Genomic DNA, 72089 nt, shown 5'->3' on the forward strand with positions numbered 1-72089 from the left:
ACGGCGAATATCGCAGGCGATGGAACGATGAGCTGTATGAGCTTTACGGCGACATAGACATAGCGCAGCGAATAAAGATCCAGCGGCTTCGTTGGCTGGGTCATGTCGTCCGAATGGATACAAACGCTCCGGCTTTGAAAGTATTCGATGCGGTACCAGCTGGTGGTAGCAGAGGAAGAGGAAGGCCTCCTCTGCGTTGGAAAGATCAGGTGGAGAAGGACTTGGCTTCACTTGGTGTGTCCAATTGGCGCCGGTTAGCACGAGAGAGAAACGACTGGCGCGCTTTGTTAATCTCGGCCAAAATCGCATAAGCGGTTATCGCGCCAATTAAGAAGAGAAGATATTTGCACTGAACTCGGACTAGCACTGTGTTTTCTTATTTTTGTGCACCCAGATTATTTTTAATATTTCCTCTGAACGGCGTGCACTTAACGTTGACGGCTTTGTGAATTCCATTCTATTGGCCTGGTTACTCTGCTCGGTTATTTACACAGCGTGAACCTTATATGACTAGACAAATAATAGTGAAGACAACAACAATAAGTATTGGCTTGAAAAGATAAATTTTAGGCAAAAAGAAGACAATATTTTAATCGGCGTTCAACGGATGCTTGTTGCAGTGTTTTTCTGATAGCTTTACTCTCTCAGTTTTTAAATTTTGTGTACAATCTTTGTCGGACTTTCGTCATATTTTCACGTTAATAAAATGCACCCTTTTCTTGACTCAGATGACTTGTGTCCAAGTAATTGAATTTCTACCAGAAACAATTTTTCAAATATTTTATAACCTTTCTTGCTTCATTCTAACCGACAAATGATTACGTGCCACACATTGCAGTACTTAGTACGTTTCACTTTTAACTCAACACTAAGCCAAAAGATGATTTACGGTTACTATAAAAATAGTTTTACGCCCAGCTCGACATGCAACAAGCCATGCGAGGCCACACGCTAGCTAGAAATCCGCGTCAAGTGATATATATAAATACATTTGTATGTATGTATGTATTCATGCAGTTCAAGCGCAATCGGGCGTTGCCATATGCATAAGTGGCATAATAAAATAAAAACAGTGTAACAATACAACAATGCAACAATGTCGTGTCGAACCAAATGCATTGCTGTGATTTGCCCATGCCAAACATCCAACTATCGTCTGTATACACATCGTCACCACTGGCATTCCATCTGCGGCGAAAGGTTGAAACACACACATTTGCCATTGTAAGTGACGACTACAAGCTGCTACATGCACTCACCCACCATCACGAACAACTCACCAACGCTGCTACTCATTCTACTTCTATTAACTTACAGCACCAACGCAGTCACAAACCAATTCCTAACTCCAACGCCAACCACTGGCCCAGCTCCAAAGTTGTTGCAAAGTTCTAGCTGTTTCTGTTGTATATTTAAATTAAATTATTATAGAGCTGGCACTTTGTTGCCTCGTCGTTATCACTTAATGTGCAAACCTATAGTACATGCAAACAAATAGATCTACGTGTATGTATATACATATGTATGTGCTTGTATGTGTGTTTTGTGAGCGCATTTTCTCCCGTTGGTTGTGAATGTCAATATATTTGTTCTTGTGAAGTATTGCAGGCTCATTGCATGTTGTCGATTTCAGTGCTATTCAACATTATGGAACCACCCACACCCACACCCACACATACACATTATCAATTGCAGTATAAAAGTCCTACAAAGAAATTCTGTTGCTTGGAGCGGGCATCCTTCTAGAGAATTTGAACCCATTATATGAAACTAATTTAATTTGCGGAATATAAATTTAAACTTTGATATTTTCTCCATCATTTTCATATATCATAAAGGTAGATATTTTTAAAATTGAGACTTATTTGACAACGCAAAAGATGCGAAATTTTCAGGGGAACATTTAAAATGTATCAATGAAATATATATTTCTTACCCATTGCCGGAAATTTGCCCATGAAAGCTAGGAAGAGAAAAATGGTTGTTGAAGAGGAAAAAACGAATTCGCTGCATTGTTAAATATTAGGTGAAGTATTTTTCCAGTGAACCATATATACTAGGCCGGGTCGACTTGTGGGGAGGTAAAAAAATCGCCCATTGCTCTGTGAAAATCATATTCTAGGGATCAAAATAAGAAACTTTGCCCAAGGAACCACACCTCTAAAACGAATTCTGATGTCCCCCAATTTGGGTCGAACTTTTTAGTTTCCTTTCTCATGTATAGGCCAAAAATGGTGATATTTTGAAATGATTGTATGGGGAACCCCCCAGGGGAGTTCCAGGGGATGTGCCACTGGCATGGGTGGATCGGCCGTCCAAAGTTAGTGGGGGTCGGTCATACATTTGGACTCGATTGGAGCACTCTAAATGGGTCAAAGTGGGATTTTTCGTTCGACCCAAATTGGGGGACATCAGAAATCGTTTTAGAGGTATGGTTCCTTCGGCAAAGTTTCTTATTTTGATCCCTAGAATACGATTTTCACAGAGCAATGAGCGATTTTTCAATCGACCCGCCCTAATATATACATATATATATCAATACATATATATTTACATTATAAAAACCAGTCAATACTAAATGTCGATTCAAAGGTGGCATTACTCTTTCACAGTTTTTTGGTCTGTGAAGTCAGCACTCCTTAATGGGGTTAATAGATATGTAAATTAACCAAGACCGAAGTCAAAAAGCGAGTTGGAAAAATGTGTTATTAAATCGCGTTGAGTAATTGAACAAACGGTCTCCAAACCCGGATTACAGGCAAGGTTTTCACGTGTGTTTGGTGGAAAAGAAATCGTTTACAATCGTTCCATCAGGCCAAACACTGAAATTGAGCGCCAACTGTCAACAACTGACCAAATTGAATCAGGCGATCCGTCAGAAGTGGCCAGAAGCATCGAAAGTTCAAATAGAAGATTGTGTTGTATCCGTTGCGCAAGTTTGACGCCCAACGATCGCATACAATTTTCTTGATGGTACACAACTGGCATCAAGAAAAGACAATTGCGGAATTATGAAGTTGAACAAAAATTGTAGATCTTAATCAAGAACTAATATTTTATAATTTTTTGTTGTTTTATAAATATTGATATATAAAGAGAAAGAAAATAGATAAATAACAACTAAAAGCTACATAATTTTTATAAAGTAAAGAGCCACTTCCTTGTTTCTACTACTTTTCGGGCTACTGTTGGTCACAGAAAGCAAATAAGCTCACTGACTGTGTTTTTCCTAGAAGGTAGCATGTACATATGTAGAAATATAAAATACTGAGGTGCATAGGCTAGCATGTGTGGGGTGGGTATCGAAAAAGCGATATTATAGCTGCTGGTTGCACCTGTCACACGCTAATGTGCCCTTAGTTTGTTAGTAGCGTTGAAATGTGAATGCATGTATAGGCATGTGTGTGAGCTTTTAATGGTTTTATGGCCGCCTAAGTCTCGTTATTGAATACTAATAACGATTTGAAGTGCGAGAGTTTCGCATATTAACGAAAAGAATAAATTGCGTGGGCTTATTTGAGTTAAATATTAGTTAAATTATTGAAAAAACACAATTCTTGATAATCCTAATCAGGATCTTATCAGGAGTCCCATTACATCCAACCCTTTGGACACTAAAGGCTTCAGAATCCAAAAGCTCTCATGTTCAGAATTCTCTTCGGGCTTATACTAACAAATCAAGCTGACTCATCTCTGAGCCACTGGTTTTAATTAGTTTAACTATCTTGGACAGATCTATATCTTTTGGAACCTAAAAGCTGAATAAACAAACACCAAAAAGGTGATAATACACTCGCATACCCTCAGCTACGAAATAAGCACCTCTACAATCGCGTAACAGCCAAAAAGGTATTACCTCACAGGGCTGGTGAGCTCTTAGACTGCTAGTTTTTGTTGGTGCACTTTGCACGTCTTCAATCATTTTAGATCAGTTCATATCCCCTTTCCAAAATCAACAAAATGCAATGTATGGTACGTATTTGATAAACTTAAATAAAATTTGTTAAATTTAAACAAAAATAAAATTATTTTATAGAGCTTCAAAGAAAAATTTAAAAAATAATAACATTTATATATATCCAAAAAGAACACCTGGCAACACTTACTTCGGTAAGCTACCCTTTATTATGCTCGCAAAATAAGCGAGACTGAAAACTTTTCCATTCGAACTTATGCAAATTAGTTGTTCACGTGGTATTCTCGGTTTGCCTTCCTCGTTTTCTTGTTATGCCCGAGCTTGCTTTCATTTACCATTTAAACGAATGCGGCTAGACTTCCAACAAAAATGCATTACTGCGCCAACTGCATCCCTCGTCGCGGTCACTTTACCAGCGCCCATTTTGACAGTTTCTATAAAACCATCAAGTTGAATATAGGTATGTATGTACATATGTGGCTTGGACACTCATACAGATACAAAAATACATATATATTGTAGTATGTATACATTTTGTACTTAGGGAGACACAAATAGTTTCCAAGGCATTTGAGCTATTTAAAAATAAATATCTGACGTTTAAAAATTCGATAACAACAACAAAGAAACTACAGCGTGAGCGATTATGAAGTTTTAAAGGTTAAAACTGCCGACGCATTACACCACTGTGCCAGAACCACCAATCCAAGTGCAATGGGAAGCAAGTTATGACGTCTGTGCGGTTCGTCGTATAAAAGTGAAAGTGCATGCAACAAAATGTTGATAAGTTTAAAAAGGTTACTTTGCGTGTATTGTCGCTCTTATTGTGGTTGTTATTTTTGCTTACCTTCGTACGGCACACCACATTTCGCAGAGTTAATGACGACAAACGACTGCTATTCACTTTTGTTGTTATTTTGCTATGCGCCGAAAAGTTTCATTACCTTAAATTTTAATTATACCATGGGAATATTTCGCTAAATTAGAGACGTATATTTATAATGGTACAGTCATTATTTAAGATAGCATATAATTGAGAATTTTATTTACAATTGGGAATATTTAATGTTCACTTGCATTCATCAGGGTGGGTACGGTATTTGAGGACAACTTTAGAGTAAAACTAATTAGCTTTTATTTTAAAACAAATTCAATAAATCCTCAATAATTTTTTACACCACATTAACTTATACTACTGTGGGCAAAAAGTAAGGTGAATTTGGTTGTAAAATGAAAAATCTTTATTTATTCTTGTAAATCAATTTCATCCCCTTCAAAATAATCCCGAAAATTTGATGGCACTTCTCTGCTCAATCATATTAGATATATTACTGATAATGACATTCACATGAAAGTTGGCCCAGATGTTATTAACAGTGCTGCCAACTCATGAAAAAAATAACTAGAGCGAAATTTTAATCCCGCGAAGTTTGACAATTAAATTCGCCTTACTTTTTGCCACTTTTGCTCAAAAAATCATTCAATAAAATTTCCATTAGCTGCAATAACCTCCTCGATCCGGTTCCGGAAACGATAGCATACCCGAAAAAAAGTTCCTTATTCAGAGAAGAAATGGTGTTATGAAGATGCTTATTAGTTTCACGCTCAACTACACTCCATACGTAGTAGTCCAGGGGATTAAGGTCTAGGGAGTTAAGCTGTAATTAGTGGTGCCGTACCTTAACCATGGCCAAGCGGCCATTAGGGCTCTAGGCTCTATTATGGTGCATTCGAAGCTGGTCAGGGAATGCCTGGTCTCACTGTCGATTGCATCAGAACTCTTCGACACAAAGATAATTTGGGTACCTGGTCACAGTGACATTGCAGGAAACTGCGAAGCCGACGAGCTGGCCAGACAGGGGACCTGTGAGGCAATGTGGCCGCGAAAGGAGAGGATCGGGATCCCCTTGACAACCTGCGCTCTACTCCTGGAAGGATGGGCTATGCACCAACTCAGCGAACGCTTGGGAAGTACACGAACGTGTAGGGTCGCGAAGTCCTTCTGGCCACGTTTGGATAGGAGGCGTTCGAGGGATATCCTGGGGATGACAAAATGTCATCTCTCAAATTTCGTGGGCATCATCACGGGGCACTGTCTGCGAGGTACACATGCCGTGAGACTCGGAATTACTTCGAGTCCTTTTTGCGTCAGCTGTATGGAGGATGAGGTGGAATCATCTCAGCACCTGCTCCTTAGCTGCCCAGCCTTCGCGGGACTAAGATTCAAGTATCTTGGTTCTCACTTCTTTTCTGCGCCTGCTGATATAGCAGGTGTTGATAACAAAAATCTGATGAACTACATCAGCAGCATAATGAAGTTAGCACAACCGCGGACTAGTCACCGTCCGTAGTCCACAAACACTCACCACTCCCCATCCCCTCCTTTCCTCCGCCTTTTTTGTACTTCAATGGTATCACAAAGGACGAACCAAACTATTTCGTCCAAGTGGGCCCTACTCTCTGGGCAACCATCACAACCTAACCTAACTTAACCTTAACCATAGCCGTAACCACAGCAATCAGCTGTTCTAGTCAAACATTGTAGGTGCCGCATCCTAATGCCATAACCATAACCGTAGCCACATGCAACTATTGAATTTAGGATTTTTCCCGTAACCGTAAGCAGCTGTGAAATACTTTTCATGTGTTTTGAAAAATTAATTGACTTGGTCTAAAAATTGTCCGTGGTTTTATGACAAAATGCAAATGTTGTCATTAATTCTATTTTAATATCAGCTGCTTATGGTTACGGCATGACTAAACGACAAATGCTGAATGTTACGGCTATGGCGTTATGGCTACGGCACCACTAATAGCAGATGAATGCTATCAATCAATATAACCAGCAAAGCTAAATAAAGGAGGAAACAGGCTGATTGAGGCCCTCGAAAGGATCTTCAGAATCTGTCTTGCACTTGGCCACATACCGAGGAGTAATCTTGGATAAGAAACTGACTTGGGATACACATGATTCGCTGAAGGTGGATCATGCAGTGAGTATCTTTCAACAATGCCGTACAGCCTCTGGTAGTGGTCTGAAAGCTGTTAAGGTTCAGTGTGTATACCGAGCACTTATCAGATCAATGCCTCTGTAGTTTGGTGGCGACGGACTATGGTTAAGTCCACGCTTCGGGAACTACTCAGGCTATATTACGTCTGCCATAAGTGCAACCTCTGATGATGGCCTAAATGCTATGTTTGATTTGCTCCCCTTGGATCTTAAGATGCAACAGGAAACAGTAAAAGCTATGTGTAGACTCCATGAATATGGTTTCTGGCACGAAATGGAACTTGGGAACAAATGCTATCGGAGCAGAATCCACTACATATTTTTGGCACTTAAGAATGACTTTATACCCATAGTTTCATTTTGAAGTAGTAATCCAGAGTGCATTCAAAGAAGTTTGACGGATTTTTTCTTTACCGATGGGTCCAAAGAATGAAAGAGGCTCTGGCGCCGGATAGCTCTTAAACGATAGTAATAACTATCATTACTATGGGAGAAGTTGCAACTGTTTTCCAAACGGGACCTCATATTGTATTAAGTTCAAAAATGTCGAACGAAGCAGGGAAGCCAAAGAAAGGCAAACAGAACGTACCGGGTCACAAAGGTATTATAGGAACCAAAATAGTATATGAGATAGCGAAAGGCGAAGCTAACCTACAACTTGGACAAGAGAAAGACATGAAAAAGCCGCTAAATATAATATACAATGAAATGGGCGACTGCATGAAAAAGCAAGCGGAAGCTAGGTGGACTAATCCGACCACATGAAAAACTGCATAAGTAATGTGTAGAACTAATGACAAAAAGCTGACTCAATAGCTTAATGACTTACACTCTCAGGAAAAGACTGTAGAACCAGTATAGGTATGCCGAAAGGTCATTGAAATTTGCAATTTCAAAAATTCGGGCCAAGAAGCACTGAGAGATTTGGTAGCTCCTAAAACAATCAGGGTAAAAATCCCATTGTATTTAAAGGTCTGGAAAGTAAAAGAGAGAAAGGATAGATTAGAGACGTAGTGGTAGTTAGACCTGTGAAAATTTTCCAGATTCCTTGGCAAAATCTGAAAATATCCTCCAATTTGGGAGAACGAATATTCCACACTCTCATGACATTGGAACCCAAAATTCGTAGTCTTACTCTAGCAAATGCAGGGCACTCACAGAGAAAATGATCAATACTATCCGCCTCCTCTAAGCGAGATAGACAAATCGGGGCCTCAATGATTCCAACGGTTTTCATATGCCGACCCCATGGACTGTGTGTCCTGTAATCATACCGACCAACAAGCGAGTTTTAGAAGAAAGTTCGAAAACAAAGCACCCAACTGCAAAAACTTCCACTTGGAAAATACTGCTCATTTGCTGCGTAATCCCTAGCTTTGAGCAGTAAATACCCGCTCCCACTACGTCTAGAGCCTTCTGTGTAAATTCCATCCCTCCTTTTCAATTGTAGTATGAAACCCTCGATATATGTGTATGTAGCAGAATTCACTCGAAATCCTTAAGTAAAGAAGTATAGTGGCATGGTATGCCCTTTGTTGCGCACAACACCAAAAACCATAACAGTGGCTGGAAACTTCGTGCGCATGGCAACATTAACCTCTGTAGGATTGGACATATTGCTATGTGTCATTCTCGTCATTTCTGCGGTTGGTCTTTTGGTCTTGGTAAAAACATTTTTCGTCAGAAAAACCCCATAACATCTCAGGCGCTTCCGGGCGTTTAATGTTGGTAAGAAGTAATTTTGATCAGATAACTCGCTTTTCTCGTGTTTGCTCCGACATAAACTGTTTTTTGCACATGTAGAATTTGTATCGTAGGTTTTCATGGACAACTCAACGGATAAGACCTTCACAAGCATTAAGCTCTATCGCAAGGGCCCTTATTCTTTTTGAAGCCTCCTCAATGATCGCTTGCACTTGTTGAATAAATTTTACAGATCGCTCAGAGTCAGTACACTTCCGGTGGTGTGTGCGTTTTGTAACAGATTTGCATAACCGCCTGATGCTTCCAATTCATGGTGAAACTTATGAACGAATGAACAGGCGCACTTAAGAAAATTAGAGATTTCAGAATGCTTTATTTATATAATTTAAGAAATAACAAAAACATAAGATAACTCGTGTGCACTTCTTTTACAATAACAAAAAACTTTCAAAATGAGGAGAATTCACGCCAAAAAAGAACTCGGACATGGAAATTAATTTTACTTTAAAAGTCAATAAAAATAAAAATTAATATTTTGTGGGAAACCCTTTGGATTTAATAACAGCATTTAGTCGTTTCGGCATTGACTCCACCAAATTTCTGCAAACGGAAGGATCAATTTTAGCTCATTCATCCTTAAGAGCAGCTTCGAGGTCCTTTTTGTTTGAAATTTTGTGATTTTTGAGTTTATTCTCCAAATGCGCCCATAAATGACGTTTATATCAGGGGGACTGTGGTGGAGTTTCGAGCACTTTCGGGCAGTTATACATCAACCACAAGCGAACATCAAGCGCCTTATGCTTGGGGTCATTGTCTTGGTAAAAATAAAATTGTTCCTTTATACCCAATTTTTCAGCACTTTGAATTAAATTTCTTTTTAAAATTGAAAAATATTGCTTGTGATCCATTATGCCATCAACAAAACAAAGATTTCCGGGTCCGGAGGCGGACATACATCCCCAAGCCATCACTGAACCGCCACCGTGTTTAACAGTAGCACGCAAGTTTTTCTCTTTCAGCTCCTCATGTGGCTTCCTCCATACATACGACTGCCCATCTGATCTGAATATGTTGTATTTGCTTTCGTCGCAAAATATCACATCTTTCCAGAAATCAATGTCCTTATTTTTATAGGTTTTTGCAAAATTAATTCGTTTGTTTTTATTTTCCTTACTAATGTAGGATTTTTTTCTTGCGACTCTGCCATTGAGGTTTTTTTTTCTTAGAACTAATCGCAAAGTTTCTGGATTGCAGTCAATTTCAAGATGTCCTTTAACTTGTGTTGTAAGTTTTGGAGCACTTAAATGAGGATTTGCTCTGACTTGGTTTACTATCCACCGCTCGTTAGCGTCCGTAAAAAGCTTTGGCCGTCCTGTTTTCACTTTGTTTTCTACAGAGTTTGTTTCTTTAAAGCGTTTCATGGTGTCACATACAGTTGATCGTGGTCGATTTACAAGTTTGCCGATTTCGCGCATGGGTTTTCCATTTTTATGTTGCTCAATAATTATTTTTCACACTTCGACCGAAGTTTGGCCACGTTGTCGACTCATTTTACAAAAACGAGAAAAGAAAAATCGTACTTGACACAATTTTCTTGACACAATTTACTTCCAAAACTGTCGATCGTTCCTCAATTAACTATATATAATTTAAAAAATGGGATTCCCCCATTTAAACTGTCAGAAATTACGAATTGATGCCAGATGTCCGAGTTCTTTTTTGGCGTGAATTCTCCTCATTTTGAAAGTTTTTTGTTATTGTAAAAGAAGTGCACACGAGTTATCTTATGTTTTTGTTATTTCTTAAATTATATAAATAAAGCATTTAGAAATCGAAATATATTGTTTCAATTGCCTTTATTTTAGCAGTGTTTTTTATACAAAGTTTTAACTAAGGTTTGTCCGAGTTCTTCATTGAGCCACTGTAGATCAATATGAATTTCAGAAGTCACACAATTGCCGAATGGTTGATTGCCTGTTCCTGGGTTAGAAACCGGTACATAGGTGGTACAAGTAGGACGTGTTTTTTAGCTTTCCGAGCGCTGCACAGAAATATTCTAGGTATTATTCTAAGCAAATTTTCTGATATAATTGCCACTTACATTGTTTTTAGATATTTCAGCTGCTTCTGCAATCTGTGATGTGTATCCCTATGATGACTTACAAATTAAAAAAATTTGGTATTGAATGGTCTCTGAATTAGAGAATAAATTCATTCCCAGGCTTTTCATAGTTTTTCCGAAGAGCAACTGTTTTAAAAAAATACTTTTTAATCCTTTATGTCGGCAGCAGTGATTAAACCAAAGCGCTTATACACCACTAGCCCGAGCTGCCAATTCCATCAAGGCTCACGAAAAATAGCTTTATGACTCCGTTACTAAAGGTTTAACATTAAACACCTAATACTGTAAGGTAAAAAATATTAAAGCATTAATATTTTTAGTAATAGACAACATACGATAAATAGTTTCATGTTAATTGTATTCTAAAAGCGTGACGATAATTAATTGTTTTGTTTGGAAGTCTTAGTTTATACGCAATAAAAACATAACTCAGTATACTGGCTATAGGGCGTAACTCCCTGAAAGGTAAATAGTACATTGGGTGCATTTAAACAAATGTAAATGGATACGGGAGAAACTAATACACCACAGATAGACAGAAGGAAAAACAAATGGAAAAAAAAGACTTCACTACCCCTTATTTAGTTAAAATCTCTCAACTTTTGCTCAGTTCTTCAAGTTCTTTAAACTTCAAAACTCGTCTTTCTTGCAATAATTAAATTAAAATACCGAAGACAATTTCTCTTCTAAAACCATATAAACATTTTTACTATAAATAAAAGAAATATTGCCAGCAAGTGCATAAACGAACTTTCAAAACAGCACTCAAAGCTCCGCCGTAAAACATAAATATGCTCTCATGAATGTGCTTTGAAGAAAACCAACAGAAGAGTAACTCGCTTGGTAGGAGATAACTATATTTTAAATACTCGTAATACATACCATAGCTGCAAAGATGGCAAGAGACATTAGAAGAGAAAAATTAATAGCTTATATGCACTATACCAAAACGTTCAATCGCGATAAATCTACTGAAATCGGTAAAGTTAAACCAAATCTTTATTCCCTTATGTCCAAGATTTTTTTTTTTTTTTTGTTGAAGTTTGTTTGTATGCATGTATCCATTTTTCTGGTTTTTAGTGGTTTGTGTATGCCATCCCCAAGATGCTTTTTATGCGAAACTTTTTCATGGCAAAAATGCAGTCGGTGGTTTGACAACAGTGACTGCCAAGAAAGAAATACTAACAGAAAAAATTATATATCCTTTGATACTTCAAAAGCAGATATAAGTTCAAGCACAAATGTTAACCTTTTGCACTCGAGAGGTGCGTATTGTCTCTCGGATGCATCCCGACAGTTGACACATCAAATATCATACAAAGAAAAATGCCAAAGACTTATGTTTAAGAACATTTACATTTTTACAACAATTGGCCGAAACGGCCTTGACTTTAATTACCTCGCAACCAATGTACGCAACTGTAATAGTCCTTATAAAGGATGAACGGACCCAAAGTCACTGAGCTTCTTCCATTTGGGCGGGTTAGCATCCGTTAACTTTATTATCCACTCTCAAGCTGGATCCAAGTGTTCACTTATACTCTCTAAGTTGTGATTTTTCCAAAACAGGGAAAGCGATTTTTCACAGAATCATTTTATATGCATATATATTAGGGCGGGTCGATTAAAAAATCGCTCATTGCTCTGTGAAAATCGTATTCTAGGGATCAAAATAAGAAACTTTGCCCAAGGAACCCTACCTCTAAAACGAATTCTGATGTCCCCCAATTTCAAAATATCACCAGTTTTGGCCTTTACATGAAAAAATCAGCTAAATGGCTATGTTTTTTCTTTATTTTTATTTATTTACAATATAATAATATCTATTTTTTCTCTTAAGAAATTTATTTAGTCAGAATATATGTAAATGAAAAAATTAATTTAAGTGAGTTATAGAAAAGAAACTAAAAAGTTCGACGCAAATTGGAGGGCATCAGAATTCGTTTTAAAGGTATGGTTGCTTCGGCAAAGTTTCTTATTTTGATCCCTAGAATATGATTTTCACAGAGCAATGGGCGATTTTTTTGCCTCCCCACAAATCGACGCGGCCTAGTAACATGGATTACATTTTATTTTGGAAAAAAATAGGGTTCCGTAAGATATTTGGATTTTTCGGACACAAACTGAAAAAAATCTTTTATATAAAATAAAGTCAACTTTTTGTGTGTGTTCGCTAACCGGCCGTGTCTGCACCGAATTAAACCAAACTTACACACATTGTTAAGAAGGTATTGAAGATGGTTTCCGTATAGTTTGGATACCTACTGGTGGATAGGGCTCGAGATATAGGTCAAAAGGTGGACCCGGGTAACCTTTGGCTGTGTATGTACAATATGGGTATCAAATGAAAGCTGTTGATAAGTGCTTTAATACAGGGTAATTTTCATACCTATTGATGACTTCTTCTTCTTCTTAATTGGCGCTATAACCGCTTACGCGATTTTGGCCGAGTTTAACAAAGCGCGCCAGTCGTTTCTTTCTCGTGCTAACCGGCGCCAGTTGGACACACCAAGTGAAGCCAAGTCCTTCTCCACCTGATCTTTCCAACGCAGAGGAGGCCGCCCTCTTCCTCTGCTACCACCAGCTGGTACCGCATCGAATACTTTCAAAGCCGGAGCGTTTGTATCCATTCGGACGACATGACCCAGCCAACGTAGCCGCTGGATCTTTATTCGCTGCGCTATGTCTATGTCGTCGTAAAGCTCATACAGCTCATCGTTCCATCGTCTGCGATATTCGCTGTTGCCAACGTGCAAAGGTCCAAAAATCTTACGCAGAATCTTTCTCTCGAACACTCCAAGCGTCGCTTCATCGGATGTTGTCATCGTCCAAGCTTCTGCGCCATACGTTAGGACGGGCATGATGAGAGTCTTGTAGAGTGTTAGTTTTGTTCGTCGAGAGAGGACTTTACTACTCAATTGCCTACTTAGTCCAAAGTAGCACTTGTTGGCAAGAGAGATTCTACGTTGGATTTCAAGGCTGACATTGTTATCGGTGTTAATGCTGGTTCCTAAATAGACGAAGTCTTTTACAACCTCAAAATGATAACTGTCAACAGTGACGTGGGTGCCGATACGCGAGTGCGCCGACTGTTTGTTTGAAGACAGGAGGTACTTCGTTTTGTCCTCGTTCACCACCAAACCCAGTCGCTTTGCCTCTTTATCCAGTTTGGAGAAGGCAGAACTAACAGCGCGGTTGTTAAGGCCGATGATGTCAATATCATCGGCATACGCCAGCAATTGTACGCTCTAGGTCTGGAAATATATGCCAAAACGTGGACCCGCCGTGTCTTTGCACCGAATTAAACCAAATTTATGCACATTATTAAGTAAGTATTGAAAATGGGTTTCGTAAAGTTTGGTTGTAATTCGGAGCAGTGGTAACGGGTACAGCGTTCTTTTGAGCCAGCCATAATGTCGCTTACTTTTTTAAGGCTTGGGGCGGAACTGAACTGTCAAATTGACAGTGTGAGTTACAATGTGTCAATATTTCTTTCTGATTTGGATGCCATAAGGAAAAAGCGTAAGTGCAACATGTAAAAATTGTTTGTGAATTTTTTTGGAGTGGATTTGGGAACAGTGAATAATTTCTTACGAAATTTGAGAATTTAATGTGAAATCCGAATGAAATTATGTGTTCGTGGAAAAAAAAATTTTTTTCGTTTTTTTTTTGAAAAATATAAAAGGATAATGGTTAAAAAAGATCCAATGCTTAATAAAACATATAAATTGAAACGAAAAATTCATGGATGATCAGGAAAAAAGGCGATTGTTTCTTAGATATTCATTTGCGTTGATTTGATATTTAAAAACAATCTTCTTTTTTCCTGATTTTCAATTTATATTTTATATTTACTCAAAAACAAATAGAAAAACAAAAAATATTGTTTATGCCAAAGCGCTTGAATAAAGAATAAAGAAATAAATAATATGAAAACCATATATTTTCTGTTCTAAACCATATCTATTCTATTTTAGTGTGCCCAGCGAAGGGGGCCGGGTTTGCTAGTATTATATATATACGTGGTGTATTTGGCCTTTTTTGGGTATTTGGCCTTTTTTGGGTATTTGGCCGAGCTTCTCCTCCTATTTGTGGCGAATGTCTTAATGTTGTTCCACAAATGGAAGGACCTACAGTTTTGAGCCGACTCCAAACGACATGAAGCTCCTCCTTCATGGCAGAAATACACTCTGGGGTTTGCCATTGCCTGCCGAGGGGCAACCACTATTAGAAAAACATTTTGTTCATTTCTAACCGAAAGGAAGGGGAATTACTTGTTTGGGAAGAAGAAGAGTAGGCGCAAGAAATTGAAACAACCAAGCACAAGAAGTTGTACGCGCACGCACATACTTTCCTGTCAGCGCGTCATCCGCATAAAAAAGCAAAATACTGCATTTGGAAGCTTTATATTCATTTATGGTTTAACAATATAAACGCGACACTTCGTTTGCATTAGTTCGTTTAGTTTTAATCTCGTAAGTCACAATATTACCAAGAAGTTCATTGGATTTTAACAAACATGCAATTGCTCCTATCTTTTGTTTTGTTTGTTTGTTTTGTATTGCGAAGGGAGCTGACGTCAAAATCGCGAAAAATAAAGTAACTGTTTTTTAATGGCGCCACCTTTGATACTCAATTCACCTTGATTTGAACCTACGTACTCCGAATAGCAGTCGGCTACGGTGGCCGCCAAATATAGGGACGACAATTATAAGGATTGAAAAACTCATATGGGAATAAGAATTTCTGAATTACATTGGAAAATTTAAATATAATGTAACGTAAATTAAAATGGCAACACTGCAATTACTTTGGTGGGTTGAAAAAAGGTTGCAATCAGTTGAATAAAGGTGAATAGAGCATTCGAAAGAGCACAAGTATAGATAATTTGTTGCATTGGCGTCCAACTAAAAGTTTCAAAGCAATAGAGAGAGGGAGAGAAAGAGAAAGAAAGAGAACATAGTTGGCTGCATTTAAAGCAAACAGATGAGAAGCGTGCTCCACATTGTTGTTTGACGCTGACATTAAGTGAAAATAGGTATTGTGGAAGTCTGGTCAGAGTATTTCAGCATGGGGTGGTCGCCTAACCAACAATGAGTTAAACAGTTAATGTTCTATGTTAGTAACAGCAAGAGCAGGCGAGTTGCACTCAGTCTCATGTAAGGGAGGGTGTGGGAGGGTGAAAGGGGCATCTGATGGGTGACTGTTAATAGTCAGCCAACACTGTTGTTGTTACTAGCTTTATTGTTTATGTTCTTTTATTGTGATTATTATTATGCTGCTCACATGATGTAGCTGCTGCTGCTCACTACCCAATATTACCGATGTTTATCTATTTTATGTGAACTCCAGCAGCCGTGACAACAGTGACAGAAATAAACGCATTCAAATATACACAAAATCAAACGATTAACTCCCAGCAGGAAAATTTTCTAGTATCGAGCAGGTGTACAGATTACTTTCATGCTGCTGAGGCTGGCACAATAGGGTGGAACTACGGCGTACCCTTCGAATGGTCCCAAGACTGATTGTGCAGGTATAATAATTGTTTATAAAAAGTCGTTCAAAAGACACCAATAAAACATGTAAAAATTTATATTCTGCCTAGTTTCACTTTTATTGTTATATGTGAAAATTTTAATTATTCAGTTAAATGTTCACCATGACAGGTAAAATCCGCCAAACAGTCGATTAAGAATGCCCAATTTTTGAGAACGTCAAGATATCCATGTTGAAAGTTGTTGAGCAACATTTTGCGTTACGCAGCACTATTCTCAAAACAACGTCCAGTTTGTGGTCTGACAGACCTTTTTCTATCCTCTACAGAACCAGTTTTGTTTTTCGTTTCTTCACCAACCTTTTAATTTTCGACTCATTCGGGCGAACGAATTACGAATTTTACGAATTGTTGTTCTTAAAGACCGACTATTTTCATAACAAATTTCAATAATTCTAATGCGCTGTTCTATCGGTCAAAATTATACATCTTTCTGCTTGACAAATGTCAAAGATGACATAAAAAGGGTACCGTCTAAATATTATTCTCTACTGAAATCTAGATCTCTCTTTTGAAAGACAATTTATCTTTTCTTAAATAATTTTAATAATTTACATGTAATATTTTTAAAACATTTTCGAATTCAAAGCATGATCGCATTCCCTTCCGGCCCGTCTCAGACCCTCGATATAAACATCAACGGTCATCGTCAGGATGGTATTTACCATAGAGTAGAAAAGTGGCTCGAAATTGGTGAAACTGTAATTTTTCCTGAAGGGGTTGCGTCACTTTCATACCCACACAGTTGTGTATGTATGGTATGTATGTGTGTATGTTTGTCACTTCGTACCGTGAATATAGGGTGCTTGTGAAAGAGGGTTGTTAGCCGCCGGTTGGTTGTTTAAGTGGGGAGATAAGCTGCCTCCATACTCTTTCGTCACCGCTTGAACCGCATAAAGCTTTTGTTTTGCAGCTACTCCTACTTTAGCTGCTGCTGTTCGAACAGCCTTTGTGGCCTCCACAGACTCTGCTCTGCTCAGCTGCTGTTGTTTTTGCTTCTTCCTCCCGTATGTGCTCTACTGCTCGCTGTAGCAGCTTCATACTACCTACTTAGTCGCTACTACTATTTTTACTCATGCGGCGTACTTTCGCCATTTGGCCAATTCTGCCGATTCAGTACGATTTCATTCAGACGCTCGCACAGTCGTCGGACAGACGTCAATCAGTTGTTTAGCAGACTGTGCTGACTGGTTTATTATGTGCTCTTACTAGTCAGCAGTCAGTACGATGCTAAATAGCAGAAAGTCATAACTCTAAACCGGGCAAACGCGTGTGAGTTTAGTGAGCGTCAGCTGTATGTCTGCTGCTTTGTTATAATCTTGTTTTGTATTAAACCATTTTCTATTCGCGCAACTAATGGCAAGCGACGACATTTATTTTGGAGTTCACTATTTATGTTTTTGGTTGTTTTCTTGTTGTTGTCGTTGGCGTTGGCGTTGACGTGTGTGAGCGCAGCGCAGCGCAATCCGTGAAGCAGTGGACGCCAAGCGACAAAGCAATAGATGCAGAGGCTGTGTGAGCGTTCGTTCGCGCGGGCTAGTGCGGAGCCGACAAGAAAATAAAAATAAAACATCTGCAGCAGATATTGAAACGAAGTGAAAATTTTTCGAGTTGTAGAGAAATGTGAAAATTGAGTGTGTAAGGCAAATAAAAATATCGAAATAAGAGTGTGTGTATTTCTAAGAAAGGAAGAAAAAATTAGAAAAAAATGAATCTACTTTTTTAAAGTTGACTCCAAAAGTGTTTAAATATTCGGAAATCGAATTGCAAAAAAAAATCTCTTATGTGCTCTCCGTCTGGACATGGTCCGTTCCGTGTGCTTTTTTTTTTTTTTGACGGCGTTCAATGACGCGACGCACTCCATGAATATATGTACATATTTGCATACATACCTACATGCATATGAGTATATTGTTTCTCCTTTGCTGTGGCGACGTCTGCTTTTAATGGCTTTAGTTAGACATGACGCGGGCGGGAGAATATTATTTAAATAGCAAAATATTTAATGAGAGCTACATACTATTTTAAAATATATAGCAGATAGGTGTATTTTAAGCCAAACAAAAAAAAAAAAAACTTTAGTAAGAACAATAGAGAGGTGACGAATATACAACCTGCAAATGTTTAGTTCGGTCGTCTATATGCATTTGTGTCGTACATTTAGGTTTCCCTTTACACGTGGATGAGTAGCTGAGGGGCCTTATAAACGGCTTTTTTTGGATGAAATGCATTCGAACGTTTTCCGTTGACTGTCTACGTGCAATCGCCATTAGAAAAACTGTTGTTGTAATATCGATACTCACGTACCCTGGACTTTTGTAGTACAAACCAATACCTCATTTATGTACATTTGTACACAATTCGTAATCGAAATGATGGTTAATGATAAAAGTCGCTGTGACTTTCATTTAGTATTTAGTAAATCCTGTAGAGGGTTTCGAAATTGTGTACTCGAATACCTTAGAGTCTTGAAAAGGTTAGCTAGTTGCTTTGCTTTTCTTCGGATATTTATTTATTAATATTCTGGAAAAAGTGATTATGGTACTTGACATTTTTGTTGTTGTTTAATATTTTTCTAACAATTTCACAACTAAATTTAGACGCGAATGCTTTCAAGTATCTTAGAGTATAAAAAAAGAAAAAATTAATATATTACATTACACAATAAAGTTTTATTAATTGTAAAAAATGCAATTTAAAAAACGTATATTACCTTTTAATTGGTTTAGTTTTGATTTTACAAGAAACTTCTCTTGCCTTATAAATAATCAGTTACATCAATCAGAATAACAGTTCCAATCTCTGAAACGCTTTTCAAATAATCGAAATCAACTCCACGATTCAAAGCCTAAAATTATTCACCTCTTCAATTTGATTATGCATGTAAATTTTTGACAAATCGTATACGAAATCGATAAATAGAGTATTGACTTAAATACCATATTTTATTATGATTGTATGAAGAAATGTCCGCGAGTGTTTTAAAAACTTCCTTTCATCCGTGGTGTGCTGCGCCTTCTTAATCCGTGGTTAACCGGTATTTTGTAATACAGTAGGTTCTGTTTTTATGCGGTAGATACGTTTCGCAAGAAACAGCATAAAAAAAAACAGCATAAAAAAAGCTACTAGTTCTATAGTAAAACTATGGATACGTTTCAAATGCTAAAACCGCATAGATCTGAAATAATGTAATAAAATCGCATAAAAAAGGGCACTAGTCCCATATTATTGTATAACTATAGATACGTTCAACGTTCAACGTTCAACGTCAGAATCGAAAAATAAATTTAAGTCAGAAATAAAATCAGACAATACCCACATGTTGCGCGTTCGTTTAGGATTTGGCGTAAAATCACTTTCGTGACTTTAAGAAATGTACACGTCTGATCTAGATAGTTATGCAGGCGGTTCCATACTTGTAGGGTTAGCATTTCTGATGTAATCTGTGATGAGTTTTTGCTTAGCTGGTTTAGAATATTGTTTATATGTACAATTCCCGATAGGTCAACATGCATTTTTTAATTTAAAAAAAACCGCACTATTTCAAAACCGCATAAAAAAAGCCGCATAAAAACAGAACCTACTGTACTTAGCTACGATTCCTTAGAAAAGCGGAGACGTTATGTGACGGTCGTATCGCGTCGATAGCGATGGGAGCATAAGTACAAACCGCTCGCCTTTTAGTAGTGACCTTAGACGGTAGTAGGTTAAAACTATGCATATTTAATTAATTTTGAACTACTCTTCTTTAATTAATAAAAAAGTTAATAAATAATGTACACTTTGGCCTACAGTATAATAATAGTGTCATGTCTAGATCACTACTGTTATATTTGGAAAGGTGTAAAATATCGTTCGGATGGAAGTGAAGAATGGTTTTCGTAAAGTATTTACAAGTATTTTCTGCCTTAAAAGGGCACATGTATTTATCTCTTTCTATCACTCATAAAAGTGGAGTGAGAGTTTTTTTTTTTAGTTAGATTATGTTTTACAATAGCGTTCACTTCTTGATATCTCTGTCATGCAGAAGCTTATCATAAAAATCCATCTACAATTCGGAGGTGAAATAGGAGAAGGAGCTCGGCCCAGTAAAGAATTTAAGCGCCAGTATATATATATATATCATATGTACAAATGAGGCCTTGAATTCAGACATTGAATACAGTCAAATTCTGCATAGTATAGGAACGCTTGAGAAGTAGAATATGGAAACTAGAGGTTAAGGATTTTATGTATTTCAAATATATTAACGAAATATTTTATTTGGTTGATAATCTCCTTCCTATTTTATATGAAATTTTGAGTGATAAAATTCCAACGAGAGTAGATAAATTTTGGAAAAATTTACCTAAGAGCCTCGATCGCAGCCTGACTGTCTGCAACGAAGGCTTTGAAATTCGCCTTCGTTGCAGAGCAACAAGAGTAACAAGCAAGCAACAAGAGTAAAAACTTTGAAACACTTGTTTTTCCTTTTTCTCTTCGATAATTATTTCCAAAAATGTTTAGAGTCGAAAAATTTATAATTTGCTATCCTTGGTTATTATGTTTAATTATACTTATAGGTGTATTTACGGTGTGATTGCTCAAAGATCTCAGAAAATTTCAATTACTTGGAATAAATATTATAAACAAGCAAGAATGATAGATTACGAGAGTTGGCCAGCCAAACTTCAGTAGTCATGTCATTGGGGATTCGGCAGCAGAATTCTGCTCGCTCATTTCACACTCGCCGGATTAATCCCGTTAAAAAGCGGGTCTGAAATATTGTTGCACTTCTGTCACAAGAATCTATCCCATTTCTAGCCTTATGAGCAGTTTTATCATAAATATTATTCCCACCATTTTTCTACAAAAAGAGTGGAAATTTTGATAAACTTTAGATAACTATTGAATAGGGAAAGATCATATCGTCCCCTTAGTATAACAATAGACTATGTGCTCATAGGCTATTATTTTTTTATTGAATTTTTGGATTCTCCATCGTCGATTTTATATGTGGTCAAAATTTGGTCAAATTCTAGTTCCACAAAGTGGGTCAAAACGTCAGTCAAAAATAATAAATATTTACAGACATAACGACATTTGAGTGAGAGCTACTTTCGACAAAAAGTTTGAAATTCATTTTCTCAAAACATCAAAAAATTTATAGGCTATTTTAATACTAAGGGGACGATATAGAGATAATTATGTTATCTTGAGAATAGTAGCGCGTTAAATACAGTTTGGTCCAAAACATTGGAAAAGGTTAAATTTTCGAAATTTACGTAGGAAAAACTTAATAGGAGATGAAAGCTTGGCATTAACTTTTTTACAAGAAGTTAAAACATTATTTCTTTGAAAAAATATTAAAAAAAAAAAATTTTAAATATATAAAAAAACATTGAATAGCTTTTATTGTAAAGATTAATAAAATTATAAACATTTATTAGCTAATAAGATAATTTATAGCATCGCTTGCGTTTCTATGGTTTAGAGTTGTAGGATTTAACTAATAATTGCTTACTGCTAAGAGAATTTGACTCTAACTCAAATCAAATGACCTCATTCTATTTGAGAAAAAACGTATAATTAATCACCAGCAAAAATAGAAAAAGGTAAAAATCCGTTTGTATTTCTAATAAAAGCCAAATGCCCTTCAAAGAGGGTATAAAATTGTAGAGACCTCCACGTATACGTCAACAACACGCCCACATTTGTCAAAGATATATATAGGTTTTAAAACAAAAAAGTAAGAAAAATAAATTACGACTGTTTTTATTTTGACAGAGACTAAACAAGTTTTAAAAGAAATATTATTTTCTATTGCTGCAGGAAAAATAGGGCACGTCCAGAACTTTCTTATGAGTTGGAATTTTTTTATTTTTTATTTATGCCAATGTGTACTAGATATGCTCTAAGTAAATATTTGTCTCACCGGCACCTAATGCTTAAAGTGCACCTATCCATACCTCGACATCAGCAAATAAAAATAAAAATACATAATTACAATAAAAATGCTTCTGGCGACCGTTTCACGTCACGTAGCATGAAAATTATGTGAAGCCGCGTGCCGAATTGTGTACAAATAAGTCAGAGCGTATGCACCCGCGAATGGGGATAGAGCAGAAGCAGCTGCAGAGTGCGGAGAAAATTATATATGTGTGTATGAAAAGAAGTGTGTAGCGTATTGTATAAATAGTTTGAAGTCGATAATCGGATTCCTAAGGAATTTAATATCAAGAAAAAAATACAATACAAGCGTGAAATATGCAAAAAGAAATATGGTTAAATGGAAAAAAACAAAATAATAAAAAATATATTTTTCTTAAAAGATTTATATTTTCACTTCACAATTATTAAATTACAATTCTCCAAAAAAAACTCAGTTCTCTGAAGCCTAAAGTTGCAGTCAAAAGGTCAAGTCTAAGCAAAATTAAAATATTGTGATTGTGTACAAGTAGTAGAATAAAGCACAGAAGCAAACGAAAATCAAAAGGAAAAGAAAAATAAAAAGAAAAAGGAAAAGGAAAAGAAAAAGAAAAAGGAAAAGAAAAAGAAAAAGAAAAAGAAAAAGAAAAAGAAAAAGAAAAAGAAAAAGAAAAAGAAAAAGAAAAAGAAAAAGAAAAAGAAAAAGAAAAAGAAAAAGAAAAAGAAAAAGAAAAAGAAAAAGAAACAGAAAAAGGAAAAGAAAATTAAAAATAAAAATAAAAATAAAAGAAAAAAGGAGAATATATTCACAAACTGTGAGAAAAAAGGGAAGTGAGAAGTTTAAACTAAGGCCTCAAGCAAGAATATGCATTATTTCAGAAAAGTGACAAAAATTGGTGGAGAGTTACAGAAAAATATTCCAAACTCGCAGAAATGAGCAAAATTTTAGGTGATAAAACGTGGGGCAAAAAATCAAAAAGTGTAGTGTTCAATTCTTCTAGTTTGAAATTAGAAAAAAACTAAGCGTGCCCTCAGTGGATTGTAAAAAAAGTGAAGTAAAGTTAATAACTATGCGTATATTTTAACAAAAATGATACAAAGCGCATGAAAGTATCTGCAAAAGCTCGCACTTGAGTGACAGTTGTTGTTGTTGTAATACTGCAAGCATTGCTGCCGCAGGCATTCGGCAGCTGTTGCATATGCATGTCTCAACTTATCATAGCATCACCGCTTAGCACAAAAGAAGATACATAGATAAAGCTGCAATATATGTATATGAATAGTTGAACTGAAAGTCCAGTCACTGGGCGCCATGGCAAACTATTCCTTTGATATTTAAAGAAAGAGATATATCTAAGGTATATAAGCTGCTGGCTGTAAAAGCGATATCTAAGGAAGTGTTATTGCAATTTTAACAACAAAAAAAAAGAAAAACAAGCCAATGGCAAGCCAATAAAAAAGCGAGCAGCTGCAATGGTAACCTAAGGAAAAATTTGTGAAAAAGCCCCTGTAAACACCAGGGCTGCATAGTACATATATATAAATAACCAACTATAATACAGCTCACAACAACAACAAAATTATACTAATCAAAGGGTTAAAAAACAACAGGGTGGCTGGTAGAAAACCAAAAGTTCTTAATTAAAAATACACGTGCAAAAAATGGGCATACCAAGAGGCAGGCCATAAAATATCAACCATTACATCAGAAAAAAAAAGATTGGAACGATTTAAATAAACATAACAGCACGTAAGAAAAAGCCTCAGCAATCATATACATTTTGTAAAAGCAAAAACAAAGTCAGAACCAGAAACAGCAATAAAACCTCTATCGACTATAGCACAGAAGGAATCGGAAACAACTACGTCACCAGCATCACTAATATTGCAAAAATTTTGTACAATAGCATTAACAGCGCAACCTTTCCACTGCACCAAAATCACTGTCACCAAAAATTGCCAACAGCACAAACGCCAACGCCTCCAGCACCACAACCGCAATAACCAAAAGCACAACAATAGCCACCACCACCACCACATCGACCACAAGCCCTCCAGCCATAGCAATAAAAACTCAAATTTCTTCAGCCGCTGAAATTGCATTTAAGGCAACGTGTCCGCCACATCAACAGCAGACTACACAATCAACTCATCCAAGTGAAATAAAAACAACTACAACAGCACACCAGACACAGCCACTGCTAAAGGCGACCAGCAAAGTAAAGCAAAAAGTACGCAAAAAAAGACAAATTACATTTAATTCTGTGCCGGTGCAACGTCACGCCCCCTTTTCATCGAAGGGCGCATTACTAACAGGTGCTGGAGCGGCAGAAAGCCAACAAAAGACTGAACGATTTGCAAAATCACAACATACGTGCGGTGCAACGGCCGTCACGACGGTTGCGCCTGCGCGTGCACTGGCGGGAGGAGCGGAGCGCAAAGGTGTGCCCGCAACGCAATTGAAATCGGCAAGAGCGCAACCGCCGGCGGCTGCAATTGCCAGTCACCCAATCACAACAAGCATAACTACAGCAATAACTAAGACTGCAACAACAATACCACAGGCACCACACCAACCGCCACCGCCCCCGCTACAGCAACAGCAGCAAACCCACCATATACCAACCATCCCAAGCTTCAAGCCAGCGGTGAAGCGGTTAAGTAGCGGCAGCATTGGCAGCATTGGTGCTACCATCAGCGCCGCCAGCGGTATAAAAGCGACACGCGCACGCTTAGCACATTTTCTGAAAATCCAATCGCCGAGCGCCCGTAAAGCGCGAGCACGTCGAAAATCGTCAACACCCTCGGCTGGTTCGCTAATTGTGGTCGATATCGCTGGTGCGGCAGCTGGTGGTCGGGGTGTGGTATTTGAGGGGTGTGGTAAAGCATCATCGGGTGCACCTATTACAACACCGCCAGCAAGTGGATTTGGCAATTTACCTGTGATAGTAGCCGAGAGTGGTGGAAAAGCGGGGAGTGCTGGTGCTACAGCAGGTGTAGGATTACCTGTGGATGCAGGCGAAGACGGTGCAACGGCAACAGCAACAGCGGCTGCAACGTGGTGCGGCGGCGTTAATTTCTTGGTGTATATGGTGTGCTCATTTTGTTGTTGTTGCTACAATTTTCGCAACACACCAACAAGGTACGTCAATATGAATGAATTGTTTGATTTTTATGTGTATGTCATATTTTTTGTAGTATACCTGCAAAATGCTAAAATAAATAAAAAAAAAAAAAACATTATTCCAATATATGAAAAGTAGTAAGAGAGACAGTATTACAGCTTACATGCAAAAGAATGAAAATTCCTAAAATTCGTACGCTAGTCCATGCTCGCTTGCTGAACTTATAAAGTACGCACATACAAAAGTCCACACCATAAAATGTAGAAAAAAGTAAAATAAAAAAGATGTGAAATGTACTTGTAAGGCCGAGCGACAGCTCAATGAGTAATCCCGCGTTATATCATCGAAATATACAAAGATGAATTCAATGTGCATACAGAACTATATGAAGAGCGTCCCAATAAAACTGTTTTATAAAGGAGAAAAGGTTCAAATTTTCTTATTATATATGTACAGGGTCCGCCATATAACAGTACGGAATTAAAAATGCTATAAAAAAGAAACTACTCAATATTTTTCCAAACTGTTTTTTTTTTATTTTGAAGTACAATCCTTCCGGTTAATGATACAACACAACTTCATTCATATGGCTGCCTCGGCTAGCCATGCACCACCCCATACGATCGGTCCAATTTTTCAACACATTTTCGATTGTATGCGGCTGTATTTCAGCTATGACATCGCGTATGTTGGTCTTCAGTGCATCAATTGTTGCTGGTTAGTGGGCATAACACTGGTCTTTGACGGCACCCCAAAGATAATAATCCAACGGCGTCAAATCGCAGCTCCGAGGCGGCTAAACGATATCAGAATTTCGGCTGATAATGCGATCTTCGAAGACAGTGCGCAAAAGATTGATCGTAGCATTAGCTGTGTGGCAATTAGCGCCATCTTGTTGGAACCAAATGCCACCAATATCCTCCTCTTCAATTTCTCGGAACAAAATTCGTTTAACATGGCCCGGTAACGCTCTCCATTGACGGTTACGGCCACTCACTACGCTCATTTTCGAAGAAAAATGGACCAATGATGCTTCTCGACCAAAATCCGCACCATACAGTGACTCGTTGTGAATGCATCGGCTTTTCTTCGAGTGCGTGCGGGTTTTCTGAGCCCCAAATGCAGCAATTTTGCTTGTTAACATACCTGCCGAGATGGAAATGAGCTTCATCCGAAAAGATGATTTTTCGGTAAAAGTCTTCATCTTCTTCAAGTCGATCCCAAGCCCATGAAGCGAAGCGAAAACGCATTGGGTGGTCGGTTTGCTTCAGCTGCCGAACCAATTGGACTTTGTACGGTGTCATACCAAGGTTTTTACGCAAAATTCGTCTCAATGATGTCTCCGAAATGTCCAATTGTTGAGAACGACGGTGAACTGATGTTCCTGGTGATTCACAAAGACTCTCGACCACAGCAGCAATATTTTCGGGTGTACGCACGGTTTTTGGTCGATCACGCGTTGGTTTGTCAATAAGCAACACAGTTTCTCTTACTTTTTTCGCAAAGTAACGCACATACGCTTCATTCGGTGCTTTTCTTCTTCCCATTGCCGTACGTAATTTTCGTACACATTCTGCAACATTACCATGATTTTCATGCTGCAAATATCCTTATTAAATTTACCTCCGTGTTAGTCGCTAGAGTCTCCTAGATTCTGAGAAAAGAAGTCGAGGTATGAGAGTATAAAAATTAATTTTGGGTATCACTCATCTATTAGCAGCTCTTCCAAAGCAGTCGGTTTTCCGAAAGCCATATATCGCATGCCTTTTACCTAACTTGGAGCATTCCTTGTGCGTATCGCAAGGTAGCATATACATATATAGTATGTGAGGTGTCCAATTCTGGTCTTAGCACTAGAAAGACAAAATGACTGCATTGTGAAAAGGTAGTGACATAGACACCGGAAATAAAGGAGATGGGAGGTATGTAACTGCAATTATTAATAAACGCATTTATCTGTCGCGTTCATCCTAAGAAATTGTATAATACTCGTATATACATAAGTGTGCATTATTGTTGTTCTAATTTTATTTAAAAGCAGTCAAATTGGCTTCCTTGGACAATCTAGTGCCATACACATAGTGAAACCAAATTAATTACGATAACTCTGCTTCACCTGTATACCACTTAACTGGTGACTTTCAATGCTGACTTTTGAAAATTTGCGCACCACATACTTAGCAAACACTGTTAGGAAGATTGATGAAACGAATCTCACAACAATTTGATACAGTTTTAAAGTAAAACTTGATGCAGTTTGACACAACGTACACACAATAACATTGGCGGCAAAATACAGTAAAATCATAAGTAACTTGTTACTACAAATTTTTGGCTGAGAAAAAACTGCTAATTTCTCTTTTATAACGAAATATATAGTAAGCTAATAATTAGCACACAGAACCATGTGAACAAAACCTTGCTGGCCAAGGTTATCGAAGACGTACAAATTTGTTTGTATGTTGACACAATCATTTATTTCTACGATTCATCAGTATTTGCTTTCCGTGTGAGCTCATTACTTGGTTACTAAAACTAAACGTTCTTGAATTATGGTGAGTGGTTTTTCACACCCCTTTTAACTAGTCATAGTCCTACTCGACCTTACGAGTTTGAGGATATCTGTCTTTGAGCTACCAGTAATTTAAAAAAAAAAAACGAAAACTAGCCATGATTCTCAGATATATTTTGCTAGCTTCCTCCAGTATTTTATATCCTGTCGCATCCCTTTCGCCCCTCGCTAGGAGCGGTGTGTTACGCATACATTTTTATGTATTTCTTTAATTAAACGAATCCTTTTATTTTTTGCAATTTTTGTTTGTAATTAATATTAATGCCAATGTACTATAAAAGCTATTAAATGAGTTTAGTACTACATACTTTTTAGTGCTGCTCACTATTTCAAGCCTATAGAAATACCGCTCATTTTTTATTTTCTCTTCCCATCTTTGTCGCCGGCCTATTGTACCAATGTCAATTTTTCGCTCTCTCTTTCTCTCACAGCTAGTCTCAGGCATATTCATAGATGCGTGGGTGGTATGGATTGTGGGGCATAATTCTCACAACTCGCCAAAGTCGCGCGTCGTTCGAAACTTGACAAGTGCATTGTACTGGTACGCTACTTTGCCATTTGCCTCACTGCTCATTCATTCCACAGGCCATAAATGTAGTTTGCTCTATTTAGTAGGAAAAGTGCATTGAAACTGCAATACATCATGTTTTTGTGGTCACATCAAAGCAGTTAATAAAATTCTAGATACGTATACTTAAAATGATATTATAACAAGCCCAGCTAAGCAAAGTAGGAATAGCCTCACCAACTTGAGTGAAAACCACAGAGTAACCTTAATTTGGGTCCCGGGACACCGGAACATAGAAGGTAACGAAAAAGCTGATGAACTGGCAAGATGGGGATCTGCCATGAATAGCGCTCTTGCAGTACCAGTATTCACTCCACTGGGTGCGGTCAAGAATGCAATTTCCCTAAAATACCTTCGAATTGCAGATTGTAGATGGAGAGACCAGACGAAATGCAAAATCAGCAGAACGTTACGGCCCACCTACAACCTCAAGCAATCGTTGACATTAATAAACATGAAACGACGGGACACCTGCAGACTTACGGCAGTCATAACTGGCTTCTATCGAAGAACAAGCCGCCAAAATGGGCATCCCTCACAACACAGACTGTCACAGTTGTAAACAACCGGAGGAAAAAGAATCTTCCATTTCCTCTGTGAATGCCCTGCCATATGGAAGGATAGAACGTTAACCCTGAGCAAACCGCTGCTCGAGAGTCTCGAGCAACTGTCTGGCGTAGACGTCAACAACCTAATAAGGTTCCTAAACCGCACAGACTGGATATAGTCCTGCTGCAAATAACTGTTAAACAATTTGGTAACGAGGATGTGGCAACAAAATGGTGCGGAAGCGCTAGTTGGATTCTGGATGAATCACCACTCTAACCAACCAACAAAGCCCAGCTGGACGGAAAATTTGTATGAATGCATAAATTAAAAAAAAAAGAAAATAGAAAAGGCTCTGCTTAGACAACATTTTTTTTTAGTCTCAGAATCGGAACATAATAAATTTAAAGAGTCTGGAGAATTTTCTTGGCACGAATTTGAAAAATATTGTAGGGGATACTAGGGGAACCATTCCTAAGGGCATGGGCATGTGTATGAGAGCCTTGACCTATGAAGATAATGTGACCGGTTTTAATATATGTATATATATATACACATTTGTGGATATATATATATATACATACATAATTGGCGCATACACCCTTTCTGGGTATTTAGCCGAACTCCTCCTCCTATTTGTGTTATGTGTATTGATTTTGTTCCACAAATGGAGGGACCACCTACAGTTTCAAGCCGACTCCGAAGTGAAGATATTTTTAATGAGGATCTTTTTCATGGCAGAAATATAATCGGAGGTTTGCCATTCCCTGCCGAGGGGCGACCGCTATTGGAAAAAACGTTTTCGTCATTTTAGTATTTCACCGAGATTCGAACCTATGTTCTCTCTGAATTCCGAATGGTAGTCACGCACCAACCCATTCGGCTACGGCGGCCGCCTCTCGGCTTCTCGGCCTTATAGCTAAGTTCAAAGTGACCGGTTTTAATACGCTGACTTTATAAAAACCATCTTATTTGAGTATGCTGAGCTTCTCTTATAATTTGTGGTGTGGTTTTGTTATTGTTCTACAAAATGGAGGCGGGTAAAGGTTCACACCGCCTTCGACCTACATACATATAGTATTTTATGAGAGACAATGCAATTTGCAAGTGAATGAAATTGCGATTCGCCTTTGCCTGGACTCTATACATCAAAATAAAATTACATAAAAGAATTGTCGAATATCCAAATTCAAAAATAAGATTTTTGTATTGTAAGTTCCCAGTGAAAGCAAAACCATATGATAACAAAGCCATGAAAAGTTTAAGCAAATCGCGAACTTTCGGCTGTGAATAAAAATCACAAAAATCAATCAAATAAAATATATCTTTACAAGAATGAGTACTTGTAACTACGTCATGGTCAAATCGATGCTTATGTAGAGTATACCCGCTCCAACCGTTGTACCAACACGTTGTACAATGAGTTGGACGGCTGTTTAGTATACACTTTCCAACAAGATTTACAACTTTATTATTCTCTGATTCCTGGTCTTGAACATTTCGCAAATTGCTGGAATCAAGTGAAACTTGTTCAATTATTTATTATTTGTTACTTAATTAACTTTTTTTTTGTATTTTTATTTATATTGGTTTCTGTGTAAATAACTAAAAAGAAAAATGTGGCCAAGGTTGATTCTAAAACCTGCATATACACGTTCCAACTCATTGTACAACCGCTAACTCGGCCCACCAAAATTAAAACATTTTAATTTTTATGCAACCGTTGGACCAACATTGAAACCAGTCGTACAACCATCCTATATATGATACAACGGTTGGAGCGTGTATACTTTGCATTAGGCACAAGTCCACGTGTTCTTATCACAACTAGATATATTATATATTATTTATTTATGTAAATTAATATAACTGGAGTTATTTCAATAATACTGAATACATCAAGACGTAAAATGGACACGAAATAGAAGTTTGCCTAAAAGCTTACTAAATGTACGTAATTCAATTGAAAATTCTATTACAAGCCTTCAGTAAATATTGAAAAAAAAAAAAAAAATGATTTGGCCGGACGCAACGGTGCAAGATATGTATACACACGCTACCTGATAGCATTCTGCCCCTGCTCTACTACTTATAAATCATATGTATTTTAACTGTGTCACTGAAATGCACTTGTTTCTGCAGTCATGAAGTCTCATTCTGAACGACTAGTCGCGAGTACAAGCAATAAGTAGTCACTTCATGCAATTTTCTCACTAATTTCCTGCCCACTTTTAAATTTTGCGGGCTTCTTGCTCTGTTTCTCTTGCCTAATCTCAGTGTTGTTGAAATCCAACCATAAAATCCCACCACAAAATCCCACCAAAACAAATGCCAAACGATTCATTCTTTGGCCGCAGCAGCTGGCTGGGCGCAATTTGCAATTCGGCCGCTCACAAGTTGCTCTTGTGGAAATGGGAAATGCATGAATTTGGCTCACTTGATAATCTATGCCAACTCACAAAATAAACGTTGAATTTGAGCTCGCCACTCATTCACCACCTAACATTTGGAGCAGATGGTGAAAATTATGGCTGTGATTATTTGAAATTTTTTTAAATGTATTTTTCGTTCACTTTATGAAAATTCTTTAAGTTATTTATTTTTATTAAAATGTATTTTTAATTGATTGAATTACAGGTAAATAAAAATTGCATATGTACCTATAAATATATATATGTATGTAAAATCTATATGTAGGTACATACATATATTCTCTGATAAGTGATTGACTGAGCCTCTCCTCTAATTTCAGAAGAATGGCGAAAGATTTTTACAAGAAGCTTTTTTCACGGAAGAAACACTCAGAGATTTGCCATTGCTAGCCGAGGGGATGCCACGGTTAGTAAAAATGTGTCGGCCATTTAATGCTGCAGTACAACAGGCAGTATTCGGGCCTATTCTATTATACTGCGCCTATTCTATATTTTGCAGGCAGAAAATTTGCACACCGCCAAGTTTACCCACATTCAAAATTAGTTATTATAAATGTCGATTAATCAAATTAGTAGTTTTCAATTATACAAAACTGTCCTGAGATCCAATTTAGAAAATATGTCACTATTAAGAAGCCATTTAATGTAAAAAGCTGAAAGCCTAAATTTTTTTGTTTGATAAGAAAAATGAATTATTGCATCCACACTTAAAAATAAATAGCATCAGGCCAATGACCACCACGACCACGCTTACAGCACAATATCCTTTTCATGTAATTTTCCATAACCAAATTGCAAAGTGGCTGCCCTATGTCCTCGATAGCCTCAGGAATTCTATGTTTGAGATCTTGAATCGACCCTGGGCTGTGGACGTAGACCTTCTCTTTCACGTGGCCCCACAGAAAAAAGTCACAACGTGTTAAATCATAAGATCTCAGTGTCCACTTGTGATCACCTCTTCGAGAGATAACACGTTCCGGAAACGTTTCCCGTAAAAGATCAATGGTTTTGTTGCTTGTGTGGCACGTAGCGCCGTCTTGTTGAAAATAAACGTTGTCCAGATCAATATCATCCAATTCCGGCCATAAACAATTGTTAATCATCTCTCGATAGCTTTTATATATTTAAATAACACCTGTTATTGGAAATCCCTTTAGTTGATTGTCTCTAACTTTTGAAAATTATTAGTTTTAATGTTCCAATGCGTAATCACCTCAAATCTTATCCCTTCCATTGGGCAAATGTTAAAACTGGGTTGACTACTATTACTTCCTCAGCTGATTGATTACCTAGAAATGTTATAATTAACTTTGCCTAGCCTAAACAAGTTTTTATTATGTTTTTTAATACAAAGTTTCTCTTTGCTTTGAACTTTTTCTGTAATTCTAAGTTTCTTAGACGTAAAGAGTATGTAAGAAATATTGTTCATAGACTGGCAGAAGAAAAGCAAATAATCATGTTATAATCACATCTTACTGCAAAAGTGGTTAATTTCGTTATATTTCATATTCCTCCCAGTTTTCTATTGTATTTTTAAGAAAGTCTCTTCTAATTCAATAAATCCCTTTCAGCTGTTAAGAACAGCCAAAATCAGCGACGATCGTTCAATACTTAAATATTTGTGTATGTACAAACATATGTATGTATTAAATTTGGTTAGATGTTTTCCAATTGTAATAGCGATTGTACAAACAAGACCAGTAAAGGTTTCTACTTTTTTTTTAACTGAACTATACACGCCTCTAAATGTCAGCATATCGCCTGTATGTTAAATGTCATTTTCTATTCTGGCATTCACGCATATAAAAGTGACATTTGTGCAGTTGTCAAAATTATGAGAAAGGTAAACAAAACAAAGAATAGATTACATCAAGTGAAATTTCTCTCTATCTCAACAACAACACTGCAGCATCAGCTCTGCGCAGCTAATATATTTTTCTTGACAACTTTGCACAGAGCGTACCATATACCTATACTGATTTTCCGGCGTTCTTATTTCATTTTCGGGTCGGTAGCATACGCATAATACGCGCATTATAAACACAATAATTTGACAGTGACAGAGATTTGTATTCTTTGTTTATCTACTAATACTTTCGCAGAGGAAATGCGCGCTCTTTCATGCGCCGCATCTGCATATCGTACGCCATTTTTACTCTGCTATTCATTTCATATGACCACCCAACTATGGTCGTCGTTCCATGCTTCCAATTTGTTTAGCGTTAGGCGCTACTGGTTGTTTGCGCTCTGCTCAAATCCACGAATTGTGATTTATGCGCTCCTCGATGCTGCTCACCCACTTGGTTTTATAAACGATGTTCTTTGCATGTACATACATAAGTGTATATATGTGTATATGCAGTATATACGTTTGCTTACTTTATTGTGTAGCAGCAGCGCGTATCTCGCTCGCTTTTTCTCTCGCGTACTAGCTCTGTTCCGTCTTGATTCGCCGATTGGTCTGGGCTACTCGTTATCACCACCTTTAGCATTTGTCTCTACTTGGTGCTCACTGTGCTTTGTGTTCGTCGCCTTGTGATGGAACGCCAGCATAAACATCGTACAATTTTAATGGCATTGTCGATGGCTGCACAATCCCCTTCACCTTACTCGCGCCCCTCTAGAGCGCAGCCAGCCGGCCTTGTCATCGTCTCGTAATCAGTAACGTCGAAACACTGCTAACGTCGGCAATGTCACACCGTTGCTTCTAATGGTGTTGACATGAGTTTATAATCGTGAAGCAGCCACTTCGCTCCGTGGGTATTCTCTGCTGTGCTCCAACTACTGCCTGGTTTACTACAGCGCAGGGTCTCTAACAAAAAGCGCGCACACTTGTGCTCCAATGCTCTCCCGCTCTCTTTAATTCTCGCGCTTGCCTACTTGCTCTCAACAGCATATTCTTTTTCATGATTTATTTAACCTTCCATTTTTCTTTCGCCGCTCACCTCCGCAAAGTCGTTGACACACTCCTCCGTGTGTGTGTGTGTGTGTGTAGAATTTTTGTGCAGTTTTTCTCGCCACCAGCGACATCGTCTTCATCGGTGTTCATAACTTCGTGCGGTTCGTGATTTTCAACGTCTCGAGTTATCGATGTCGCGGCGACGATGGCGTGGTGAGACATATAAATTATTTAAGCTATTTAACATTTTGCAAAGTTTTTATTGCTAAAAATTATAAATTCTTTGCAAATCTGTACGTTGGTTAAACCCGTTAACGATACGCGTGCGTGTGCTGACAGACAAACGAAAATGTGTAAGGTATTCTGGTGAAAAAAATACTTATTGAAAAAAAAACGTACGAAAGAAAAATTTGCTATTGCCATTAGCATTGAGTGAGGTGGACAGTGCAGTGCAATACAACGCCACAGAAAAGTATAAAAAAATAGATTCAGTCGTCACAAGCACAACCAGCTGCAGTGGCGTGGCATCATATATTAACCACCCAAAAGCTGGTGATAATAGTGATTATATGAAATTAAAAAAAGTGTTTATTCGGAACAACGAACAAAAGCATTGGTTTAAGTGCAGAGGACGAAAGTGAGGATAGAACAAACAACAAAAAAGGTGAATAAGCAATGCAACAGTGCAGTTTCTCAAATGCAACTGTGGTGCTTCTACATGTGTGTGTACGCGCGCGAGAATGTCAAACAATTGCAGTTTGCTTAAGTGAATTAAATAAAATGAAAAACGAAGCTTAGGCTGCCGCTAACACCACAGGCCACCGTGGTGAGACAAGCTGGCGCTGATACAGTCCGGCTAAGTTAACTAACGACGGGCAGTGCTAGTATAGAAATTTGGATGTGAAAATGATTTAAAAAAAATTATTTAAAAGTGAAAAATGAAGATGTGTAAAGGAATCGCGATATGAGGGCTCGACACAGCTCATTACATTGAGGTATATGTCATTTATACATATGTATGTATGCACACTCTGTGCAAAGGTTTGGCATTAACTAACCCATAAGTATGTATGCATACGCTTAGAAGCAATTCGGGAATATCTAATTGGTTGTACTTATATCCTATACATATTTACGATTTATATTCAAGCAAGCGCACATGCAACTTTATCTATGCAGAAACATACATACATACATATGTATGCATACTTAGAGAAGATAAAAGAGTTATAAAACGTTTGTTACCATAAATTAGTACGCAGTTTGCAAGCCACGCAAATTTAATGAGCGTGTATCGAGATGAAAGTCAAGGCCGACCAAGCGACTAACTAAGTAAATACCACCCAACCCACGCGCAAACAAACCCACCACCACAATCCCACTTTTGAATAAACCACTGCCGGCAGATAGTATGATGGAAAGGATGGAATGAAAAGGCTGAAACTTTTACAACTTCTTTATATTTAACCTGTTTATATTTATTTTGGCAAACTTTTTTATTAATGTCCCACGTTTTGAAAGAAACAAAAAAGCCCTTATAAGGGGACGGGATTGTGAAAGTTTCTTCCACATTGTAAAAGTAAAAACCCCACATTTAGAAAACTGGTATATTTTAAGTTATTTGACTTCAAAGCTTGCCAAATCGGCCGACATTTCTCCTATTTTGAGTATTTCAACAAGAAAAAATGCTACCAGAAAGCTGAAAAAGACCAAATGTTACGGTTTATATGTATTTATAATTTATATGTGTTTATAAATAAAAATATGAATACTTAATTTTACTGTATTTTAATTGCCTCCTATTTGAACGGATTTTGATTGCCTGTTTTGTGTGTACTGTGTATATAATATATATATAATATATACATATGTATATATATATATATATATAAATATATAACAAGCCAGAGTGCACGCAAATTGGGGTACTCATATTGCTTTGTTTTTATTCAATTTGTATTTTTTTGCTCTGGCAGCACACTATTTCAGCCATGCTTTTCAGATATTGCTAACTCGGCTGGCGTGTTAGGAGATTTGCAAAATAGCGGATAAATAACTTAAAAACTATTATTAACACGAAGCACAGATTACCTGTGAGTTTCATTAGAAAATTCCTAATAATTCTCACAAGAAAATGAATGATTGGCGCATCGTACAAACACATATTCTTTAATTTTTCATGAGTTCAAGAATATTTATTTTAGAGCAGTTCACGGTTGCTTAGTTGCGCGAAATTTAACTTAAAAACACTTATTTTTCAATAATTCTATGTATTGCCGTTCCCTCCTACTACTCCCAATCTACAATGAATACTCACGAAAAAACATAATACTTGTCTAACCGTAAATATAATTCGAATTACATTAACCATTCAAAAATATAACGAAAAAGAACACGGCAAAATTTTCTTGTGCAGCATCGTAATTTATTTATATTATACTTGTACATACCTTTTCTAGCGTAAATTAATTGCCGTGCAAAACATGGCATTTTAGCTCTGCGTAGAATTTAAATTAATTACACTAGTCAACAAAGATGTTTTTCCATTTGTAACTTGATAATTAGGAGGGTAAAACTCTATCAAAAAGATAGCAAAATGCAATTTTTTCGAAACTTTGAGCAACAAAAGCCTTATATGAAACACTAATGGCGCTAGCTACGTCATGTTAATAACCAGAAATGATTTTTTTAATAAAAGTTTAAATTTTAATAACTGTACTGATAATATAGCAGTTTAATATAATATTATTATGAAAAAAAAATTGCATAAGAAATCAAAACAAAAACAGGCATTTATTTAATATTTATTTTAATTGCTCAGTTTTTTTAACTTTTTAACTTGCATATTATTATTCTTTACAAATTCATCCTTCATTTCAAAAAGTATGGAGGCCTAAATAGATTTTTAGTTACGGGATGGAAGATTAATAATTTTCAAAGAAATCTATCAAAGTATATTTATTTGTTCAATGAGATTCTCTTAGCGTAGTTAAATAGTAAAGAGTTGTAAACTAAACAAGCTTTACAAGCACAGAACCTAGAAACGATTTTTAAAGATTTAGTGTTTTAATTTTATCAAAACTAATTAATCAAAAATACAGTTTGCTTTTAGGGGAGTTTTTACTTCAAAAATTTTTGTGATACATAAAAAATATTAGATTTCTGTTAAAACAATATACTTTCTTATCGTAGCAATAAAGGTTATCCACTATGAAAATAACCAATGATATTAAATATTACATACTTATATATATTTGAACGTATTTATAGTGTGACTAACGAAAAGAGACTCGTTACCTTTTTTAATTTCGTTTCTTTTAGGTTCTTAAAAATAGTTAATATTTTTGTATCAGCATTTAGTTTTATTTCAGAAAGACGTTTTAAACTGTCAACAAACTCAAACAAAAATTTCTGATAATCGCAAATGTAAAGTAATCGAACAAATTTACATATTACTGCCTAATAAAATTTAATCAGTTTGTTAAACAGAATACAGCTGCATAATATTTTTTTCATTACAACAGCTTTCTAAAAGTAGCGGCAGCAGTAAAATTTATGCACATATTTGCTTGTTCAAAGAATAGCATAGTTGAAATATTTTCTCGGCCGGCAATAGATCCCGCCATCGCTTTTACTGAAAACACGCACAACCACCGCAGGCTGATGGGCTGTTTGCATTTAAACAGCGGCAGCTATGCGAACCGTTAGGTCTGCTGGCCGTTAAGCACATGGCCTATCCAACCATATTGTAACAATCAGTCAAGCAGCCAAGCAAATCACGTCTGATTTGCACGAAAAATTCCACTTTTGATGTTCGCATCTGGAATTTTATATTTCTGAATAATTTTATTTATTGAAATACAAAAATGTTCACAGCATAAAAGGCATGCCACAAAATAAAGTTCTTTGTAGTGGGGCAGGGTTTTCGTTTCTGCGGAATAGCACAGGATAGAAGATTTCACGAAACACCATATTACTTGCAAATATTTGTAAGTTTTTCTTAACTGACTTTTTCACAACTGTAAAGTAAACAGGTATATCTCATTGTTTCATGGGGACTCAAGCTCGTAAAGTGAGGTAGAACTTTGAACAAATATTGAATATCAGCCATAGAGTCATAACTGAAAATAATTCAATAAGTATTTTTATTAACAGAGTCTCAATTCACAAATATAAGTTTTCCAACAAGTTTTCAACACAATCTTCATAACACAGGCCGACAAAATTTAACCAACATTCAGACCCAGAAACCAGACTATATATTTACGAAAATCGATTGAGATAACATAGACATGATACATGGTGTAGGAAAATTTAGAAACATGAAAATTTCAAAATGCGATATCTCAGCGAAAAAAAATGATATTATATATGAACAAACTCAACGCCATTTGAAAAAAGAAGGCCTGTATTTAAAGATGCCATCCTTTAATTTTGGTGAAAGAAAACATCTGCAAGGCTACATAACCTCAAATATGGGCAAAAACGGTGTTTTTTGCACTTTTAGGTTAGGATATCTCGAAAACCAGAGCTGATAGAGCAATTCTGAGGCCAGATGTGGTTTCAGCGCATCATAAACCTTCGGAAATATATAGTCCGGTTTCTGGGTCTGAGATGATGTCGGCCTGTGTAATCTTTGCTCAAATGTACATTATTTTAAAAAACTTTTCTTCCCAATAAACAACGTTTTATATTTCTAAAGTATTTTGTAAGCTCAAAAACTATTTGTTTGGGTTTTCTGAAAAGTTAGACATTGTGAGTTGTTCCTTTTTGATTAAAGTGTGCGATATAAGCAACATACAGCTTTTCCGGAAAGCAAATCGAGATGTAATCAAAAATTATTGTTGGTCTATTGGGCTCTATAAGAATCTGCTTTACAATTTATTTAAATAGTTAAATGACATATAAAATATTTTTTACATCCAAATCCGAAAATTTTGTTAAATTTTTGTTTTAATTTTAGTATTTTCAAGTAAAAAAAATTATGCTCATAACACACCACCCCACTTTTCGCTCCTCTGTTTTTGTATATTATTTTCGTCACTCTAAGTAGAACTTCGTGCAAACAGGTGCGCATTACAGAGTGGTAAGAAAATAAAGATGAATGCAATTTAATTGGAGTAGAAAAAAATTAATCCAAAAATTGCAAATAAGTACTTACATTGAAGAGTTTTTCGTCACAGCACCATCAACATTCCTAAAGAGAAATATCATTCAATCAGACAGGGAATAGCAACAGCTATTACAGCGCTAGCTTCCACCAACAAAGAAATTTTACATCAAAGCTTCACCAACACCAACAAACTAAATACCTCCCGTAAGAAATTACATTGATGGCAAACGCCAAAATGAAATGAAAAATAACTACAGAACAAAAACATACACCAGCATACATACACATCTGTGTGTGTACGGGTATATAAATATTTCAATATGATTAGAAATAAAACTTCTGTGTGTTGCCAAAGCAAATACAGTGGCCGCTATGTTATATGAACAATCGCTTAATTGAACATTGGAAACAGTGACCACCAAAATTCAAAGAATTTTCTTCTGAAATACGTTCTTTCTCGGAATAAGCAAACCAATTAGCTGTTGACTAGTGTTAAGTTAAGAGTCAGTCTCTCCCTGGAACTGGCAATCTGGGAGTGTTTTTTGGATAGTGGATAGTTGGATAGTAAATGTTTTTATATTTATGTATAGCATACCTATGGTCGCAATTTAATGCAAGTTATTAACTTCATGCAAAAAATGGCATGACTGGCAGTTTGAAAATGTAAGGACGACATCTCTTGGATGAATGTATGTATACCATTGTCAAATCGACAACAAACACATAGGAGAACTTTAGTTCTCGAAAAATGATTAAAACACTATACGAATATTCGAAAACCTTTCCGTAAGAGCTTAAAAGGTCCCAGCCAAGTTGATGAAAATATTAAAGAAAACTTCCAGACAGTTTCTGCAGAACGGACTTGAGGCAATCCCAAGCCTTACGGCGTGAACACCTAACGGACAATGTCCGGTAAGGATGCCCACCAAATTTGAGAGCTGGGGCTTTGTTAGCCTTAGGAGTTCCCTTGAGCGTCCCCGATCTACCCGTGGCCAGAAGGATCTCGCGACCTTGCACGTTTGCGCACTAGCCTAGCGCTCTCTGAGTTGACTCGAGGCCCATCTTTCCAGGAGCAGACCACAGGTTCTCAGGGAACCCGGGAACCCAAATGAGCCTGATGATGAAGTATTCGGATGCAATGGAGAGAGAAGCCAGACATTCCCCGACCAATCTCGAGCGCACAAACAGCGAGCCCAAGGCCCTAATTGCCGATTGGCTATCGGAGTAAATATTTACTTCCTTAGCGGTAATTACCGAATTGAGCAACCAGTCCACCGCTTCCTTAATTGCGGATACCTCCGCTTGGAAAACACTACAGTGGTCCGGGAGCCTAAATTTAAGTTTGATGGGAGGCTCCTTACAGAATACTGCCCCACCAACCCTTCCGTCCAACTTCGAGCCATCCGTGAACATGTTTGCCATGCCTTGCCGCCGAATGTTGCACCCCGCCCACTCATCCCTTGAGGGAATGTGAGTAGAAAAAGGTCCGCTCGGACCTAACGTGGGTGTACAATGGTCCAGCACCATAGGGATGAACTCAAAGTTTTTACCCCCGTAGACTAAATGCGTAGACCTTCAACACTAACTGGTACTTCTTCGTCGAATAGTTTTTATGTTTGAGTTGACCGAGAGTTTATTTGTTGATTTAATTTATAAGTTAAGAAATTTATGCAAAAAAGACAAAAAAATCAACAATTATATACAAAAAAAAAAATAAACATTTTATTAGACGCATAAAAAACTCGAAGCGCTCCAATACAAATTAAAATAAACGTCATCGAATCGACGAAGATGGGCCTTAGCGTATAAAAATAAGAAGTGACATCTGGGAATAAAAACCAACTTTGTGCATGGGCCTGAATATGGATGAGTAAATTAGGTAAAGCTGGCCAATAAATCTGATAAGACATGCTCACTGCATAAGTGTTTGATCTCCTTTTTATAACTTTTCTTTGATGTATAAGTATCCAAAAGGGTTACGAAATTTGTTCTTGCCATATTTTGGTGTTTTCAGTCATTTTAGTTTAATTTTTTCTGTCATAAGTCATAAAATAATTGAACCGTAAAAGTTTTATCAACAGAATCCTCATAACCAGAAGAAACATTTTTAGTTTATATACGCCGAAAAACTGACAAATATTGTCCTTAAAACGAATCCAATTCACAAAGTTCAATTAAGAGTAGAAAATAATCCAATGTGTACAATTTCGATACTTTTATTAATTTATTTTTATACTTCCTTATTTTATTTATGTAAACATGTAATACATTATATATGTAAATTAGTTTATATAATCGATGTGCTACTGTACACATATTAGCAATTTAGCTAAACGGCATTCCAAATAAATCTTTACAAAACGCAAATGTCAACTACCTTGTCGCCTCTTCTCGGCTTTCAATGGACGGCGAATATGGCGAACATTATTCCTAAGTCCTAATCTCTACTCAAATGGAAAATTATTCACTGACAAGTTGAAAATAAGATGGTGTGATAGAATATTTGAAAATATATAGTGTCGGTGTTCCAAAACGGATTGTACTGATATTTCAACTTTATATTTGCTCATCTGTGGTGAAAGTTATTTCATAGATAGTGCTCACCATATTCAGAATGCTGAGCTGTCAGCGGATTTGCTGACATAATCGAGGATATGACAGCGATTTCTTTACGACATGATATAAGAAAAAATCAAGGTGAACATTACTCATGTTACGTCGTTGCCGTTTGAACGAATAATTGGACGAGTGTGTAAACGCGTATTAAATGAGCCGACGCAATTCTGCTGCCGAATCCCCTATGACGTGAAGGGGATTTAGCTTTGGGTTGCCAAACCTTGTAATATACCATCCTTGCTAAAAGCTGGATTGGGTGAAATTTTCGGAATTCTAAGTTAAAGAAGATGAAATAAATTCACATAATTTTGACTTGCCGATAACAAACTTCAAATGCAGTATTTCTGCCATGAAATAGCTCCTCACTGGAGAATGCTCAATCTCGACGAATAATATAAATGTATGGTAAAACTGGGCTTAAATATATTTTAAAGACGTCTACCTCAGAAATCTTTATCTAAGCGATTTTTTTAACAGGCGAAGATATATTTTACAAAACTTAAGGGTCATGCATTCTCTGTAATATTGTCAGATGGCTCAACATTTTCTACCCGACTACGACTTCATAAATTATTTTGCATAAGAAACTTGTATGTGAAAAATTGTTGCAGAGAGGTCTGACAACACAATAGTCCTTAGCTATTTTAACAGACTCTGAGTAACTGGCAATCTTTTCTGACAGTATCAACAGTAGAAAACATCCAAACGGCTACTAGTTGTTTAATAAACATATATTGAATAAATAAATTAAGAATGAAATCAGCCATAAATGGTCAAAACCCAAGCAACTTTTCTTGATTCATAAGAAATATTGCTCAAAAAAATTTTGTTATTCAATAGGCCTCAAATTATTATTTTGCTTTGTTGATGAACAGAAAGGCCAATACATTTAAACATGTGGAATTAAATGAAAGTAATTAAGGCGATTTATATGAAGAAAATCTTGTTTACCTGCCTTGAAGATAGTTGAATATATTAAAATAGTGGATTTTTGCTCGCTTGCCATAGTTTCTGTGTTGTCTTTTTCAAGCAGTTGATAGAGCGAGAAAAGTTAAAGAGTACTTCAATGTTAGTTAGGAAAATAGCCCTTAGTTAAAATAAACAAATGTATTAAGATAGAAGAACTATGTATAAGTTAAAAAAACGAGAAATGCATACCTATAAAATGTTAAGTCAAACACTGAAGATATAAATTGAATACTTTTATTTACCATTTTATTTATTTATTCATTTTATTTATTAGAAATAATTATTAATAATTTTATTACATTACAAAAGGCACTTTCGGTCTAATCGTATTTAATGCCATTATTATATTCTCTCGTTACTATTCCCTTGTAAACTCAAGCATCTCATTACACAGCTCCAAATTCTTTTAAATTAAAAAAAAATCTTTTATATTAACTTTATTTAATTAATTCAGTTGGTTTTTTTTTTTGTTTTTGCCAACACACAATTACAACCATCAGCATCATTTTTTTCCTACAGCGCAGGAATTCATTACTCACTGAGTCGAAAAGTTCAACAACGTCAATCGACGACTGTAGTTGTCATCGTGTCTGCTCGCACTCCAATGGTTATCGGATGGTTGGCTATCAGAGCTCCTTATTGGACATTGCAGACAAAAAATTGATATGCGTATACACACCCACTCACACATATACAGATAAACAGCAGATTAAATTCGTTGTTTGCTTATTCGGCTGATTTAGCTGATTTGTTATGACGAGTTGTTGAAATAACAGAAGAATGATTTTCAAATGCTGGTAACCATAATTTGTTGCGACAATGCTCAACACAGTTAGCTGCCATCTTACGAGTACTTTGTCGTTGGCAATGCAACGCGATTAGCATTATCGGCAACACAAGTTGGTCCAATAAGAATTGAAATTTCTGATTAATAATAAAATTGCATCGTCAAGTGTGCCAATAAAGCACTTTAATTATGCCCACAAGTGTAATTTAATAGACGAGAGTATGGAAAATAGTATATATTAAATATTACACTCACATGAACAAAACTGCTTGCAATATTTTATCCCCGCAAAAGAAATATATTCGAAAACAAATTGGAATTGAATACAAAAAAAACTTGTTGAGGAAAACCCCTTGTGCGCCCGACTAAGCTGATTAATTGTAATTTGAGGTTTCACAGAAGCACACTTACTTCATACAAATACTATAATAGTATTTACTAACCCACACTGAAAATATTTTCCCTTGGCCACTGCTTATGCACCTCACTCTTATCAGCTATCAATATTATTTCCATTCGTCTGCCGTCTCTGCGACTACAACGGACCGGCTAGCATAGTCCTTCCGCACATTCACTTTTACCTATACGCTTTAACTTTACTTTTATACTATTTTCACTACATCTACAATAAGCTTTTGCTTACTTTTTTCTGCTTGCCCCTGTGTACACTTTTATGTATTCAGAATGAAAAAGTTTTATAATAGGTCTTTTTCTTGTGTACCTTCAGTTAATGTATCGCCTGTCGTAGATTTCAAGGTCACCCATTTCACCTACTTGTTTATTTTAGTTCTCGATTTTCTTATTGTTTAGTTCCCAACTGGTTTTTGCTACTGGTACTTCTTTCTGCCTCATATAATGTATGTATATGTATGATATATACAAGGAGAAAGACAATATATTTATTTCTAAGGTACATGAAAATTAATTCAAAAATATTACTCAAGGAGCGCGGAATACTGAGAAGAAATACAAAGATAGTTCCCTTCATTTAGAACTTATCTCGGTAACTTTTTTATAATAACATCAGTAAACCATCGCTGTCAATACCTATTAAGTATTTCTTTAGCATGTGTCGATCAACTGATAAGCAAGTTACCCAAGCTATTATGCTTTAACTTCAAGTTTCTGTTGAAATTGAAAAGATTAGCCAATTCGATGTCATTCCTTAAAACTTTGCTTATAAACTCAACAATCTTTACTCAATATCTGAAACGGTTTTCATTGCGTTAAAAATAAATATTTAATGAACCCAAAACCGTGCTTCTGGAGTGGTGTTTTTAGTCCATTGAACAATCAGAAATCACACGTAGCTAAATCGAGATAAAACAGGAGTCGGGAACTACACATCGGGTGATTTTTTAGCTGCATTAAAACTATCTTTATCGATAACTATGCTTTGACAGCAGATAATGGCAAACTATTGTGACATTTCTGTTCAGTAATGTTTGGCAAGTTATAATGAATCGTCTAACGCCAGAACAGCGCATCCAAATTGTGGAAATTTACTTAAAAAAAATAAATCTGTTCGCGAAATACATAGAGTGCTGGCGGCATCATCGATCCTTATTTCTTTCGTAATTATCAAGGAGCTGTCGTTACGGTGGATGGCAAGCTCTATCGAGTCATACTGACTGAATTTTTGTTTCCAAAAATGAATCAGCTAAACATCGACATTTAGTTCCAACAAGACAGCGCAAATTGCCACACAGCACGCTTAGCAATTGATTTATTGCAATATACTAGCCACCATTGACGCCATACGCAAAGGTTTATTAGAAAAAGTAGTCAAAAATTGGACTACATGAATGTAACTCGTATCCGCAGCGAACATATGCTGGATATCGTATTGAGAAATTAATGCCACAAAATGATCTACCAGATTGTAATAAAAAAAAACAACAATTCAATCCAACAATGTTTCTGTTTTGTATTATCATTTTAAGTTCTCAAGATCCTAAAGACACCCGATACATACATACCTGTATGAGAAGACCTTTTTGCAAAATCATCAGTATATCAAAACCAAGAGTTTTTTTCCACATATCTGGCTTGCAACTTCGGGGTGTTATTTTTCTTCGAAAAATGCGAATATATATGATTTTCGTTGGTTTCCTTTTCCATTAATATTTAATTGAAGGTTTTTGAGAACAATTATATCGCAAAATTTGTTTATTTGACATGTCGTTTAATCATGATCTGCCGAGGTCTTTCGCCACTACCACAACAAGATCTAACATTCGAAGATCGATCGGTGCGAATTGGTAAATATGGGATCTGAAATTTTCATTTAAATTTCCTCATCAATTCGCATCAATTATTTAATTTAATAAATTTGACACTAATACTTTGATAAGATTGCAAGAAAGGTATAGAAACTGATAAATTATTCGAAAGAAGTGAGCACCACATACACTTGTGCTCACATATTTAAGTAAATTTATCTTTTTATTCCCAGTATTTTTCATTCCAAATATTTTTTGTTAATTTTCTATAATCCTTGTACAAAACTCCCAAAACTTTAACATTCTTATAAGAAATTTACATACAAATTTTTATTTTTTTATACGCCCTTCAATTCTAGTTATGTAAGTAATTCGCTCAAAAATATCGACTTTACATATTTTTTGCATACCACGCAAAGCGCAATTCGGAAGTGTTCTTAAAAATTTTGATTAAAAGTTAAAAATTTTGATGAACATTTTTGGAATTTTGTTGGAATTTTGTAAATTTTATACAAATTTTTTTATATTTTATTAAAGTTTTTGTTATAAATAGAATGAATTATATTTTTATAAAGGTTAACGAAAAAATTTTAGTGTGACAAATACAGCGAACGCTCGATAACGTGAACTAATTCAAACCAAGGCAGTTCATGTTAACAAAAGTGTTGACGTTTTGGAATGCCCAAAAAGACTAAATTTAAATAAATAAATAAATAAATAAATAAAATATAAATTTTTTCACATTGATTATTTCACATTTTATTCTTGTTTTCGTTACATATTAATTAAAAATTAAGTCATACAGCTTTCTCCCTTAACCGTCTTAGCACACTCATATCATTTTGATCGACGTCTTCATGACCAGCCCATTATTATTATTAGAAGGCCATTACGCACTGCGACCAGAGCTGATCTATTGTGAAAGGCCTATTTTGTAACCCTAGAGTTTTAGGCTTTTTAGAAATTTTAGCACAGTTTTGGGGTTGTTGTTCCAAAGATTGCATGGAGATACTACGATACCACCAAGGTGGTGAAGTCTTTGTCTGCCCGACGCAGGACATTCACAAAGCACATGTTCTGAGCTTTCTATGTCCATTTCGCAAAAGCGGCAGACATTGGTCTCGGATAGACCAATATTGTTTAGATGGTACCTCAGGCTGCAGTGACCTGTAAGGTATCCGGTTAAAAGACGCAGATCTACTCTGTTTAGTGAGAGAAATTTGTCAGATATTCCTTTGTTGGGACTTAGGAATAGTTTGGCTTGACGCTGACCGGCACAGTTTAGCCAGTGTGCGGCAAGTTTTCTTTCCTCCCATTTCCTAAGGAATTCATTAATGTGGTCTTTTGTCAGTCCACAGAAAGGCTCAGGACCAGTAAGTTGCATATTTGCTCCTTGTTTTGCAAGGTCGTCAGCCATTTCATTTCCCTAATGTCCTTCATGTCCCGGAATCCAACATAGTGTTACTGTGTTGAGGTTTCCTAACGTGTTTAGGAGGTTTAGGCAATCGTTTACCAATTTAGAGGTGATGGTTGTTGATAGAAGGGCTTTTAAAGCCGCTTGGCTATCTGAAAGTATGTAGATGTGAGTACCTCTCATTTTCCTTCTAAGGCATTCTCTCACACATATTTCAATGGCATGTATTTCTGCCTGGAATATTGTTGGGTAGGATCCCATCGGAATCGATTTTTTGAATTTGGGCCCATTGATTCCTGCCCCTGTTCTACCATTTTCCAATTTGGACCCATCAGTAAACCATAGCTGGGAGCCAGGTTTGAAGGTGATAGAGTTAGTTCTCCAGTCTGTTCGTTCATTGATTATAACTTGGAAGTTCCTGAAGAGTATTGGTTTGGGTGATAGTATATCATCCCTATGAAGAATGGGACTATGTAGGAAGTCTTCTAAGATCTTTAAATATCCTTTCATATCCCCACTTTTAAGTTCAGATATACCTTTTAGTCTTAAGGCACTCGAGCCGGTGGTATGTTCAGGAGCACACCCAATGCATCCGTGGGACACGTTTTCATAGCCCCTGTAATACCAACACATACCAGGCGATGCAGTTTGCTTAATTCGTTTGCCGCCTTTCTTTGCTTGACCTTGGGCCACCATGCTAAGGATGCATAAGTGACTATGGGTTTTACAACTGTGGTGAATGTCCAGAAGGTCATTCTAGGGCTTAGTCCCCATGTCTTACCAAAAAGCCTTGTACAGGCAAAGAATGCCCTTGTGGCTTTTGAAGAAACTCTCTCAATATGGGAGTTCCTCGTAAGCGTTTTGTCAAGACTAACGCCAAGATAGTTCGCTTCTGTCGAGAGTTCAAGTGTTGTTCTGTTAAGGGTCGTACATTTGAGATTTATGTTCCTTCTCCTAGTAAATGGTACAAGTGTTGTTTTGGATGGGTTGATGGAGAGCCCTTTTTCCGTGCACCATTTGTTTATTAGTGTAAGGGCTTGCTGCATGCGATCCGAAATGGTTTCCTCATGCCAGCCTAATACATAAACTACTAGGTCATCAGCGTAACCCTGAGTGTGAAATCCTAGGTGACCAGCCCATATTACGCCTTGTTGAAAATTTCAACTGATTCAGTCGGCTTAATTTTCTCCAGTTGCTCTGATACGCTGTCGTCATCGGATTCGTCCTTCTGTTGATGCTCGTCATCTGCATTGCCCTCCTCAATATCTTCGTTTCATTCATGAATGGCTGGTAACGTGAATTCAATCTGAAATTTTTAATAAAAAAAGTTTTTGCAATAACCCACATACATATCTTTGAGCATATCTGCGAACACGAACAAACCTCAGGATTTAATCTACTAAGGAGATCGGCGGTGTTGCTCATCAAAGTGCGAAGTTCAGCTTTCCATTTTTCTTTTAAAACCGCCAACGGAACATTATCTTCGGGATCGTCATTGTTTACCGCAAAATTTAAAATACTGTTCCAGCAATTAGCTAACGTTGCTTCAGCAACACGAAACCAAGCCGCATCCAAAAGATTTATAGCTGTTTTTAAGGTATTTTTTTTAACGACATAAACATTACCTAAATTTGCCCATTCTCCGTTGTCAGTTAAGCTTCATTTTGGGTGAGAAGGAGCGTTGTCGATTAGGAGGAGAGCTTTAATTAGTAAGGTTTTCTCCTTTCAAAACGATGCCACCTTAAAAAACAACCAGTTAACCTTAAAAAATCGGACAAAACTTAAAAGGAATATTCACCTGTGGCACAAATGACTCATGAAACCATTGCTTGAAAATAGCCGACGTCATCCAGTCAAGTTTCGAGCTCGTCGGTGGGACACTGAAAGTTTTTAAAGCAGCGTGGATTCTTCGCCTTTCCAATTACCAAAAGCTTAAGCTTGTGGGATCCAGTGGCGTTTGAAGAGCATAACAAAGTGATTCGCTGCTTCTCGGACTTTATCCCTGGGGCTCTCTTCTCCAAACTTGACGCGTACGTTTTCTCTGGCAAAAGTCTCCAGAATAACATCGACTCATCAGCATTATATAGCTGATCGTTGCCCAACTCCAATTCGGTTATTTTAGCTTTAAGTTTTTCTTTAAACGGGTCCACTAGCTGAGGTTGCGAAGACAGTTTTTCGCCTGATATTTTAAGAAGACGAATACCGTACCTCTTCTTGAATCCTTGGAGCCATCCATCACTAGCGAAGAAGTTTGCTTCATTTTCTTTAAATTTTGCATGCAGTATTTTTGCCTTTTCTATCAACATTAGAGCACTTACTGGCCAGGTTTTATCTCGCATTCGGATAAACCAACGATAAAGAGCTCTCTCCATTTTGGGCAACTCTAAAGAACGCATTGTTTTTCTATTTCCAGGTCCACAATACGTGTTGTTTCCGCATTTTACAATCATTTGCTTTTTTTCGCTTTAATGTTACAAATTGTTGATTTAGCAACATTACATTTCTTTGCTAAAATCGTCACAGATCAGCCTTTTTTTAAAAAGCCGACAATTTTAACCTTTTGTTTTAATGTCAAGCACACGCGTTTTTTAGAACTCATTTTCACCAGAAAACATAAGACGAAACACTATTTGCAAAACCAAAACCGCGACTGAAATATTTTACTCCTTACATGCAATTACGAATAAAATGCCTATTTTATAATTAGAGGATTCCCCAATTTCAGAATTACTTGAGGTCAATGTAAGCTACATTCAAATAATTGTAACGTTTATTGTTCATGTTATAGAGCTTTTTGGGTTTGTTCACGTTTTAGGGTAGTCAATGCACAAAAATGTCTGTTCACGTTTTGGGGTGTTCACGCTTTAGAGCGTTCACGTTATCGAGCGTGCGCTGTATTGCAAATATCGTAAAACGATAAAGTGACTTAGTCAAGTGACTAATAAAATGTCATATACTTACTGTGAACCCAAACGAGAGTTATCTCAATCGATTACTTGGAGCGTTAGCTCCCGATTCTAGTTATTAATAATACTTCCTTACAAACAAGCTCTCTTTTCTGTAAACTTACAGTTATCCAATAAAGAAATAAATTTCAAACTAAGAGCTGTACACTGTTATATTGATCTCATCAGTGGTCATATCATATATTCACCTGTACTAATTGTTAAAAATTATTTCTTAATTAAACTATATTTCGCTTTTCTTTCAGTGTAGCTCTTATTCATTGAGCGCATTCTTTATCTTTGGCACTCGTGTGTTATAAGTACAATATTATTGTAATAAATTTATCTTTAAAATTTTCAGCAAATAATTTCTCTCCTTACTAAGCTCCGTATTGCCTTTTTCGTGAATATAATGTAATGCTTCTAATATTAAAGGGAAGCTGCAATAATTTGTGTGTGCACTCTCCATCACGAAAGCTGTCACTTAAGCAGCTTAAATTCTGAAGCTCAACATTTTGTTAAGTTTTTATAATCTCCTCTCAATTGTAACACAGGTAGTTCATGGAAAATAAAACGTAAAATTGAAAGGAAAATAACTACGAGAAAAATATATGAGAGTTGAAATCAACTGGAATTGTAGTTAATTCAATGCTCTTGGAACTTTGCACAGGTTAGGAATTAGTTGATTTTATTAGGCGAAATGAGCTTGGGCAATCGCAAAGAAATATTTTTTTACTGCTTCGGAAATGAAATAAATTTAATTTTATCAACAGTAATAATTATTTTTCGAATCATAAGTAAAGCACAGCTTTTCTATGATGTTTTTTTAATCACGATAACTACAAATGTAAATGCATATGTGCTGAACTCCATAATCTCAAATCGTATAAAAAAGGGACATAACAAGAAAGAAGGGACACTTGTGATCTTGACATGCGCGATGTTTTCGAAGAAGCAGTAATTTTAAATCAAATTAAAAATGCTAAAAAATGGTTTGTTTTATTAACGAAACTATTCCAAAACCTTTCTCGCTTAGATGTTACTATTTCTGGTATATTCTTTTCTATTTATCATGTCACCAAACGAAGCACCATCATGTTTAGCTTGACCATAACATTAGAGTATAGTGCGAAGGTAAACAAAACTGAACTTTTTAAAAGCTGGCTTTCGCCCAATTTGAGAAAGATTCCCAAAGAAATTTTCAACCAATTGAAAATGTTATTGAATCACGAGTTTTTCAATAATAGAAACTAGTATGTAACCCCCGAAACTCGGGTTGGCTTTTTCCCCACGGAAAGTAAGCAGCATATGTGACACTTTTATATATTAAATGTTATGATGATTAGAAAAGTGTATATTTTTATTTATATGTAATATGTAAGAACTTATGCATATAACATTTTTAAAATTTTTTTCAGTTAAATCAGTAATTTTTGTTTTTAAATTACTTCATTATAAACTACATTCAACGTCAAGTTTTCGTTATTGCCCATTTGACCTCGTATATTTTCCCAGGATCTAACCCGGCTTAACGCAACATAAAGTTGGCCGTGAGCAAAGCAATCCTCCTTTAAAGGAAGCCCCAACCTTGATAATGTTTGGCCCTGGGCCTTATTTATTGTTATGGCGAAGGCTATTATAATGGGAAATTGGCGGCGCTTCACCGTAAAAGGAAGTGTGATTTCGCTCGGCTGCAAATTTATACGAGGCAATAGAAATCGCCTTCCCTGAGCCTCTCCGCATAACACTTCCGCGTGCAAGCAATTCGGATGCATTTCTTTTACGATAAGTCGTGTGCCATTCACCAATCCTTCTGCTGGGCTTAAATTGCGAATCAACATTATCACTGTTCCAATTTTCAATTGAAGCTTATGCGGCGGAGTTCCACTAAAATTGAGGGAGTGTAAAAAATCCACAGGGAATCTTACCTGATCTTGTGAATCTTGTGAAACAATCGTATCAGCGCTGAGATATGTGCGCTCTTGACCAGGTTTATGATGACATATTTATCATTTTTTGGACATAATATGGCTCGGTCTTTTAAATTATCGATTTTTATTATTCCATTATTTGGTTGGAAAACACAGTCAATGAGGTTTCCGTTTTTTAAAAGAATTTAATCAGGAATTTTTACTCTTGATGCATTGTCTTGCCCTTCGCCGTGTCCCATGCGCAAAAGAAAATTACAATAGTCAGGTTCTTGACTACGCATATTGATTGTGAGCTTAAATGATTTAAAAAATTTCCACAAAGAGCAACGCTTTAAACAATTACCAACTATGCCAGTTCGCGTACTTCTCAGCACCACAGACAAAACTTGCCTAAAGTCTCCACCCAGAATAATAATTTTCCCACCAAAAGGCGTCTCATTTTGGTGAATATCGCGTAAAAGACAAATTAAAGAGTTCTTTGCCCATACAATGATGTGCTCATTAGAAAGAGAGCTAAACAAAACAAACGTACTCATATATATGCGTTTATTTGTGTGTCATTCCGCTTTTGATAACTTTACACGCATATATTTCATGAACAAATTAACCAATTTTAATTTTTATAATTTTCCGGAAATATGCTCATCAAAACCTTTCTTTTGATATATATTTCATATCTGTACATATTGTAGTTTAGTCAGAATAAGCGCCATGTTTTAAAATAATACTATAGATGTGATGAACAAAAATTAAAATTTTGCTGTAAGCTTATCCTTATAAAAGATAGGATAAGTCCTCCACCACAGCGAAGCATAAAACCAACTTTTGTAAAATTTTCGATTTTTTTTTTTTTTTACTAAAACCCAAATGGCGCAAAGTCAATGCAGAATGGGAAACAAATTATAGCAATAACTTCTCAAATTTATCTGACGCAAAATAGCATTTCTATGTGTGCAAGTGACAAACAAAAGTACACTTGTAGAAATGCAAATTTGTTCATACGTATGTAAATGGCAATTATTTTATGAAAGTTATGATTGATTATTCTTGTTGTACCGACATCAATTGCAATCAGGGAAGTTTCCAGCTGCATTGTCATTTGCCCCGAACTAATCAAATGCAGAGATATCGCGTCAAAACCACCGTACACACTCACATATACGAGTACAATACATGAATAAAACATGTTTTAAATAAATTCGCAATTGTACAAAAACCGGCTATTGCTGAATATACTATATCTACGTACATACATGCATATATATATAGGTATATATGTATAATAAAATTTGCGGCATCTGCAGATATGTGATAAAATTTTGCTTTTTGAAATGGGAAATTTTTATTCTAAAATATTGCCAAAGCTTATGAATAAATTCAACTCAACTTGGTCCCACATAAAAACAAAGTGCATTCAACAAAGTTGGAGTGAAAACTCAGTCGGACTCTTCCATGTTTGACGCTTATGTCAAAAAAGTGTAAACAAACGTTTTGGGATGCATATACCATTTTTGCTAAAGCTTAAAAGTCTTTGAAATGAAAGTATTTGTAAATGTAAAAATATTTAAAATTACCTTAAAATCAGCAACACCAAAATGAAGAAAAAGTTTTTTTCTAATAGTGGGCGCCCCTCGGCGACTACTTAATTCATTCATTCCCTTGGTTTTAACTCTTATTTCTGAATCATTCCCAAAGCATGCAATCGCTTGGAAATGGATTGGCGGTTGACTTCTAATACTGAAGCAAGTGCTTCTTGCATTTGACACGGATCTTTATTGAGCAATGCCTCCAATTCAGACGACCTCGAAGGTTTTTGGCCTTCCTTCACGCGGACTGTGGTCAACATTAAAATCACCGTCTTTGAAGCGACGGAACCAATTTCGGTACGTTGTTTCATACTTTCTGGCGGAATGCTTTGAAAATCAATGGAATTACATAACGTGTTTATATTTTCTTGTTTTTAAACAATTTTCCGTTAGTAAAAGCCCAGAAAGCTACGAGTAAAGCCCTGAATTTGTCACGAAAAATATTGCGAGTGTTGTAACGAAATAAAGAGGCTTAATTATGTAAGCATAAGTTTACATCGTCAATAAGACGGAGACTACCTTTGATGGTATCGGTAGTACTCGATTCAAAAAAACAATTAGAATATGCATTTATAGTTCTGTATAATTATTACCAACGTTCTCGATGCCGAACTTCTTCCGCCAGGCCAAATAGTGTTCTTATTCTAGATCGATAGTATACAAGAATTCTCTGTTTGAGGTAAGATTATTAGTTCTGGAACACACTTTTAGAGGAGGTGCCAGAGAAAGGAAGGAAAATTTCCAAAATAGCCAACTTTTGTAAGCAAACATTAAAGTAAAGCTGTGTTGATGCAATGTTAATGTTGTTTGAAAACAAATAAATTTTAAAACTTTAAAATTAAATCAACGTAACAACTTATTATGTAAAATTCACTGAGTATCGATTTACAGTACCGCGAAATGCCTAACCTGCTTTATTCTCTGAAAAATAGAGCATACTAGCGGTTGAATTAGAATATTCAGTGCAATATTGTCTCTGAGAGTTTGCCTCGCGCAAAATGTGAAATTTGTGCTTGACGAATTCAACTTTAGGGTGAGCAAGGTCGGTAACTTTCCTCCAACAATCGGAACACTCAACGTAGCATGGTAGGAAGGTACCGAGACCGAGGCGAATTCTTACAAAAATAATGCCTGCAACCGGGTGGCAGACATCCAGAGGATACCAATGACAGTTAAATGTAGGAAGCATTAATGCAATCAGCAAAAAGACGTAAAGCATGTATCCCCAGTCATGAACAATACAGGCGATGTATTGTATTTTTACCCGACTATAACGAAGTATTAATAGCGCAGCTAAAGGACAATAGCACAGGGGCAAACATCTGGCAAAGAGCATGCGTAAAGTTTTATGTCAGCGTAGTCATTGTGTTAATTTCATTAAATTGAAGAAAGTAACTCGAGCAGCGGTATTACTTTCTTAGGCACCGTCTTCTATAAAAGCGAATGGGCCCAAGTATTCTGTATCCTGCCATCAAGAAAACTCTCAGTCACTTGAGGTTATTTTTTTTCTGCGCCGAGAATGTAGTTGAGGAGTACAGTCATCTCGAAGGTGGCAAAATTAGATGAGACGGCGTTATCGTTGACATTGGAAATGGAATTTCGCGCTTTATTAGCTTTACATTGGAATAGAGCTGTGTAAGAGAATACAGTACACGCCGTAAATCAATTAGAATCAGTTTGACGGTGGAAGAGAACGAGGCTGGTATATACAATATTATAATATATTTATTTATGAAATCGGTTGAAATCGCTTGGTCGGTTAAAGCGGAATTTAAGAACAATAATCCTTTTCTAAGTTTTTCACTTTCAATATTTGTACCACGACCACAACAACACCATCGTTAGATACAATTAAATTGCGATACAATCAATGCTCGATTGGCATTTATTCCCATTTCTTAGTTTCGCTTCGTGGTTGTGTATGTTTTCCGGTGGGTCGCTTTCTGGTTTGTAAGTGTGTGCTGTGGCACTGTAATTACGTCTGCATTCGTCGCACGCAAAGTAACGATGACGACGACAATTGTCATGTGCAGTGAGCAATGAATTTCATTTTGTTAGCGCCATAAGTGCACCAAGTGGTGGCCTTCTGCTTGTTGCTTGTTGCTTGTTGGCTTTTTATTGCTTTCTGGGGCAATACGTGGTGCTCATTGTTGCGTTGGTAATTACATAAATATGTTGAACATTTTTATTGGAATGTTTATCAAAATGTAATAATGCAATAAATGCGAAATGAAGTAGAATCTGATGCACATTGAAATTAAGTTATATTTTACATTCGTACATATATTGTACAAATATGTTTTTTGAACCAGTAGGGTAATGCTCTTGTGCACAGTTAAATTGTGGGAGACTGAATAATTAAGGTTAGTGGAGTTCACTATCACAAATTGAAGTCAGGTTAGTTATATAACTTAATTTTAAGGATTTTCTGAGTGAATTTGAAGCTTTATTATACAAATTTAGTACAATATATTTTATTCAAAGTATTGTCCATCGTTAGCCACTACTTTTTCCCAACTTTCTGGTAATTTGTGGATACCGTCCCAAAAGAATTGCGCCGGCTTGGCTGCCAAGAAGGAATCGAGCCAATTTTTGATACCCTCAACTGAAGTGAACCGTATTCCAGTGAGTGTGTTCTGCATCGACCGGAACAAATGGTAGTCGGACGGGGCAATGTCTGGGCTATAAGGCGGGTGAGGTAAAATTTCCCATCCACTGTTTTCCAAATATGTTTTGGCCGGTTGAGCAACATGCGGCCGAGCGTTATCATGTTGTAAAATTATGGCCCCGTGCCTGGTCGCATATTCCGGCCGTTTTTCGGCGATTGCTCTCTTCAAACGAATCAATTGTGTTCGGTAGAGGTCCCCTATGATCGTCTGGGCCGATTTCAACAGCTCATAATAGATCACACCTTTCTGATCCCACCAAATACAGAGCATTACTTTGGCGCAATGAATATTCTTCTTCGGCGTCGGTTTCGCTGATTGGCCGGGCTTCACGTATGATATTTTGCGCTTAGGGTTGTCATAATGGATCCATTTTTCATCCCCAGTCACAACCCGATGTAAAAACGACTTCAATTTGTGGCGTTCAAGCAGCAATTCGGCCATGCATTTTCGCCTTTCAACGTCTCTCGGCTTCAGTTCATGGGCAACCCAATTTCCAAGCTTCTGAATGAATCCGGCTGCTTTTAAACTTTTTGAAATGGCTGCTTGAGTGACTCCCAATGATTTTGCTAGTTCTTCTTGAGTTTAACAGCAATCTTCATCGAGTAATGCCTCTAATTCTTCATCTTCAAACTTTTTTGGCTGTCCTGGACGTTCCTTGTCTTCCAAGTCAAAATCTCCACTCCTAAAACGTCGAAACCAGTACTCACACGTTTGTTGCGATGGAGCATGTTCACCATAAACTTCACCCAGCAATCGATGACTTCCATCTGCTTTTTTCTTCCAATTGAAACAGAAAAGTAATGCTTCCCGCAAATTGCGTTTGTTGGTACAAAAGTTGACATGTTGTTGGCTACAAAAAAAATATTGTTTACACTTTAAGGAAATGACTCATACTGAAAAATAAAGCGCAATAATAACGCTTCACAATGACGTTAGTTAATGTATGACCTGTTGCGATTTTATATTGGTAACGTCATTTCTCAGAAATCCATAAATTTAAGTTATAGAACCATATAATTATTTTATTATAATTATCAAACCTTTTCTTCACCCAGGATAGCCCTCTCCTTTTTATTTTAAAGGTAATATTCATCGTGACGACTTAGTCCCTTTTATTTTCGACAAGTTTTTTTTAAATAATAAATAAAAATAATAATAAAAAAATAAGGGGTCCGATATGGCAAACGTCTTGAGAGAAAAATAGAATAATAGCAACAGTATTCGTCGGGTCTTCGAAGATTACCTATTAAGGGTTAAATGAAGCCGAAGTTTACACTCAGAATTATATACTCATATTATGCCCCTATCATCCAACGACAGTCGGTTATACGTTACCGAAACGACCCAGATTTATATCACTCTAGCAGCATTGCCCAACCATTTATGCTGCTACAACAACAACGGCACATCTAACAGGCCAACTCTTCAGAGTTGAGCAGTCGCGCAGGATAAGCTATAAAAATTATTCGAGGCCTCACTTGTTTTGCTCAGTTGAGATAACTTTGCAAATTAATTTTTAAACGAGGTTGTCTCTATATGCATGCTCCCGTGAATTATTTTTTGCTGCAAGCGTAAGCAGGTTCTTATAGTTTAGATTTCTCCCACTATTTCCAGCATAGTTCCGTACCCACGTAAGGACAACTGTGATAAGGTATTTACAATATTCGTAGCTGCACAAGTTAGTACAAACTTCACATGCACCAGCTGCCGTGGCGGAAACTGAAACAACAGCTTTGTTTTTAGTTAATCAACGAATGCTGCCACCTTTTAGAATTCGACTCACACATACGTACATAGATGGTAAAATGGACCCTAACCAAAAATATCTAACCAAAGATATCTCAGTTTTTTTTCTTTTATACAAATACTTTTTAGTTTGTATTGGCCTTCCTTTTGCCTTTTCCTCCATCTTCTACGTACAATTATATGTTATCCAGTCACTGGATTTCTTAAGTTAGGCGCCCAACATGCTGTAACAAACAACCGCAACCATAACATACGCCAGCCGTTGGGGAATTTCAAGCTTATTGTGCTTTAGTGTTGATCCACCACATGTCCTAAACATATCCGTATAGGTACTCACATTAACCACCAATCGTGCGCGTAACCATCGTCACCGACAGAGAAGTTAAACAGTCAGCAACAACTTGTAAACGGTTTCGCACCCTGCCTTCTGTCCAGCCTACCTCCCCCTTGGTGGTTGTTCGGCAATGCCATATATTTCTGTTTGTTTTGTTATGTAAGCAGAACTGTAGATGTAGCGTAGCCATAGGCGTTGCAATGGTGAATAAAAGTACTTGTGGGGACGGTGGTGAAGAAGGTGCTACTGGTAGGCGTGTTCTGAATAGAGCAGTTTGTTTAAAGGATGCTACAATTACATGAATGTAAGCTTAAATATAGATTGTAAATTCAAATGATAATAGAAATTAAGAAAGAAGAAACTTTAGAAGACACAATGAGAAAATAGTAGCGTTCACCAATCGTGAAAGCGCGAAATTAAAGGAGCTAACGTTTTTATCACACACCTATTTTTAAGTTTTGCTTTTAAAGAAGAACAAAAAATATTTCCAATCCAATTAAATGCTTTTGTAAGTTTCAAATAAGCGTTTAAGCATAAAAATACATACCTTAATTGTAAATGGGAATTTAATTTATCTGTAAATGTTTATGATGAAAAAAGTAAGCCTCAGCATTCCGAAAAGTGCACTTTATGATTCTTGGCTTCATCTGCCCAAAGACGTCGGTAGCGTAACGATTTGTAGAGAAAAGTAAGTTTAACAAAACTTTTCTTTGCCGGGACCCTTCCTGACAAGTAAGCATTCTTTCCAATCTAACACATTTATTGAAACTTGCCAGAGGCGTTAAGGGGGCAGCCTGGTGTATGAGGTCTAAAAATTGCATCTCTTTGCGATCTTTTTTTTTAGGAAAAACTTAATTTAGCACTGCAAAGTTTTTTCTATCTTTTAATGAACATTTAAAAAGTATAAAAAACTGTTGTACTGGTTAAAATAAGTTGAAAAAAATGTTTAACATAGAAATTAGTAGAGCGCTGCAACGCTGGAGTTTCCAACTGGCGTACAAGATACAGCTCGTAATTATTATCTAAAGCAAACAATTCAAATGGATTTCTAATTATCATGATTTTTTATTCTAGATGAACTAAGAAAACTGAGAGAAATTCCAAAATTTCAACTTTTTGGAGGTTTTAAAGAAAAAAAATGCCTTCCTATAAAAAAAAATTCACTTCAACTTGGTATACAAATCTTGAAAAATTTTTTTTTATCTATTTTGTTAGTTCAAATAGAAGAGAATTTAATACTATGATTCATTTCAAAAGGTTCATTCGTTTTTTTTTGCATTCATGTACGCCGATTCAAAGAAATCATAAAAATGAAAAGTCGAGAAAAGAAGATTAAGTTTGTACTACGAGTATAGCTGTCCGGTCCCAGCGTAACTACCTAACGCTCGCCTACCATTGGCTTTGTATCTACGGAAATATTGAGAATTAGGCTCTGTAACTTTGGGTGAATATTCTGAAATATATTAGGAATCGCTTAAAACGAAATAAAAAAATTGATTTTTTTGACCTTACAAATCGATAAGGCAAAAATATACTTCTATGCAATAGATGCGGATGATTATTATACCTAAATTCACCTTAGAGAAACAAAATACCAACAAAGAAAGCAGCCGGGCTCCTCCTCCTATTTGGGGCGTGCGTCATGTGGTTATTCCAGAAATGGGGGGACCTATAGTTTTAAGTCGACTCCGAACGACAGATATTTTTTAATGAGGATCTTTTTCATTTCATAAATACACTCGGAGGTTTGCCATTGCCTGCCGATGGGCGGTCGCTATAAGAAAATAAACTTTTCCATTTTGGTGTTTCTTACACGGAAATTCGAACATACGAATGGTAGTCACGCACTAACCCATTCTGCTACGGCGACCGCCTCTCTCTAGTGATTACATACACCAATAATTGCCACAGATCTCTCTTAGAATAAATTTTCACAAGGCATCGTCAAAGGAACAATTTTTTTAAATAAAAATAAATGCACAGCATTTTAAAGAAATAATCCATGAGAAATATTCAATTAATATTAAAAACACGATTTTCACAGGTCAAGAATTATATCTAAAGCAGTCAGCACTTTAAATATTAATTGCTTAAATAATTATAAAAGGTGGTTAAGTTTTCAGGGCCGGTGTTGATTTTGAATAAAGTACAATTTTTTTAGGAAATTATTGTCACTTTTCTTTATTATGATAATACTGGTACAGCTCAATTATTTATAGAACAACATATCGGCCAAACGGCTGCCGCGGCCTCGGCAACACACCCCCATCCGATGGTCAAAATTTTCGATGACGCTGAGGCATAATTGAGGTTCTATGCCGTTAATGTGCCGAATTATCTCATCCTTTAGCTCTGAAATTGTTACTCTCTTATACCTTTTCTACACCTTTTCTTTCAGATAATCTCAAAGAAAGAAGTCCAGCGGTCAAATCACATGATCTTGGCGGCCAATTGACATCGCCGCGACGTGAGATTATTCGACCATCAAATTTTTCGCGCAAAGGAACCATTGTTTCGTTGGCTGTGTGGCAAGTGGCACCGTCCTGTTGAAACCACATATCGTCCACATCCATATCATCCAATTCGGGCCATGAAAAGTTCGTTATCATTTCACGATATCAAACACTATTCACAGTAACTGCATGACTTTGTGGGTGCATTGGGTTTTCGGCAATCAGTCTTGGATTAACATTCGCCCAAATGCGGCAATTCGGCTTATTGACGAATCCACTGAGGTGAAAATATGCCTCATCACTGAAGATGATTTTCTTCGAAAATTGGTCATTCACTTTTGCCATCTCCTGCCACCATTCTGACCATTGATGACGCTTGAAATGGTCAAAAGGTCTTAATTCTTGAGACGACGACGAGTTGAGGTGGACGGCTCTTCAACCACACTATCGCAAACAGCAGCAATATTTTCTGCAGTACGAGCTGTACGAGCATGCACTGGTGTTTTCACATCTCCTACTGACCCGGTTTGATCAAAATTTTGCACAATCCGATTATACGCACATTTGGACGATTAAATTGACCGAAAATGTCACGAAGTGCGCGATATGCATTTTGATTTGAACGCCCGTTTTAATAATAAGCCTAAATAACTTTAACGCGTTGCTCGATTGAGTATATTTCCACGGTTCAAATTGAATTAGTCTGAAATTAAAAAATGTCAAATGAAATGGAGAAAAAAGCGTGACGTTTACGTGTGGTTCACATTCAACATCGGCCCTTGAAATTTAACCACCCTTTATATATGTATATTAGGGCGGGTCGATTTAAAAATCACTCATTGCTCTGTGAAAATCGTATTCTAGGGATCAAAATAAGAAACTTTGCCGAAGAAATCATACCTCTAAAACGAAACGAATTCGATCCCTAGAATATGATTTTCACAGAGCAATGGGCGATTTTTTGCCTCCTCACAAATCGACCCGGCCTAATGTATATGTAATTGTCCGAGACATTTATTATTTTATAATTTCTTTATTACAAATCATCCATCGGCGTACCTTAGGCATTGATCTTGTTTTCCTTAGCGTAAAGCCCAAATAAGTAGTAGTTGATTTACATTTGCTACTTACCAACAAATTATTTCTTTACCTTTTGCAATAACGCATTAATTTCATTAGGAAACTATATTCATTGAAATGTAAATACTTAAAGTAAACAATTAAGTAGTAGAATTCATACGCCACCGCGCATCGAAGATATGAATCGAGGGTGGAGTGAATGCGGTTCGACAAAGTTAATTAAACGTAGCTCCATAAAATCATACACATACGTACATACATATGTTTGTATGTATGTGCTGTAAAAAAAACCGCTTTTTATAAATTTTCAATGTCGCATCTTAATTAGGAAACAACTTAATAACAACAACAACAATATCAACACACATGCGATAATTATAACCAGGCAATAAATGGAAGTAGGCATTTTTTCGAATTGTTTTTTTTTTTATAAATTATAATCTGTTAATATTAACAATAAATAATTTGTGTAGAATTAAAATGTGATATTTAGTTATTGTTGTACTAACACAACATACATAGTTTTTCGAATCTTAAGTTGGTTTGTTCTTCTATGTAGAGTAGAATGGGGTAAGATAGGTATGGGGGCACAATAGGTAGGTGGGGTTTTCGTCGCACTGTTTTTGCAGAGGTCACTCGTCTTATGTGAATTGAATACGTGGTGGGGAACAACGTTTGCGACTGTCATTTCGGCCGTCACCATTCATTAGTTATCCTAGTTCTGGCGTCGTTTAGTTTTTTGTGAGCTTTTCTCCGACATAGCATTTTTTTTATTCTACGGTGCAGTGCATTTAATGTATGTAAATATTTGTCAGGTGAGTTTTATTTTACGTAGAAAATAATGCTGAACACGAATAATGTGTTAGTTTTTTGATATTATTGTTTTAAAAAAAAATATCGACACTAACATAAAACATGTGCTTGGGGGCACTATAGGGCAGCCGTCTGGGGGCATTATAGGTCACTACTTTTAATTGAATAAAATAAATTTTAATTGTTTTTGCAGCAAAATGGTGCGTAATTATGTGCGAAAAACGCCGAAACGAAATGAAGAGGATGTAAAAAACGCAATCGCGGCAGTCCGAGATGGCGCTAGTGTTCGATCAGCCTCTAAACAATTTAAAATTCCGTTCGAAACATTACGTGCTCGTGTGATGAATTAAAGAAAAATTCCTAACTTTTATAACATGTGCAGTGCTCATACTCTATAAATAAAAGTTAAAACTTTAATTTCCAAGCCATGTACATTGTTCTTTTCCCCTCATATATAGTGACCTATCGTGCCCCCCGATTTTGAAAATATCGAAAAAAGTACCTTTGTCTTATTGAATGCAGTTCCAAAAAATATTTAGCCAAACATAAGTCAGTATAACCAAAATGTTAGCAGATAAATAACCTTTCAAAATCTTGCTTATTTTTCACCGTAGCAAGAGCTCTCCAAAAAAAATGACCTATCTTACCCCATTCTACTCTACATATTTTATTTACGTTTGGGAAATTTGATGAATGAACGGCAATACAAACTATTCTGTGAGTATAAAGTTGGGTCAGATAGAAAACAAGTCCAAACAATCGGTTGAACTCATTTTGCCACACATGTGTGGATTTGTTGACAATTTTAGTTTCACGCTTATCGTCGATGAGTAAACATGGAACGCTCAAAATTAATGTTTAAGCATAAAAATACATACCTTAGCTAATAAAACTGTAAATATTCATGATGAAAGAAGTAAGCCTCAGTATGGTATTTATTTGTGCTTGAAAACGAGATGGGAGTGGAAGATATTTTGTTCACACTTTCTATATTAGCGTTTTTGTCTACTTCGTTATATTTTTCTAATAAAATTTGCCACTATTTTAATTTTATATTTCCGTCTTCATATTCCACAATGTTAGCTAGCTTTGGAACAAATCTTTCAATTCCTCAATAAATTACTTATTTATTAGAAATATAATTGTGAATATATTCATATTTATAATTACTAAGATCGCCCATACGTCGAAATTTCGGCGATATACATATAAATATGGAGAGCAAAATTTAGTCATACCGTTTTTTAGTACTTATAGTCATAGAAAAAAGTTGAAACATATAAATGGATAGCTTATGTTGAAAGCTTTTACATGATATACATATGTGAGTAGATGTAATAAAATTAAATGTGAAAAATATCCCATTTTACCTGTATTAAGCGATTCTATATTTGCGTATTTCAAATATCATAATTTTTTTTATTCATGAATTGGAAACATCTATTTTCATGTATTACGAAAAAAAATTTTTTTTTTTTGAAAAACCATTATGAAAAACAATCATTAATTAATCCATGACCATCATAATTTCTGAAACAAATGTATAATAGTATTGATTCACAATATATAAGTTTCCCGTTGTTTCATCAACTTTTATATCATGATACACAGAAATATTTACCGCTCTGCGGGTAAATTTATATTATTTTCATGTCATAAAGCAAACCGAAAAATGTGTGGAAATATTGCGCCGTCAAAATAAATACGTATCTCGTTATATTAAATTGATATCAGCCCCTGTGAAATAGGCCGACTGCATTTGATTAGTCAGGCAACTATTTTATCAACATTTTTATCAATATGCCAAAGGCCAAAGAATTTAATGAATCTAGTTTTGGAGCATTTGTCATTGCCTGTAATGAGACGAAAGCTGTTTCGTTCTTACGTGTCAAAAGGCGGGCAAGGGAAATATGCATCGACAAAGTACATATCTATTCATCTGTTTATATATATATATATATATATATATATATAACTAGCAAACCCGGCCCGCTTCGCGGGGCACACTAAAATAGAATAGATATGGTTTAGAACAGAAAATATATGACTTTCATATTATTTATTTCTTTATTCTTTATTCAAGCGCTTTGGCATAAACAATATTTTTTGTTTTTCTATTTGTTTTTGAGTAAATATAAAATATAAATTGAAAATCAGGAAAAAAGAAGATTGTTTTTAAATTTCAAATCAATGCATATGAATAAACAATCGTCTTTTTTCCTGATCATCCATGAATTTTTCGTTTCAATTTATATGTTTTATTAAGCATTGGAGCTTTTTTAACCATTATCCATTTATATTTTTCAAAAAAAAAAAAACGAAAAAAATTTTTTTTCCACGAACACATAATTTCATTCGGATTTCACATTAAATTCTCAAATTTCGTAACAAATTATTTACTGTTCCAAAATCCACTCCAAAAAAATTCACAAACAATTTTTACATGTTGCACTTACGTTTTTTCCTTATGGCATCCAAATCAGAAAGAAATATTGACACATTGTAACTCACACTGTCAATTTGACAGTTCAGTTCCGCCCCAAGTGTTAAAAAAGTAAGCGACATTATGGCTGGTTCAAAAGAACGCTGTACCCGTTGCCAGTGCTCCGAATTACAACCAAACTTTACGAAACCCATTTTCAATACTTACTTAACAATGTGCGTAAGTTTGGTTTAATTCGGTGCAAAGACACGGCGGGTCCACGTTTTGGCATATATTTCGAGACCCTAGTCATCAATAGGTATGAAAATTACCCCGTATTAAAGCACTTATCAACAGCTTTCATTTGATACCCATATTGTACAAACACAGCCAAAGGTTACCCGGGTCCACGTTTTGACCTATATCTCGAGACCCCAGTAACGGAGCGGCATGAAAAATACTCTGTACTAAAGCATTCACCAACAGCTTTCATTTGATACCCATATTGTACATACACAACCAAAGGTTACCCGGGTCCACATTTTGACCTATATCTCGAGACCCCAGTCACGGAGCGGCATGAGAAATACTCTGTACTAAAGCATTCACCAACAGCTTTCATTTGATACCCATATTGTACATACACGTCCGAAGGTTACCCGGGTCCACGTTTTGACCTATATCTCGAGACCCTATCTACCAACAGGTATTCAAACTATACGGAAATCATCTTCAATACCTACTTAACAATGTGTGTAAGTTTGGTTTAATTCGGTTCAAAGACACGGCGGGTCCACGTTTTGGCATATATTTCGAGACCCTAGTCATCGATAAGTATGAAAATTACCCCGTATTAAAGCACCTATCAACAGCTTTCATTTGATATCCATATTGTACAAACACATTCTAGGGTCCACGTTTTGGTCTTTATCTCGAGACCCTAGTCACGGAGCGGATGGAAATACTCTGAACTAAAGTATTCACCAACAGCTTCCATTTGATACCCATATTGTACATACACATCCGAAGGTTACCCGGGTCCACGTTTTGACCTATATCTCGAGACCCTATCTACCAATAGGTATCCAAACTATACGGAAACCATCTTCAATACCTCCTTAACAATGTGTGTAAGTTTGGTTTAATTCGGTGCAAAGACACGGCGGGTCCACGTTTTGGCATATATTTCCAGACCCTAGTCATCGATAAGTATGAAAATTACCCCGTATTAAAGCACCTATCAACAGCTTTCATTTGATATCCATATTGTACAAACACATTCTAGGGTCCACGTTTTGGTCTTTATCTCGAGACCCTAGTCACGGAGCGGATGGAAATACTCTGAACTAAAGTATTCACCAACAGCTTCCATTTGATACCCATATTGTACATACACATCCGAAGGTTACCCGGGTCCACGTTTTGACCTATATCTCGAGACCCTATCTACCAATAGGTATCCAAACTATACGGAAACCATCTTCAATACCTCCTTAACAATGTGTGTAAGTTTGGTTTAATTCGGTGCAAAGACACGGCGGGTCCACGTTTTGGCATATATTTCCAGACCCTAGTCATCAATAGGTATGAAAATTACCCCGTATTAAAGCACTTATCAACAGCTTTCATTTGATACCCATATTGTACATACAGAACCAAAAGTTACCCGGGTCCACGTTTTGACCTATATCTCGAGACCCCAGTCACGGAGCGGCATGAAAAATACTCTGTACTAAAGCATTCACCAACAGCTTCAATTTGATATCCATATTGTACATACACATCCGAAGGTTACCCGGGTCCACGTTTTGACCTATATCTCGAGCCCTATTTCCAAAATAAAATATAATCCATGTTACTCGTGGATGATGTAGCTTTCGAATGGTGAAAGAATTTTTAAAATCGGTCCAGTAGTTTCTGAGCCTATTCATTACAAACAAACAAAGTTTTCCTCTTTATAATATTAGTATAGATTGGCGCGTACATCCTTTTTGGGTGTTTGGCCGAGCTCCTCCTCCTATTTGTGGTGTGCGTCTTGATGTTGTTCCACATATGGAGGGACCTACAGTTTTAAGCCGACTCCGAACGGCAGATATTTTTATTCGGCTACGGCGGCCGTCTGTTTATATTTGTTAAAAATTATCGGTTACATGGCATATATTAGCACGCCTTACTAAGTCAAATAATTGGTACTACTGATTACTTTTTTTTAAACCATGTGCATTCGATACCTACGTAAAAATTAATTACTACCTAACTCCTTAATTCCTAATACTCGTATTTCTTATGTGTTTGTACTAAACGTAGGATCACACATTTTTAAAACTATACTGCATTTAACATTCATATATATAGCATTGCATTTCAATTCTTTAACTCATTGTTTGATTCAATATTTTGTAACAAACAAATCAATCTAAGGATTTCTTCAGTTCCTTCCAGGATCACCGTCACTCAGAAAATGATCGTTTACTATGTTTTTGAAAAAAAAATTAACAAATTGTGGTCAACGAAATATTTTTTTAAAAAATTGAAGTTAATTTAAGAGTAAAAATAAGAGGAGAGCATTCATTCAAGATAATTGACTTTGCTGTCATTCGTCAGTGCAGTAGAAATTTTATATAAAATGTTTTTACATATAAATATACCACATAAATACACAGAAAATGGTGGTTATGGTGAAAATTTGAAATTTATTTAAGCCATATTTTCTGAAATTGTCGAGAACAGACTCGAATTCAAATTACCGGATTTACAAAATTATTATTTCATTGTAAATTATTATTTTTACTTATTTCTTTCATGGTAATTTATTTTACTTATATATCGCAAACTAATATTTCGGGAATGTTAGCCAAATTTCACATTTCAGTTAATGGAATTTACAATTATGAGTAGGAATTTATCTGGAACTTAATAAAGTATTTATAATTTTTAAAAATAATTGTTATACAAATGTATATGTATGCATAGGTATCGGTTATGAGATTGGAGGTACTTTTTCCAAAAGAGTTCTTTGGACAGATCACTCGTGACTACTGTCAAACTACATACACAATTTTTTCAGTATTGATTGACTCTGTGAAAAGTGTTCATCGTGTGCTAAGGTCAACTTCAGTGTTGTTCAGCGATGATACACATTTTTTGCTTAATAGCTACGTCAATAAAATTACCATATTACCCATATTGAAGAGCAATCCGAAGCAGTTCAAGAACAGCCATTACATCCATTGAAAACAACCGTTTGGTGCCCATATTTCTTCAAAGACGCGGCTATCGCCAATGTAACAGTAAATGGCAAATGATATTGCGCCATGATAAATGATAGTCCGTGCAATTGGTTCCCACAAGGCGGCGCTACTTGCCCGTGAGACAATGGGTTTACTGTGTCCTCGTTTTCGTGAGTAATTTATCTCTCGTCTCGGACCAGTAGATTGGCCAGCAAAATCGTGTCATATCACACCTTTGGACTTTCATTTGTGGGGGTATGTTAGTCTTAATGCTTGCAGCGAACTTTAAAAAATTAATACGATGAATGGTCTACACAAAAATAATAAAGATTGCCTCGAACTTTCGGGGTTTTTATTTCAATTTAAAATCGGATACCTCTAAATTGAATGGGCTGGTGCGTGACTATAGTTCGGAGTTAGTTAAGGTATGATTTCATTCACAAAAAATAAATAAAAACAGTTAAGTAAATTCTAAGTATAATCATGCAGGGCTGAACAAATCCAAACATATGTACTCGTATTTTAAGAATAACAAAAGATAAACATATTATAAGAAAGAAAAACAAGAGTATAACATGTTTTTCCTAAACAGCAAACAAAGAAACTAATATACAAGTCTTGTATCTGAAACAGTAAGATGAGGTACATATATGCATAAATATGACTGTCAAATATGTTGGCAGTCAGTCCAGTATTAAAATAGTGTTAGGTCAGGTTAGGTTAGGTTAGGTTGAAGCGGTTGTCCTGTGGGACACACTCAGGCTCATAACCCATTGTGATGCCGCATGGGTAGCTTGTCCCTATCTCTCCTAAAACCAGTGTGTGTTTTTCAAAAATTTTAAAATATCTCTGATTTCTATAGTACTGAGGTCTTCTAGCTCATTAAAAAATTGTCTGCCCAAAATAGTAAGCCTGCGTCTGGATAGAGCAGGGCCGTGGCACAGTAGGTGCGAGATTGTCTCTTCCTCGTCCTCATCTAGAAAACTTCTACAGAAGTCATGTGTTTGCACACCCATCCTTTGGGCGTGTCTGCCTATTAGGCAGTGCCCCGTTATGACTGAGATCAATGTGCTAAGACTGTGTTTATTTTGGCTTAGCAGAGATTCTGTGCGTTTAGCATTTAGAGTCGGCCAAAGTTGACGGGCGATTTTGCAGGTTGCTTCATTTCGCCATCTTTCGTTTGCTTTCTTTACAATTTCTTCAAGGATGTGTAGCTTACATGTTTGTAAGGGTATCCCTATGTCATTGTCTATGTGCTCGTCAGACAATTTAGTGCCGAGTCTTGCTAGTTCATCGACTCTACAGTTACCCTCAATATCGCGATGGCCAGGAACCCATGTTACCTTTAGGTGAAATGACTCAGCCATCTCGTTAAGAACTACTCTAAAATTAAATTCATAAAAATAAATTTTTATTTTTTCCAAACACAAGCAAGTCTTTAACTATCAACCAAAGCTTTAACTAGTTCGGAGTACATTGGTTCGAGACTCCGTGAAACACCAAACTTTAGAAAAAGTTTGTTCTCAGTAGGCAATGGCAAAGCCCCGAGTGTATTTTGGCCATGCAATTGGAATTGAGCGAGTAACGTAATAGGGGACTCGAGAGCAGAATTCTGCCCGATCGTTTTACACGTATTCACGCACTCGTCAAATCAGTCGTTGTTCAGATGGCAACGAAGTAGTATGAGTAATGGCTGTTTTGATTTTTTGTGTACATTACCAACACAATCTCATTGTTTTCGTAAACACAGCGCTGCCATGACTCCGGTTACGTCAGCAAATCATCTGATTCCTTCAAATTTGTTGAGAGCAGGTTAAAGGTCTGATATTGGTCACATCTGCTGAATTTTTGTTTACCGTGAATCATTCGCAAAAATTTGAAAGGCACCGCTACATCTGTTTTAAGACTAAAATTCTAACTGTATTAAATTACACAAATTGTTGCTAAAATTGTTTGTGCACAATCGCTTCGTGTGAATAATGGAATCATAAATGCATAATGCAAAACGCCTCTGTCAAACTGGAGGTCCGTCACCAACGCAATCTATTGAAAGTATTTCGAAGTGATTATATAAATGAATGCGCATTTTCAAAATTCCGTGATCTGAAATGTGTTCCTATAAAATATTAAAAATAATTTGTATAGACTTATTTATATTAGCGGACAGTGTGCGATATTACTATATTACAGTTTTTTCTTTCTTTCGATTAAATGCCCTTCCTTTGTTCTCTTTCTCGACATTAACTCGTTGACTTATATTAATTTCACAGCAAGCAGAGCCAACAAATATATCAAATTAAAATATGATATTTTTCATATATATAGTACTTTTTATTTTAAGAATCTCTCTGCAGTTTCGGAGATCGTATAGTAGTTAGATCGTAAGTTAGTAGATGAAATGAACGTCAACACAAAACAGCTGATGCAATATCGGATTGGTTTGCAACTTTATCAGGCATGCCACATCGGGACCGGAAAAATGCAAAACAATAACATTACCAAGCTCAGTCTGAATGCTTGAAAAAACAAATATAAATTTGATGCTACCGATTATCATCATCATCAATTCATAGAGTTCCAAGTTGGAACATAGGGTCATTCAGGTCTGATTTGCGCCAACCCCTTAACTTCATTCCAGCTAATGCGCGTGACATGAGTTTCTGACTCAAGCAGTCGTCTCTAGGTGTTGACTGGTTTTCCTCGCCTGCGACTTCCTAGGGGGTTCCATTGAATCGTAGCCCCTATTATACCCATAAAGTAAAAATGATTTTACACCAATAACGCTAAGAATTGTCTGTGTAACCGAGGAAGGGTTACAAAATAAAATGCCTATTAATATCTCTCACTTCAAAAATATTGAACTTTAGAGCTCTTAGCACAGATATCAGGTACAGCTGCACTGTACTTTATCAAAACAATTTGTGGCTCAGCTATACAATTAAAAATAAAGCAGTTATAAATTAAAAGTTACTTTTGATGTACTGGTTTAAATACTGGTGTCCTCCTCTAAATACTGTATTTCGATTTTCATTCTCTTTACAATATTTATTTTAGTTAAAATTTGTTTAACTTATTGTTGTTGTAGTATTGCCGCTGACTTTCTTGTTGCGGCTTATATGTACAAAGTGGCGAAATTAGTCACCCTAGCGGAAGATTTATGATTTTTGCAAATGGCGGCGTACGTCAATCGCATTCGTCATTTGTGAACTAGACAGCTGCAGTATATGTACAAACAGACAGGCAATAGAGCACGTAAAGGTTGAAATAAGGAGTTCCAACGTTCAAAATACTTTTGTTTTTTCTTTATTTAGTAAAAAAGTTATTCACAAACCAAAAGTTGTAAAATAAATTTAAAAAAAAAATTGTTTTTGGGTCACCTTGTAGTTGCTGACGTACGACGT

The 72089-nt window shown here is 36.4% G+C and overlaps 1 protein-coding gene across 1 annotated transcript; it reads left to right on the top strand.

Annotated features, from left to right (window-relative positions):
- Positions 1–1113: 1113 nt before the first annotated feature.
- LOC128857617 (mucin-19-like) lies at positions 1114–36086 on the top strand. Its single transcript, XM_054093367.1, has 3 exons — positions 1114–1224; positions 24133–25358; positions 31780–36086. Exons 1-3 carry the CDS (start codon positions 1114–1116, stop codon positions 31847–31849), a joined length of 1407 nt encoding a protein of 468 aa, XP_053949342.1. The 3' UTR covers positions 31850–36086.
- The last annotated feature ends 36003 nt before the right edge of the window (positions 36087–72089 follow it).

Source organism: Anastrepha ludens, chromosome 3, assembly GCF_028408465.1.
Source record: "Anastrepha ludens isolate Willacy chromosome 3, idAnaLude1.1, whole genome shotgun sequence".
Lineage (NCBI taxonomy): Eukaryota > Metazoa > Arthropoda > Insecta > Diptera > Tephritidae > Anastrepha > Anastrepha ludens.

Coding starts and splice junctions, on each gene's coding strand:
- LOC128857617 (XM_054093367.1), top strand. CDS start 1,114: ATGCATTGCTGTGATTTGCCCATGCCAAACATCCAACTATCGTCTGTA. Junction 1,225..24,132: donor AAACACACACATTTGCCATT/GTAAGTGACGAC, acceptor TAGCATTAACAG/CGCAACCTTTCCACTGCACC. Junction 25,359..31,779: donor TTTCGCAACACACCAACAAG/GTACGTCAATAT, acceptor CTCTAATTTCAG/AAGAATGGCGAAAGATTTTT.